Here is a 72,089-nt window from a genome sequence, read left to right on the forward strand (position 1 = left end):
TCGGTGATACTCTCCAGGGTTTCACTCTCCGCCATGTTGCTCTGTCTTCATCACAGCGACACTTTATGACAATGCGGCCTGCACGCGCAGTGACCAGCGTCCGCCGACAGGGGGGGAGAGTGAGAGACCTGAGGACGGCGCATTAAACAAAATCAATCCGCCCTAGATAAGTGCACTACACAGAGCACAAAATAACGGTTCGCAAACCCTACATTTAGGGCACTAGGTATCCGATTGGGAGCGACCAGGAATCTAACAGTGCACTGCGTTTAGTAACAGTGGGCTGGAGATGGGGGTGTTGTGTAAGGTGTGATTACTGTCTGATGTGGTGAAGGACATTTCACTGAGGAACTAGAGCCAAGAGCACATTATAATACTTACACTTATGGATATATAAAATAACAAAATAAAACAAAAGATGTTTGTTATACACTACTGCAATGCCAAGTGGGTTCTCACATGCTTCATTTTCATCATCATCATCATCATCATCATCATCATCATCATCATCATCATCATCATCATTATCATCATTATCAGTATCATCATCATCATCATCAATATGCATATTTTTATTATTGTTAGTATTAGTAGTGGAGGTAGTAGTGTGGAAAAGTGTGGGGTAGGAAAAAAAAGGTGATAAAAACAACAACAATAATAATAATAATAATAATAATAATAATAATAATAATAATAATAATAATAATAATAATAATTAAGCCAAAATATACACAAAATTTAGATTTTATTATTATTATTATTATTATTATTATTATTATTATTATTATTATTATTATTATTATACTTTTACTATTAAACGTGTTACTATTAAAAATCTTTTATTATAAACAGTTATTATTGGTTGTGAAAATAGTATTCTTTTGTGAATTACAAAATATAGTCATATCATAAATATAATGTTAATAGACTTTAAGAAACACACGGTTTAAATGCTTAAATACTACTACTATTAATACTACTAATAATAATACTATTACTCTGACTATTATTAATACCACAACTACTGCTATTATTATTATTTCTAATACTATAACTATTATTACTTTTACTATTACACTACTACTAATAATAATATTTAAGCAGAAGAAGAATTTTATTCATTGTATTATATATTCAGTGGGGGAAATAATTATTTACAAAGATTGCATTACAAAAAAACCCTTAAAAATAAATAAACAGTCTAGAATTTTTATGGTAGGACAGACTGAATATAAAAATAATAATATTAATAATAAAAATGTAAATAAAGGTTCCAAATTCCCAAATGAGTCCTGTACCTTTTAGAAAGTGCTCCCAATATCAACTCATTATGTGTATAAAAGAGACCCGTCACAGAATCAAACTCTTCCATTCAAACCTCTTCACCACCACGGGCAAGACCAAAAAAACTGTCAAAGAACATCAGGGACAAGATTGTAGACCTTCACAAGACTGGAACGTAGGAGTAAGACAGAGTACATGTGTGTGAATGAGAGAAGAGGTGGAGAAGGTGGAGGAGTTCAGGTACCTGGGGTCAACAGTGCAAAGTAATGGAGAGTGTGTTAGAGAAGTGAAGAAAAGAGTGCAGGCAGGGTGGAGTGGGTGGAGAAGAGTGATAGCGGGAGTGATTTGTGATAGAAGAGTATCTGCAAGAGTGAAAGGGAAGGTGGGGAAGGTATAGGACTGTGGTGAGACCTACGATGTTGTATGGATTAGAGACAGTGGTATTGAGTAAAAGACAGGAGGTGGAGCTGGAGGTAGCAGAGCTGAAGATGACTGAGGACGTTGGGAGTGACGACGATGGACAGAATTAGAAATGAGTTTATTAGAGGGACAGCGCATGTAGGATGTTTTGGAGACAAGGTGAGGGAGGTGAGATTGAGATGGTTTGGACATGTTCAGAGGAGGGACATGGGGTATATCGGTAGGAGAATGCTGAGGATGGAGCCACCAGGAAGGAGGAGAAGAGGAAGACTCAGGAGGAGGTTTATGGATGTGGTAAAGGAAGACATGCAGGTAGTTGGGTTGAAAGAGTCAGATGTAGAGGACAGGGGGGTATGGGGACAGATGATCCGCTGTGGCGACCCCTAATGGGAGCAGCCGAAAGAAGAAGAAGAAGAAGAAGAAGAAGATAGTTTGTTAAAGAATCAGCACCATGTGGAACTGGACAGATGACAAAGAAACCAGTCATAATAGAGAATATAAACGATATAAGAATATAAAAGGTCTGTGATTTCATGAAAACAATAAACTCATGATATGAATAATTTACCTTAAGGTTGTCCCCAATGCCAAATCTACTGACTCAAGTTCTGCAAAAACGTTGCCGTAGACTTTTTCCTCTCGAACATCCTCGTCTGGAGGACTCGGTGACGGAGCCCTCGCTCTGCTGCTCTCCATGATCCTGTCACAATCAGAAGTGTGTGAACGTCAACTAAGTTTCAGACAGGATAGCCAAGAGACCGGAGTCAGCAGAAAACCGCAACGTCTGCAAAAAAAAAACAGAAAAAAAAGGCCTGTCCTCGTGATCCTCAGTACTTTGAATCCTACATAGCAGCAGTTATTGCTGTTTTGTTAAATATTTCCTCACACTTTTTAGTGAGGTGGAGCTGTAAAGACGTGTGTGTGTGTGTGTGTGTGTGTGTGTGTGTGTGTGTGTGTGTGTGTGTGTGTGTGTGTGTGTGACACATCTATCCATGAGCATTTCTCTGTCCATGCCTAAAACATCTTTTAGCAGCTCTGATATTGAGTCTGGAGATCTCGAATCCAGTCCCTCTGCTACGTGCAGTATTGTGATGTATGACCTCCTCATCCTACCCTCCAGATCAGTACACTTGTCTAGTTCATATCAGTACACTTTTCTTTTCCAGATCAGTACACTTCTCTTGTCCATATCAGTACACTTCTCTTATCCATATCAGTACACTTCTCTTATCCATATCAGTACACTTCTCTTGTCTATATTAGTACACTTCTCTTGTCCATATCAGTACACTTCCCTAGTCCAGATCAGTACACGTCCCTAGTCCATATCAGTACACTTCTCTAGTTCAGATCAGTACACTTCTCTTGTCCAGATCAGTACACGTCCCTAGTCCATATCAGTACACTTCTCTAGTCCATATCAGTACACTTCTCTAGTTCAGATCAGTACACGTCCTTTGTCCAGATCAGTACACTTCTCTAGTTTATATCAGTACACTTCCTTTGTCCAGATCAGTACACTTCTTTAGTTTATATCAGTACCCTTCCTTTGTCCAGATCAGTACACTTCCCTAGTCCAGATCAGTACACTTCTCTAGTTCAGATCAGTACACTTCTCTAGTTCAGATCAGTACACGTCCTTTGTCCAGATCAGTACACTTCTCTAGTTTATATCAGTACACTTCCTTTGTCCAGATCAGTACACTTCTTTAGTTTATATCAGTACCCTTCCTTTGTCCAGATCAGTACACTTCCCTAGTCCAGATCAGTACACTTCTCTAGTTCAGATCAGTACACTTCTCTTATCTAGATTAGTACACTTCTCTAGTCCATATCAGTACACTTCTCTTATCTGGATTAGTACACTTCCCTAGTCCAGATCAGTACACTTCTCTAGTTCAGATCAGTACACTTGTCTTATCTAGATTAGTACACTTCTCTAGTTCAGATCAGTACACTTCTCTTATCTAGATTAGTACACTTCTCCAGTCCATATCAGTACACTTCTCTTATCTAGATTAGTACACTTCTCTAGTCCATATCAGTACACTTCTCTTATCTAGATTAGTACACGTCCCTAGTCCAGATCGGTACACTTCTCTAGTTCAGATCAGTACACTTCTCTTATCTAGATTAGTACACTTCTCTAGTTCAGATCAGTACATTTATCTTATCTAGATTAGTACACTTCTCTAGTTCAGATCGGTACACTTCTCTTATCTAGATTAGTACACTTCTCTAGTTCAGATCGGTACACTTCTCTTATCTAGATTAGTACACTCTCTAGTCCATATCAGTACACTTCTTCTATCTAAATTAGTACACTTCTCTAGTCCATATCAGTACACTTCTCTTGTCCATATCAGTACAGTTCTCTAGTTTATATCAGTACACTTCTCTTATCCATATCAGTACACTTTTCTTATCTAGATTAGTACACTTCCCTAGTCCAGATCAGTACACTTCTCAAGTTCAGATCAGTACACTTCTCTTATCTAGATTAGTACACTTCTCTAGTTCAGATCAGTACACTTCTCTTATCTAGATTAGTACACTTCTCTAGTCCATATCAGTACACTTCTCTTATCTAGATTAGTAAACTTCTCTAGTCCATATCAGTACACTTCTCTTATCTAGATCAGTACACTTCCCTAGTCCAGATCAGTACACTTCTCTAGTTCAGATCATTACACTTCTCTTATCTAGATTAGTACACTTCTCTAGTTCAGATCCGTACACTTCTCTTATCTAGATTAGTACACTTCTCTAGTCCATATCAGTACACTTCTCTTATCTAGATTAGTACACTTCTCTAGTTCAGATCGGTACACTTCTCTTATCTAGATTAGTACACTCTCTAGTCCATATCAGTACACTTCTTTTATCTAAATTAGTACACTTCTCTAGTCCATATCAGTACACTTCTCTTGTCCATATCAGTACAGTTCTCTAGTTTATATCAGTACACTTCTCTTATCCATATCAGTACACTTTTCTTATCTAGATTAGTACACTTCCCTAGTCCAGATCAGTACACTTCTCAAGTTCAGATCAGTACACTTCTCTTATCTAGATTAGTACACTTCTCTAGTTCAGATCAGTACACTTCTCTTATCTAGATTAGTACACTTCTCTAGTCCATATCAGTACACTTCTCTTATCTAGATTAGTACACTTCTCTAGTCCATATCAGTACACTTCTCTTATCTAGATCAGTACACTTCCCTAGTCCAGATCAGTACACTTCTCTAGTTCAGATCATTACACTTCTCTTATCTAGATTAGTACACTTCTCTAGTTCAGATCCGTACACTTCTCTTATCTAGATTAGTACACTTCTCTAGTTCAGATCAGTACACTTCTCTTATCTAGATTAGTACACTTCTCTAGTCCATATCAGTACACTTCTCTTGTCCATATCAGTACAGTTCTCTAGTTTATATCAGTACACTTCTCTAGTCCAGATCAGTACACTTCTCTTGCAAAAAATATATTTTTAATATATTAAAAATATATAATCTATCTATCTATCTATCTATCTATCTATCTATCTATCTATCTATCTATCTATCTATCTATCTATCTATCTATCTATCTATCTATCTATCTATCTATCTATCTATCTATCTATCATCCCCCTCTCCTACATTAAATGTTAGTTAGTGTTAATTGCAATTATATTATTTGAAACACGTTTGATGTATAATTCCATGTCTGATCTCTTCCTGTGCAACAATTGACTGAGGATTGCTTTAACATGACTTATAGTAAGCTGCAGGTTGAAGGGAAAGTTGTGTGAAGTGAACGCTTGCTGTTAGCAGGAAATGTTTAAAATCACTGAAAAAAGTAGAGTTAGATGGGGCTGTAAAAGGGGTATAGATTGTTAGTTACAAATTCAGATTTTTGGAATCTCACAACATGAAAAATCCTTAAGCCTAAAATGTTGGCACATGGGACACACGTGGCCACCAGATGGCGTTGTCATCAAACTATCAGAGGACAGTAGCCACGTTTACATGCACATTCTTTTGTCATTCGTATTAAAATAATTTCGATTGAAAGATTCAGTGGACTTTACATAAATCGATATGGTGTTTCTTTGAAGCATTTCTCAAACCATCCCTAATGTTTGCAAACCAGTAAATGCATTTCCCAAAACAATATATATGAATATATTTGTGCTGCAGAAATGTACAGATGCCGTACAGAAATTCAGCCTTTGCATTGGGATCCAAATCGTAGTTTATATCAAGAAATACTGAAACTTTAACTGATCTTGTTTGTGAACAATATCGTTAAAATTGTTTAGTCATGTTGTCAGTATGACGCTGCACAGTTTCAGTATTTCTTGATATAAACTACGATTTGGATCACAATGATTGAAAATGCAAAGGCTGAATTTCTGTACGGCATCTGTACATTTCTGCAGCACAAATATGTTCATTTGATTGCATATTTGATTTGTATTGGTTGCATGAGACCAGACATGATTACAGAAATTGTAATTCTATGTTTTGCTCTGTCTGTCGCCAAGTGAAGGTTCACAAGATTCACCTTTGACCTGTTTTAGAGAACTAGTTGATCATTGGTTGATCTGATGCCGTTCACTCGCCTTCATTAGTGACATTCAAGATTCATCTGCACAATTCATCAATTCAAGTCACATTTACATGTAAAGAAATGTAACCTTGACAGATGATGACAACTGGTTTAATTATTTTGCATTCAATGACTTATGCAATGAACTGATGCCTACATTTGTTGGAGATTAAGACCATTGAGGTGAAACCAGTATAATATATTTTAATCAACTTGACATAAACAACTGATAATGTAGGAAACAGCAGACAATTGTACACAATCAATTAAATACATGTACTGAAGCATTCACAATTTGATCAACGCAACAAGAAATGTTTTTATGGTGAGCACAAGTGACTACATGATGTGGAGGTTGAACAGGTAGCTTTGAGAATTTCCTTTCTGAACTGAGAAACGTTTCAAAGCAACTGAAAAAAACTGTAATCAAGCAACTGTATGAATTTCAAGTCAAGTCAAGTCAAGTCAAGTCAAGTCAAGTCAAGTCAAGTCAAGAGGCTTTTATTGTAATTTCTACTATACACAGTGGTACACAGTACACAGTAAAAAAGAGACAACGTTCCTTCAGAACCCTGGTGCTACACTAAAGAACATAGAGCTACAACACATAACATAAAGCTACATAAAGTGCATCGAGTGCAACCCAGTGCAAACAGTGCAGACGAAAACACAAGACAACACAAGACAAAACACATAAACCAAGGTAGTGAATTTGTAGGCAAACTACAGCTGGGATTTGTACAAAAGGAATTTGTAGGCAAACTGCAGCTGGAAAGAATGTGCAAAAGAAGGCTGCAGGAAGATGAGATTTTTGGTGGATGTGCATCTCTAAGGAGCATCTCAATACTTCCCCTCTCTCGTCCGAAAAGCAGAAGGATGTGGATGAAGGTCCGTAGACTGATGTGAGCGGGTTGTGTTACTGGAATTTAGCGACCTGGAATGGAAACGAAACTTTTGCATGAGTCACCGGTTATTCACCGGTTTGTGTGGACTGGTAGAGGGATTTATGGCCCCAGAAGAAGAGATCGTCAAAAACCCAATTCCGCTCATTATGAGTGTCGCTTTAGGGTTGTTTTAAACAAACTCGTAATCTGTGCGGATTCAATTTCACTGTGTGTGTAAACATGCTAATGAAGCTATTTATGATTCTGATTCCGAATACCGTGTTGTCACAAATCAATTTGGTGTTCACAAGAGCACAGTAAAACAGTTTGTGTATGTTATCCCGCACGTGTAAACACCATATCGGATCAGATAACGTCGCATGTAAACAGTCCACCGGATCTTTCATGCCAATCGATTTTAAGCGAGTGACAAAAAAAGTGTAAACGTGGCTAGTGTCTCGTGATGAATTTTTAGAATCTACAGAATCTACTTTTTAAAATAGTATTGAATTCTTTACGAGGTTAATAACATAATAAGGTACAATAGTTTAAACATTACCCTCATTGTTTAATGTGTTGCAGACATTTTCTAATCAAATCATTTTACAATTTGTGTCTTTTATTTGTATGCGTTTTCTTGTGTGAATTGCCACATCCGCATATAAAAATATATCAAACCTACAACCATAAAATGACTAGTTTCGCACAGGCAAGTCTTGTCATGTATCACAGTATTTGAGTTCCTTTAAGGTTTTCTATCTTTTCCCATTGAGTCATGTTATTGGATCTGAATCAGCATGAATCATGTTAAACAAGACAATTGTCTGTTATCTTTAGAAACCTGAAAACAAAGAAAACATTATACGGCTATGTCTACATCCGTATAGCTGTTAAAATAGTTTGCCTCAGGTTGTACAAAATATTTCAAATACCCAAATCAGAGACTAGATAGAAAAAAGTTTGTGGACACCATAAGATTTGTATATGTTTTCCACATTCAGTTCCAATTTTCTGTTATAATAACCTTCACCCTTCCAAGAAGAAGTTCCACTAGATTTTGTGGATTGTGTTTGTGGAGATTTGTAGCTCATTCAGCCACAAGGGTGTTAGTAAAGTCAGGTACGGATGTAGGTGAGGTCAGGAGGTCTGGTGTGCAGTCAGCTTTCCAATTCATCCCAAAGGTGTTTAGTTGGTTGAGACCAGAGCTCTATAGCAGGAGATCCTTCCAGTAACCAGTCACCATAATACACACTGTTATTACTGTTTAACTGCAATAATAACAATAACAGAGTATCTTAAACAACATGTGCAATAACAGAAATAAAAAAAAAGTGCAATATTATCTGTGTGCAATATGTCTGTTAGCGTAAATAATTACCAGTGTTTTTTTTTCTTATTTGTATTTATACATTGTGTTGTGTATATACTGTATACTATATTATGTCTCTATTCTGTTATATATTTGCGTTTCTTTTTCTGTAACAGAGAAATTTCCCCACTGTGGTCCAAATAAAGGTATATCTTATTTTATCTTATCTTTCATCTTTTTTTTTTTTTACTCTTTTTAAAATAGATTTGTCAAATTCTTCACGAGGTTAATAACTTAATAAGGTGATTGTTTTTGAAGGTTTTTTGGTGGCCTCATTTATTAAGTATTAAAATTGTTTTTAAACATTACCCTCATTGTTTAATGGTTTGCAGTCATTTTTTTTAATAATCAAATCATTTTATAATAATGATCTTTTTTTTTTTTTTTTTTTTTTTTTTTTTTTAACTATCCTAATAATAATTGTGGAAGTGATACTGTATATAACAGTCTTTTGTAAGAATGCTTTTGTGCTTATCCCAACCGTTCCACAGAAGTGTAAAAAAGGTGCATTAAATCGGTTCTGTTCAGCATTTATTATGATTATTTTACCCTTTTTAAATATTTGTTATTTTCTTTAAACCTTAATCAAATAAACTCTAATTGATACAAGTTTTCCACTAAACTCTTCTCCACACTGTAAATGATTACATAGAATTTCCTAATGGATTTGATATTTTATCATTATCATCTGCTCTGATCTTCCGCTTGACTGCTTCAAGTGCCTGCATGATTGAATTCTTTTCTCCTTGAGGCTCTAGTGTTAATCATTAATAATAATAAGAAAAAAATGTCAAACATACAACCATAAAATGACTAGTTTCGCACAGGCAAGTCTTGTCATGTATCACAGTATTTGAGTTCCTTTAAGGTTTTCTATCTTTTCCCATTGAGTCATGTTATTGGATCTGAATCAGCATGAATCATGTTAAACAAGACAATTGTCTGTTATCTTTAGAAACCTGAAAACAAAGAAAATATTATACGGCTATGTCTACATCCGTATAGCTGTTAAAATAGTCTGCCTCAGGTTGTACAAACTTTTTAAAATACCCAAATAAGATACTAGTTAAAAAAAAAGTTTGTGGAGACCATACGGTTTGTATATGTTTTCCACATTCAGTCCCAATTTGCTGTTATAATAACCTTCACCCTTCCAAGAAGAAGTTCCACTAAATTTTGTGGATTGTGTTTATGGAGATTTGTAGCTCATTCATCCACAAGGGTGTTAGTAAAGTCAGGTACGGATGTAGGTGAGGTCAGGAGGTCTGGGGTGCAGTCAGCTTTCCAATTGATCCCAAAGGTGTTCAGTCGGGTTGAGGTTCAGAGCTCTATAGCAGGAGATCTTCCACTCTAATGCATGTAAACCATATCTTCAGGAAGCTAGCTTTGGGCACAGGGGCATTGCCATGCTGGAACAGGTTTGGGTCTCCTATTCCGGAACATTTTATTCGACTGCATCTCAGGACATCCTACACAATTGTGTGCCTCCAAGTTTGTGGTAAACATTTGGGGAAAAAGCAGATATGGCTGGAAAAGTCAGGTGTCCCAATACCTATTTCCATATCATGTCTTTTAGAAAGATATCAATAGCATGAAATGCTCACACACTTGTGCTGATTGATCATCTACCTTTGTTGTTCTCACATGATTCTCCCAAAAATTATATGACAAGCTTGAATTATTTCATGGATTTCACAGCAAATATTAATACTGTGATACCTTGACCTATGAGTTTAATTCGTTCCGTGGACGAGCTCGTATCTCAACTTGCTCGCACATCAAATCAATTTTCCATATTGAAAATACTTAAAATGGCATTAATCCGTTCCAACCCTCAAAATGACCCTGTTTTTATGTTTTATGTTATTAAATTAGAAAAATAAATTTCTAAATTACATATATTGTATAAAAACATAATAGAAAGAATATGTAAAGATATAATAAGGTTTTACGCAGTGTACTTACCTTGGAGATGAGACGACTTGAGCTAATTAAGACGCTGGCAGAGGTGGAGGGAGATGGGCGGAGAAGGATGGAAGACTCGTTTTTTGCTATCACTCCTGTACACTACGTATCGCTAAACTTTACATTTTTTACTTATTCTTCTTTGCTTATAATAGTTTTCGTCACAGTCTTCGCTTTCTAGGTTCGCTTCGCCATCTAGCAGCCGCGTCTCGAGCTCGTACCTCAATTTTTTCTTTGCGTAACAAAGCAAAAAATCGAGTGACGACTCGTACCTCGGAAAACTCGTACATTAATTCACTCGTAGGTCAAGGTACCACTGTATTTAATAGTTATAATCGTTATGTGCTCAAATGTCTCTATAAAAGGCTGACATATGAATGCTGTTTTATAGTAAATTTACAGGCAGCAGAGCCTATACATTTAAACACTTGTAAAAATAATTTATTGGTCAATCAGTTAAATTTTTTTAAGAGAAATGGTGCTTCAATCTTTAAGCCTTTGAGTTTCAGTCTCAACAGTAAGTCATTTTGGATAAAGACAAATATGCCAGTTTTAGAGGATTATATATTTCAACTGTAAATTTAAATTTACAGTGCATAGAAAAGCAAATTGCGATGCTTTAGTAAACTGTTAGTTTTTCCCGGAATGTACAATTAAAGATGTTTGTGTTTAACTAAAATGCTCACCTAAATAAAAGGCATGGATGATCTACACTTTTCTTACAAGAGAAACCACTTAAAATCTTAGCGTATCCCAAAATGCATCGTGTTTTCTCTGATTTTTGTTGTTTTCCACACTAATGTGCTTCTGTAATTGTCTAATCTTGCAATACAATCCTGGAAAATGAAATGCTCTCAAAATTAAATACCTTACAATTAGTGTAATTGTTCACAGTGTAATTTTTACCTCATCCTATTGATTAAAAATTTAATAAACTAGCAATAAAATATTTCAATCCTTAGAATCACTTTTCAAACACAGCTTCAAACATGTAATTTTAATGTATAAAAAACACAAACAGCAAAAATATGTTATAAAAATTAGAGACAATATTCACAGTATCTAACTTTTTTAAGCATAATAAATTGTACTTTTATATATATATATATATATATATATATATATATATATATATATATATATATATATATATATATATTTATTTATTAATTTATTTATTACACAGTATAAATATTCAATCCAAAGTTCTGTACAAAAATGTATTCAGTGTCATTCAGTGCAGTATATAAATAATACATAATTATGTTATATATATGTATATATAATTGTGTTATATATATATATATACAGTGAGGAAAATAAGTATTTGAACACCCTGCTATTTTGCAAGTTCTCCCACTTAGAAATCATGGAGGGGTCTGAAATTGTCATCGTAGGTGCATGTCCACTGTGAGAGACATAATCTAAAAAAAAAATACAGAAATCACAATATATAATTTTTAAACTATTTATTTGTATGATACAGCTGCAAATAAGTATTTGAACACCTGTCTTTCAGCTAAAATTCTGACCCTCAAAGACCTGTTAGTCTGCCTTTAAAATGTCCACCTCCACTACATTTATTATCCTAAATTAGATGCACCTGTTTGAGGTCGTTAGCTGCATAAAGACACCTGTCCACCCCATACAATCAGTAAGAATACAACTACTAACATGGCCAAGACCAAAGAGCTGTCCAAAGACACTAGAGACAAAATTGTACACCTCCACAAGGCTGGAAAGGGCTACGGGGAAATTGCCAAGCAGCTTGGTGAAAAAAGGTCCACTGTTGGAGCAATCATTAGAAAATGGAAGAAGCTAAACATGACTGTCAATCTCCCTCGGACTAGGGCTCCATGCAAGATCTCACCTCGTGGGGTCTCAATGATCCTAAGGAAGGTGAGAAATCAGCCCAGAACTACACGGGAGGAGCTGGTCAATGACCTGAAAAGAGCTGGGACCACCGTTTCCAAGGTTACTGTTGGTAATACACTAAGACGTCATGGTTTGAAATCATGCATGGCACGGAAGGTTCCCCGGCTTAAACCAGCACATGTCCAGGCACGTCTTAAGTTTGCCAATGACCATTTGGATGATCCAGAGGAGTCATGGGAGAAAGTCATGTGGTCAGATGAGACCAAAATAGAACTTTTGGGTCATAATTCCACTAAACGTGTTTAGAGGAAGAAGAATGATGAGTACCATCCCAAGAACACCATCCCTACTGTGAAGCATGGGGGTGGTAGCATCATGCTTTGGGGGTGTTTTTCTGCACATGGGACATGGCGACTGCACTGTATTAAGGAGAGGATGACCGGGGCCATGTATTGCGACATTTTGGGGAACAACCTCCTTCCCTTAGTTAGTGCATTGAAGATGGGTCGAGGCTGGGTCTTCCAACATGACAATGACCCGAAGCACACAGCCAGGATAACCAAGGAGTGGCTCTGTAAGAAGCATATCAAGGTTCTGGCGTGGCCTAGCCAGTCTCCAGACCTAAACTCAATAGAGAATCTTTGGAGGGAGCTCAAACTCCGTGTTTCTCAGCGACAGGCCAGAAACCTGACTGATCTAGAGAAGATCTGTGTGGAGGAGTGGTCCAAAATCCCCCCTGCAGTGTGTGCAAACCTGGTGAAAAACTACAGGAAACATTTGCCCTCTGTAATTGCAAACAAAAGCTACTGTACCAAATATTAACATTGACTTTCTCAGGTGTTCAAATACTTATTTGCAGCTGTATCATACAACTAAATAGTTTAAAAATCATATATTGTGATTTCTGGATTTTTTTTTTTTTAGATTATGTCTCTCACAGTGGACATGCACCTACGATGACAATTTCAGACCCCTCCATGATTTCTAAGTGGGAGAACTTGCAAAATAGCAGGGAGTTCAAATACTTATTTTCCTCACTATATATATATATATACTCAAAATTTTGTTTGGGTCTTTAAAGGCAGGATTTGCATTAAATAAATGATGGATGTAATGGTATTATACATTAAAAAAAGCGTATTTGTAACATACATAAAATTTCAAGTTCAGTTAAATAAAACTTACGTCCAGCATAATTCAACTTAATGTTCCTCTCTGCATTAGAGAACAAGCACAAAAATGGACATGACTGCACACTGATGTGTCACCACTGCGGTCTTATTAGTCACAGAATATACCTGAAAAAAGCAGACAAAAAAATCCATTATCAATCTGCATGACGATTCATAGTCATTTCCTTCGAGAAGTCAGAGGCCTCTGGGTAATTTTCACTTCCTCTCTTCCAGTCTGTGAAACACAGTGCTTTTAATTCATCATTTTAAAGCACTGATGAACTCTGCTGATCAAAGGATGATACAAAGCATTTAAAAGACTTGAAAAGACTATAATTCATATATTATGACATTAGTTTCAATTACAATCTCAATTATTTTTTATTATTTTAAAACCAGACTGTAATATTTCCCTCAGCAGTGCATATGGTAAAATAGATATAGAGTTCTTACCTCTTGCTGTTTTCTAGAGCCAAAGGAGGACAAGGAGGTCTGTTCACCTGAATTTGTACAGTAACAAAAAAATGAACCCCAATCAGAAACTAAATAATACACTAAACTAAATAAAAACATTCATATTGTGATTTCTTTTGTTGCTAGTGTGTAATTTCGCTGTAAAACATGATTTCCCCTTTAATTTACCTGAACATATTTCTTCTCTTTAAGTCCAATTGGATATTAGATACTTATGTCATGTTTATAAAGCTAAATTGCATATATTTGTTAGTCATGGGCAGTCAGGGAAGGCCCAGGTCTCTGACTGGAAAGCTTATGCCACTCCTCCCAACCAATACCATTAACACTGGTATCGCATGAGTGCTTGTTAGCTTATGTGTGCAGTAGAAGGTAGATATTGCTTATATTGAGAGCCAAAGGAAGCCAGGTAGCTGTCGTTTGACAGAGTCAAGCTGGCTGATAGGTGGGAATTCACAGGTGACCAAATTGGGAAAAAACTTGGGGGAAACAAATGCTCATGTATCAAAAGTGCCCTATTAATGTGAACATATTTCTTTACTTTAACTTCAATTATCATGAAAAGGTTTGCTTGATTTTCTTCCCTGTATAAATGTTTTCGTTGCAATATTTAGCTAGTTAAATTAATTTCTACACCTACTAGAGGTAGACCGATTCATCAGTTTTGCGGATTAATCAGCACAGATAGTTTATTGCTAGTTTTTCCGGCTTGCGTCCGTGTGCTAGAGGGCGGCAGAGAGCGGCCTCAAGAGTCGAATCGCTAGTGCTGTTTGTTTTTACATGTGAGACTGCGCGCTGCACAGAGAGCGCTATATTTATATATTCTATATTATATAAATATATTCATATTTATTTCATTTAGCACATTTTATTGCACACATTTCTTTTTTTTTGTAATAAAGTTCAGTACTATTTTACATGGAGTGTTATGGGGTTTTTTTGGTTTTGTTTTTTTTACCCAGTATCGGTCAACCTCTACACTTAACATGACAGAGCAGAATGCACTATTAAGGACCTTTAAGCATAATGCGAAATCATAGATTAAGCCACAGGTGCATGACATTTGGCGGTTTCTGTCTGGTTTATTTTAGCCAGCAACTAAACAGCTCTCCCCATCATATGAAAACTTGCAACTGGGAAAACTGAAAGTTGATACGGTTGATCTTCATTTCATCAACTGCTGCTCTTAGCTGCATCATAATAATCATAAGTGAAGTAAAGCACTTATAGTTGATAGCCCTTGAAGTAAAGTGCTATCTATTCTCTTCCTGATACATGTCAGAATTCACTGTGATCCACAGAAGAAAATATGCCGCCTCTTTCACTTAGGAAACAAGACTATTTTTTTTTTGCTCTCTTGGCTCAATTGAGGTCCTCAGATTCGGAATCAGAAACTCTGGGCCAAAGGGCAAACATTTTCTTTTTGAGAGTCCTAAGCTGGTTTGGATCCTAATCAGGATTCCTTAGAATGTGTTTTGTAAAGAATTAAAAGTGTCTGGGTGCACAGGCAGGTAAAGGTTTAGTAAAGCTAAGAAAAGGTGTACTCATGTGTATGTTCACTATAGCGCAACATGTGGTTCCTCACCTGTTTGGTGCCAGCAGGACGTGGAGGCTTAGAGGGAGGTAGTGGCTTCATCTCAATGGGTAAAGAAATGGATGGGGCTGTATAAGGTGGCTGTTGGGCCATGTTCTTAAGCGGGGGCTGCAAAAGTCAACATGTACAAATGAATTGTTAAATATGGCATCAGAGAGCACATCTGCTATTTCGCAGACTGCGTTGTATAACTGCGTGCTGCTGCAAACCGAATGAGCGAGAACTCACCTGGGGAGCCGTCCTTGTCGGGGTGCATGTGTGTGAGAAGTTAGGCTTGGTGGCGGTCGAACTTATTAATGTAGGCTCGCTGATGTTGGGGCGATTTTTTACAAACTCTGGGTCAGCTTTTCTATAAACCGAAAATAATTACATAAATGCGTAGTGTGTTAATTACACACATGGGGAGGACAAAAAGCAAACGCTTGCTGACTCACGGTTTTCGCCTCGAGCCAGTATCCTTTCTCTTTTTACAGTAAATCCAACTCCCAAATCCTGCTGCCAAAACCAACAGAACTCCAGCTGCAACTAAGACGATGAGGATTGTTGTGTTTTTTGCTGCAGACCAAACACACAGCGATCAGCTAGATATTATTATGTGCAAAAGAAACTAGTAACCAAACCAGTGACACTGCATAAGTATACCGTAATTTCCGGACTATAAAGCGCACCTATATATAAGCGCACCCACTGAATTTGACAAAGATTTTTATTTTGAACATAAATAAGCCGCACCTGTCTATAAGCCGCAAGTGTCTACACTGAAACTAATGAACTTTACACAGTCTTTAACAAAAAAAGTGCCTGTTACACGATGTAACGGCTGAAATATGTTGTGGCTCCTTTAAGAGCAGGGCGGCATTTTGGGAATAGCCTGCTGCCGCATTTTTTCCGGTATTACTGCATGTGTGCAAGGCCGAGGAATATGTCCTTATTATTTTCTGATGCTCATTTCTAAGTTTCTTTGACTAACCCGTAACGCTGTTGCCAAGAAGAATAAAAAAGCACCCGGATTGGAACAGATGATTTCTGTTGCAACTGGAGTTAGCGAGCTCTCCCTTGACCCTGATACAACGCGTTACAACGGCTTGTATCTAAACAGTAGCCGACCAAGAAAGTAATTGTTCACTGTCTTCCTCCTTCCTTTCACAACTATTTATCTCGGGAGTTTTTCTTTTGGCATCGTCGTGCGTTTAAAAAGCTTTTCTCCCAATGCCGTGCAGCTCAGAACACAGGTAAAGTGCATTTTTTCGTTTCCGTTCGGAAATTTTATTGGTCTAATGTTACGTCGTTCAGTTTTTTGGCTTAAAGTTTGTGAAACCGGGAAAAACCCAGGAAAAATCCATAAATTAGCCGCTTCGTTGTTTATGCCGCGGGGTTCAAAACGTGGGAAAAAAGTAGCGGCTTATAGTCCGAAAAATACAGTAAATAAATCCTGTATTTCCTTACCAGCAGGAACATCTGCGTATTTCACATCGCAGTATGGCGGAGCCCATCCAGGCTCACACTGACATCGTTTTCGATGATCACAAACCTACCAGGACACACAGGGTATTATGGGAATTCTGTTTAACCCTATAATCACATTCTGCTCTCGTCATGACGCCTCTGCAATCGCATTAAGACTCTCACCCCATGTCCGTGACATTTCCCTGAGCAGTCTACGCTCACGTCGTACACTTTCACATCCTGGCACATGTTGTCGAAGCAGACCTGGGACCAAAACAATTATAAATGTGAAGCCGGACAGAGCCGAAGGTTGCACAAACCCAACATTCCGGCTTTCTTACTTTGTTCGGGCCACACTTTGTTCCCGTAGGTACCATGCTTAGGTTCTCTTTCTCCGATCGCTCCCCGACAATGTTGCATATTTCTCCAGTATTCGTCAACAACTGAGCTTTTAGACCAGTAATGGGAAACTTGTTACCCCCAGTGCAAAATATACTTCCACAGTAGATGTCTCTGTGAGGAAGAAAAAAAACAAAACGTATTAATCACAAAGAAACTTCTTCATATCATTTTTTAATTGTATTTTTTTATAACCTGGAAAAAACATTAAATCTGGACACTTATTTATTATGTGGACCATTTAAGTTAAACTGGGACTTTTATATCTTTAAAATAAAAGAGCAATATCAAAGACTGTAAACTGCATTTAATTTTGACATACTCCCCCGCTACATTTCTACATTTATCTCTTAAGCGTTTTAACTAATGTCTGGAAAGATTCTGGATAAAAAGATTTGTATGTCTGAACCATCCTAGGACAGCCTTCTTCACTTCATCATCAGGGAACCACCATGACTGGGATAGCCACTGATGGACATACGACGGTGGAGCGTCTCATCACCGTACTGTGCTTAAAGACTTCTGTAGATATCCGCGGGTTGTACACCCTCATTCACAAGACACTTTATTACCTGTTCCATGCATATGCACCAACACTGCCATCTTGATTAAGGGTCTCTGGACTTATCTGCGACTTGTGCACCGCCTCAGTAATATGACACACAAGCCACTTATTACTGCGTGTAGTACCGCCACATTAGCGTCCATGAACACCTCATATATATATATATATATATATACTACAGGATTGTCTAAACTTATATCTATCTTTTAACCGCCTACATCTCAACTACAAATAAAATGCTCTTGAAATTTCTTGATTTTTAATATGTTTACCTTCAGTGTTGAAAAAAATAATCAATCGTGATGCCACTATAAGTCACCAACATTGTTTGTAACTACCATTTTTTCCCTATTTCATTCAATTTATTACAGACAAAACTACATCTGTCTGTATATCTGGTGTAAATAAGCGATTTAGCAGCCACATTTGTTGACCTCGCTCCATATCGACATAATCTCATCTCAACAGAAAACACAGGAAAGCTGAGAATGTGTGTAAAAACACACACGGTCTGCAGAAAGAGCTTTATCTACAGGTGTCAAAATATATAAGCAGGTTTTCTGACTGTGAGATCACTACTGTCTTTTAAGATTATTACCTGCCACATAGTTTGAGATGTTCCCAATAAAAAGTCGGCTGAAGTCACGTGTCCTCCATGTCAGATTATACGACAACAATACATTGTTAGATGGATTTTGGATCGAAATTACATCCATCAAAATGTCCTAAAAGGCTACACATGTTCAGTGAAAATTACAATTTGGATACTAAAGATATACCGAAAAGCAATTGTTTCTAACCCTAGGAGCAATACTTTCAGCTATATCGGACAGAAGGAGTGCTAACCTAAGGCAGGGGTCTTTAATCTTTTGTCACACATCACCAAGTATGGTGCTCTCAGTGATGCTACGTTTGTAGACGTGGAGGCTTACAATAGCTGCTGTTGTCCGGTTTGTTAGAAATAATCCAGTGGTTTGTCTGTCAATGCTGGGAGCAATTATGAGGGCTTCATTGATTCATTAATCGATGTACTGTACACTGTATTACACATATGACGGCTAGAGCATGTGAACTGCCCATGGAGAGACTACCCAATATGTTAGATATGTAAGTCCTCATATTTTTGCTGCTGACAAATTTATTGATGCTTTTTTCCCTTTCTCATATCAGTATATGTCTCTCTGATATCACCATCGCTTGCTTTTGTCTTCTCCTCCACTAAAGAAACCTTTGAGGGATGCTTGTGGAACACTCATATAAAAAACTAGCTAAATCTACTACAAATGTGGAAATGAGATTCTCTGAAATTGCACCATATATATTTGGATAGCCGCTCTTTAAGGGCACAATAAATCATACAGCTAGGGTTGTGTGTCGGGAAGACACTGACGATATGATGCGCATCACAAAACAGGGCCTGAGATACGATATGTTGTGATCACTGCGATACTGTAAGTAAGGAGATATACTGGGGTGTTTCTTATTTTAGGAATAGGATATGATTTTAGGAAAGCCGTCATTAAGAACAAACCTTAGCAAAAAAAAAAACTTTAAACCAGAACACCATTCAATTTGGTCGATTTGCATTAATTGATTGATTTGAAACTGATTTGCGTTGACTGACTTGATCCGATTGAAATTTTGTTTATATCTGTCAGGTGGGAAAATGTTCAAATGAAATTAAACAGCTTAGGAACAACATGTGGTGTTTGTGGATGCACTTTTAACCAGACGAAGCGTAATTTGTGCCTTAAAGGCTGCACTTACTGAATGCTAAAATTAGTGGTGTACCATTATGCTAGTATTTCCTGTTACCGTATAAGTTTAGAGATAAAGACTGCTATTTATCTAGAGGTCGGGATATAAACTTAAAACGAAACAACTGACATAAATCTTTTTTCAAAAAATATATATCATTATTGTGTTTTTGAGAATCGATGCAGTATCGCCAAACTAAATATCGCGATACTCAGGTGTATCAATATTTTCTCACACCCCTACATTCAGCGTCAAATCTATAGACATTTTTCCCCAGAATGCCTTGCGACCTGGTAGAAACTGAGGCTAATAAAGTTATGACCTACTGTGTTGCACACCTCCTGTAGCCATATTTGCTCCTTCCACAATGGGAATCATTTTTCCCGAATGTATTCCTTTTAAAGCACACACTTGCACCCACTGTGGCATCTGTGAAAAGAAATGTTTTTTTTTAATGAAAAACAAATAATTGTAACTTTGGATTCTGCACTAAATACTTACATATTAATATGATAATTGCATATTATAATAGGAGGAACCTGGAAAACCCAGTGGTGACCCAGGCTGATACATAAAGAACATACAGAACCTTATAAAGTCAGTAACCTGAACTGAAGATTGGACGATGGATGAGTCAAGTGATGAGACAGCAAAGTGACCCTAACCAAAATACCGTTACTGTATCATCATCCATACATTATCAATTATCCATGACCAGGAGTCAACGGAGAATGTGCTCTCTGGTTGGCAAGACTGCCAAAAGAAAGCCAAGAGGAGAGCTGGCCGATGGGTGTGAATTGGAAGGTGACCAAATTCGGGGGAAAAAAAACATCGTTTTTGCACAGGTACCTTTTCCCCACAGTCTCTTGCAGTGTTGGAGATGAGTCGGACATTGACCATTGTAGCAGTAACTGTCTCCATAACTGCAAGGTATCCCATTCATTTTAAAGCTGTCCTCCGGACACTTTTCCGACATTCCTGTGCAATATTCTTCCAGATCGCACTCATTCACTACGGCCCGACAAAGACTGCCAGCTTGTTTTATCTGGAAAGAAAAAAAACAGCAGGTTATATACTGTATTATTAAAATAGCAGCAAAGATCATCTCTACAATTGTACACTACTTTTTGTCTATGAAGTTATTTTGTTGATTATTACTCATTTAAAAAAAAAAGAATTTAACTGATAAATATGCATCTGTGTTACATCTATAAGTCTTACTAATACTTGTCCCACCCTGGTGCTTCTTGTTTTATTATGGCCTTGAGAAATGCCAGAACTTGATACTTTGATAAGACTTATGATGCAATACTGAACACTAAACATTTCCTGTGCAATGCCTCCAGTTTAATTCTGCTTTCCTCTACTCTATTTGATGAAAAACATCACAGTAAGCTCGAACATAAATAGTTCGAAAATTGGTCATGTAAAACTACATAATGATTTCCATAATTATTGACACCCTTTATTATTAAATAGGAACATGATTTCTTAATCTACATTACAAACAGTTTGTACTTCTTGAAAACCTTTAGCATTCGCTCTCAGTATAGTGGCTCTCTGATGTTGCCTTTAACCGTGTCCTGTGTTCCCCCTGGGGTATAAAGATGATTTTATTTGTTGTGGAAATTATAGATGAAAAAAGAAATGTTGGCTGAAACAATGATTTAAATATTGCTTTTAATATTGAAACAATGCTTTAAATATTTGTTACAAAATTGCAACTGCAGAGGACAGCCATTTTTATCTCAATGAAATGGTTGTGGTTAGAGGTTGACCGATTAATCGGTTTTGCCGATTAATTAGCAAAAATCCGCAATAGTTTTTCCGGCTTACGGTACGCTGTCATTAAAAGAGTGGCCTCTAGTGGCGAAATCACTGATGTCATGTGCTGTTTGTCTTTACACATGAAACTTGCAAGAAGAGCCCGATATTATATTTCTTATTTATAATTTATTAATTCTATAATATATTTATCAATGGATAAATTCCTATTTTTTTTATTTCGCACATTTTCATGATTCAGTACTTATTTTTTTTTTTTTAATAAAGTTCAGTACTATTTTACATGGAGTGTTATGTTCGTTTAATCCGGTAATTAATCAGTTATTGGCAAGTACGATCCTCGCAAACAGTTTCTGTAGAAATCCACTATCGGTCGATCTCTTGTTCTGGCTAATCACGCGGGATGGCACCCTACCTGGCAGTTTTCACAGCACTCTCCATGCGCACACCGAGATCCGTTTGTGAACTTGCAGGTTTTGGCATTGCAGCATGGGCTGTTACACTCCTGCAAGCGCAACAGGACATTACACAGAATGAGACATCATTACGTTCTTGCCGCAAGAATGCAGTGTATATACAAAACCTGAGCAAGAATTCACAACATTTCACGAACGGCCTGAATCAACAGACCCTGCAGCAAATTATTTACAGTGGAAAGAAAAATAAGAGAGCGCTCACATCTACTGTCCCACAATCACAGTCCTCCCCAGGGTCGAGGAGAGCGTTACCGCAGACGGGTCCACCATAAAGCCTGTCTGAGCTGGGGCGGTCCAGTAGGCACCCAGGGTTAGCATTCTCCAAAAATATCCTGAGATCTTCCAGACTGCAATCGCTGAACAGCTCCGGGAACACTGCGGCAGCTGAGCTGTGGTAAACAGCACAGGTTCGTTTTGTGAAATGCAAAAAACGTACACATTTAGAGGAACTGCAACACTGTATGCCCTCATTTATTTTACCCTGTTCATTATAAATAATTTGCACGAATGAAAGATCTTACTTTACAACTTCAGTCATGATGCAGTCAGAAAGGCCACAAGTGCAGCCCTGTACATCATGGGACATACCCATGTTGTGTCCCATCTCATGTGCAATGGTTGCAGCCAAGCCCAATGGACTCGTGCTATGATCCTGAGTAATAAACATATAAAAATGTTCCTATAATATAGTTGTTTTTTCCCCTATATAACACCTTTTAAAAGCATTTCTGCCAATATGTTTACTTATTTATGCAATACAGGCCTGAGGTTACCTGATTAACACCTCCAGAGGCTTTAGTGCACATTGCAAATTTGTTCGCCAACCCCACTGTGCTCCCCAAAAAATCTGCTCCACTGCATCAAACAGGAGACAAACAACGATAGAGAGACGGTGAAAACACTGCAATAAACTTCACGTGTGACAACGATTTGTGGTCCAGACTCCCGGGTGTAATACTCACGTTACTAATTGTGCGTTATCGTGCTTGACTCTGCTGAGCAGGTCCTTCTGGCGCCATTCTATAAATCTGGTGAGAGTGATATTATCACTCGCACTAACCACGATCTGATCCTCCACATTCCACACCTCCAGACCCACCAGCAGCACACGGATATTGTGCGGACGATAGAACTATGAATAATAAAAGGGGATATAAGCTTAGCTATGAGATATAGAGATATTTAACAAATATCATGCAGGATTTAAACTTGCTTTTACATTAGGAATATTAACACGTTATTTGGATTGGACAAATAATCCATTTAAAATATATATAATAGAGATAATACAGTTTTTCTTCGATCAGAAATGAAATTCTCTAAATTACTTGTTCAACCTCCACCTCATAAAAGCATTTCCCATTGAGCAGATATGTGTACAATTGTCTGCTGTTTCCTACATTATCAGTTGTGTATGTACATGTTGATCAAAATACACTTTACTGTTCCTCACCTGAATGGTCTCAACCCCCAAAACAGTTCATTGCATAAGTCATTGAATGCAAAATAGTTAAACCGGTTGTCAGAATCTGTCGAGCTTAAATGTTTTGTGTAAATGTGTCTTGAATTGATGAATTGTGCAGATAAATCTTGCATGTCACTAATAAAGGAAAGTGTACAGCATCAGAACAACACTATAATGTTAATTAACATCATTCATATTTCTTGCCTATTCAGCTTTATTCTCTTTTTAGATCGCTCGAATTGTTTCTGTGTGCTCTACCTGTTCTAGATTTGTTTGCTTTCATTGTATAAATACTGTTTACCTGCATTTGCATTCATCAATTCTTATGCTGCATTGTATTTTGTTTGTTGGTTTCTTTACATCTGGTTGAGACTAGATGGTAGTATATCGAGACCAGGATTCACCAGGACGCATAGAAAACTCGCATGTGCCAGTGCATGCTTAAAGGGTGCAAGTGGGAAAAGTTGTACAGGAAATGCAGAATTAATTTTATTTTTAGTCGAAACGAAGCCATATCACGACAGATCACCGAATCACTAAAAAATAAACATTGTAGTTGCGGCTATAGCACACGCCAGTGACTTAACAATAACTGAGGTTAAGGAAGTCCAGGAATCGTGTTCTTTAACTGACTATTTTAAGCAAACATCCAAATACACATACAAATATCTAAAAGTCCAAACAGATACAGAAAGTAAGCGACAGTGGCACTGAGTTACACCCTTTATATCAGATATCGTCAGAAAGAAAATACCTTATCAACATGATTTATAGCTTCCAACATCCTTGCCCTTAGTATCTCGTCATTTGACCTAAATCTTCTGTACTGCAAGAGAGAAACATAAACCATCACTTGTGACTTATGGCACATGTCAAAGAAGAAGTGAGCCTTTATGTTTGTTTATGTGTCGAAATAAAGTTCTTACTTCGGTATTGTCAACCACTAGAAACAGCTCGACGTATCTCTGGGTCTGAAATGCCGTTCTGCCCTTCTAAAAAAAAAAAACAATGAGAAAAAGCTGGTAGTAACAGTATTTTTGCATATAATGCAATCCGGATGATGACAGGAGTAATTTTAGTGGCACATACCCAGCTGCTGCGTTTAAAGAGGGCTGCCACTGTGCGCTCCGGGTCATAAATAGCTACACCGGAGTCTCCATTAGCACTCCTCTTCCTCCGCAGGTATTCCTGCTTGTAGAAGGCGTGGTCTCCATCAATGTTGTCACTCAGGGGCTCGATCAGGTACATGTACTTTTCAGCCCTCACAAAACCTCTACAGAGCAAAGAAAATTACACACACTAAATAGTCATACGACATATTTATGTCTATAAACATAAACATTCCGCTTCTCCTCTGCTGGATATAAGACTGGGCATTACCTCATGCCAGAGCAGATTCCAACACTTACTGACGAATCCTCCATTCCGTCTATATGTCCATGATAATAACAGTGGTCCTGCAAAATAGAAATAATCCCATCTTAACAAAAATAATAAATATAGAATCAGTATAGTATTAAAAAATTTTTATTCATTTGAAGGTATTGAATAATAGCATTAACATGCCTTAACGTGTTCGGAATTTAGTTCAATAAAATAAAGAAGTAGATTCACCTCAAGCTTTGGAGATGTCATCCGAGTTGATCCATCTGCTTCATAATGTATTTCGGTGTAGTTATGTCCAATGAGAAGTCTATGAATTTATAGAAATTATATTAATAATTTTTTTTGTATAAATTGGCCTAGTTATTAATATAATTTAATCAATTTATGTTTAGCTTGTTCATCTACAACAATAATCGATTAGTAGTTTCAAGATATATATATATATATATAAAAGCCTATGTATATAAAAAGTATTTACATTTATATTTATGGCATTTTGGCAGATGCCTTTATCCAGAGCGACTTATAATTAACTCATTTCATTAATGATTATATTAATAATAATAATAAAAAAATACCTATTCTTTTGCAAGTGAACTGTATGGTTATTTCCATTAAAGAACAGCTCATACAGAAGTTTCTCAGGATACTTTTCATGTTTGTTCGATTCCAAATTCTAGGAGAAAAAGCATTTATTGATATGTGTATGACATTTATAGTTTCAGGATGCTTACAGTAACAACTATAAGAATCTGAACTGCATATGACAGGTTTAACAGCAGACGTGACAGCTTTTTTACAAAAAATCTCCGAACCCCAATTCCACCGAAAACCATGAGTAATTTAGTAACCTGTTCATTGACACTGTTCTCATGAAGTCGCTGCAGTCTCACCACATCATACCGTTTCACATGACTCATTGAAGGGATCTCAGTAAAGCTTCCTGTTAACAGAAACACAACATTTAAAAAAAAATTTTTTTAAAGATTAAGAATGACACAGTTTTGCTTTTGTCCATTATTTTGACCTTCTGTATTTTAATAAATCATCTTTAACGCATTGAGTCAAGTCGGAACTTGTAAGTCAGTTGCATTACCATTCCTCATTCTCATTCATTCTTTGAAATGAAATGTTTCATCAGAAGCATGTCGTAACATTATAATGCATTAGCACAGTACACTAGACTATATAAAGTACAAATACACAACACAACATGTGGAAGTGCATCATATATAATAAAAAAACAACACAGTTGTATATTAAAAGAGATCATCTAAACAATATTGAGGACTGTGTAAAGGACATTAGACAGTGGAGGCTCGATAACATCCTTCTGCTCAACTCAGATAAGACGGAAGTAATTTTACTACGAACGCATGCAGCTGGAAGTAAACTTTCCGAATATGTAGCATCTCTGGAGAGTCTTTCTATCTCAGTGTGTGCAGGAGTCAAAGATTGTAAGAGGAGTGCTGTGATTATTGACCCTGGTCTTTTTTTTGAGGCTCGTGTGAATAACATTACCAGAATAGACTTCTTTCCCCTTAGAAATATTGCTAAAATTAGAAATATGATGACGTTACAGGATGAAGAAAAACTATTTCATGCTTTGTTACATCTAGATTAAAATACTGTGACGCTTTAATGTTTGGGTGTTCGAATAAGTGCATAAAAAAGCTTCAGTTAGTCCAGAATGCAGCAGCAAGAGTCCTTACAAGATCTAAAAAATATGATCACATCACCCCTGCTTGAATCAGTCTACACTGGCTTTCAATTAAATCTCGCATTGATTATAAAATATTACTACTGACCTATAAAGCACTTAACAGTCTTGTGCTGCAGCTTTTGAGTGGAGAATCCTCATGACTATCCTCCATGCCTACTTAGATCAAAAGGTGCAGGCTATTTGTTGGTACCTCAAATAATGAAGACCACAGCAGGGGGTAGCTCTTTCTCATATAAAGCCTAACAGTTATAGAACAGAGACATCTTTTATCCCAGAGATCTCTCATGTCTGTGTTACCTTCTAGCTCTCCCTTTTAGTTATGCCGCCATAGAAAGTACTCTCCTGAACAGTGTCCTTAAATTTTATACAACAATAAGGATACTTAATAATCCATATCTTTTTTCTGCCTATCACCCCTCTTTTCTCTGTCTTTCTCTATCGGTCGAGTTAAACATGCTCTTGAGGTACCAGTGACCAGCCCCTCGCCTTTCCTCGGATCTGCCCACTTCATCCTGGCCTGCCTAGGATGGTGTTCTCTTCAATTGGAGGCCACTCTGTGCAGCAGGGGACGGTTACTTATCAATGGCCTGGGGATCCATGAAATTTGGATTTGGACTGTACTTTATGTCAACAGTCTTCTACATTGACACAGGACTACAGATTGCATCTGATCACCATCACTGCACACCTCAACATCGTTTAGTTATAATAAATAAATTTATATTTGGTGCCACCCAGATGAGGATGGGTTCCCTCTTGAGTCTAGTTCCTCTCAAGGTTTATTCCTTATGCCATCTCGGGGAGTTTTTCCTCACCAAAGTTGCCACTGGCTTGTTCATTAGGGACAAACTTACACTTATAAAGAACATTCTTAGTCATTCTATCATTGTTCATTGTTCAAACTGCTATACATATTAAAATTAATTGAATTAAATATATTGCAATATTGAGTCCTTTGGGGTTAGACGACTTGAAATGCATAGATAGATTACTAGATTGCTAGCTATCCAAATGAGGATTGTCACCCAAATGAGGATGGGTTCCCCTTTTGAGTCTGGTTCCTCTCAAAGTTTTTTCCTCATAACATCTAAGGGAGTTTTTCCTTGCCACAGTCGCCATTGCTGCTCATCAGGGATAAATGCACACCATTCACCTTCACTGTTGATTTCTGTAAAGCTGCTTTGAGACAATGTCTGTTGTGAAAAGCGCTATAGAAATAAACTTGACTTGACTTGACTATCTAGATAGATCGATGCCAAACAAATTAATAAACAAATATATAATCAATCTAACAATCACATAAACACGTAAGACAAGCTTATATATATAGTTCTTACATGTGCATAAGTCAAATCAACACCAAAAAAATGACTCAAAAGCTTTTCTCATACTGATGTTAAAACAAAGTCCTAACCCTAAACCAACATCCTGGACAATGATCATATTTTAAACTAAAACATCTCAGTCTTGATCACAAATGCCCAATCTGGTGACTTTGAATATTTGGCCCACCATGCCATATAATGAGAAGAAAACAATTTGGGAAAACTTTTGAAAAACAAGAACTAACTTAATGCCTCTCATTAGAAGTCATTTGTATTAGTATTAGCTGTATTAGTACAGTAAACTGGATTGTTTATTATTGTAGTATAAGAAGCTGAAAATAAACCTGCAGTAATTGAGCAGATCATAAAGTCATGGTTTCTATTTATTGATTTGCTTTTAATTATTATGAAAGCACAATCAAGATAAACGTGAGGTTTTAATATAAAAGTATACAGAATACAGAATAAAAGTGTATTCGAGATCCTTGCTGTCACGTGTTTTTCCTATTCATTTTCCCCCCTAAGAATAAAAATGATTCACTTACCCCAGTCATACAAAAAGCAAAGGATGACAGCGATATAACGCATGACTTTTCAGGTTCATAAAGGAGCATAGTTTATTGTTTGAGACGAGAATATGAAAGACTCTAAACACGCGTTTGGTGCAGGCCACGCCCCCTGGGTGTGATGACGTAATTGTATAAGAGGGTAGACAGCTGTGGGTGAGTCTGAAACCGAACACACACACACACACACACACACACACAGTTATTTCCCGGAACACTTCCCTGACTCACTTCACTTCTAGTCTGATATTTTTCTGTATACACCCTCATATATATACATACATGAACCTTTCCTGAACTTCCTGATCCGCGTTAACTTAATCCAGAGGAAACTTATATAAGGTTATATTTGAACCAGAATCAGTATTTTACATGTTAGCACTAATCCATCCAAGTCCCCTATTTAGGCCCCCTATTCAGGGACAGAGTACTGTAGCTGTCTGGATCACGTGATATCCTGTAACAAATTGGCCAGCAATGACTCATGGCATCAGATTAAAGGAAACACCTTCCCTCTTCTTCAGGCCAGATCAGATAACTTACACTGAACTGTTGCATTACTGTATAAACAATGCCATAATGTCAGATTCTCTCTTATATAAACCTCAATCTTTGTGCCCAAAAGAAAGATTGCCTACATTTTAGCTAAAAACACTCATAATGCACTTTTTCTACAAACTCTATTCCAAAAAAGTTGGGACGCTGAACAAATTGTGAATAAAAACAGAATGCAATGATGTGGAAGTTTCGAAATTTCAATATTTTGTTCAGAATACAACATAGATGCCACTCTTGGGCCCTTGAGCAAGGCCCTTAACCCTCTATGCTCCAGGGGACCCTTACGAGAAAAATAAACCAAGGACCGTGACGTCGGAGCGACGTGGGGCCGCCTTCCCGTGGGCTCACCACCTGCAGGAGGGACCGTAAGGGACTGGTGCTGAGAGGATTGGGCAGCAGTCGAAGGCGGGGGCCTTGACAGCCCGATCCCTGGACACGGAGAAGAGTCTAAGGAATCTGCTTAGACTGCTGCCCCCGCGACCCGAATTACGGATAAGCAGGAGAAGATGAAATGAAATGATGAAAAATGAACAACATAGATGACAAATCAAATGTTTAAACTAAGACGATTTATAATTTTAAGGGAAAAATACGTTGATTTTAAATTTCATGGCATCAACACATCTCAAAAAAGTTGGGACAAGGCCATGTTTACCACCGTGTGGCATCCCCTCTTCTTTTTATAACAGTCTGCAAATGTCTGGGGACTGAGGAGACAAGTGGCTCAAGTTTAGGAATAGGAATGTTGTCCTATTCTTGTCCAATACAGGCTTCTAGTTGCTCAACTGTCTTAGTTCTTCTTTGTCGCATCTTCCTCTTTATGATGCACCAAATGTTTTCTATGGGTGAAAGATCTGGACTGCAGGATGGCCATTTCAGTACCCGGATCCTTCTTCTACGCAGCCATGATGTTGTAATTGATGCAGTATGTGGTCTGGCATTGTCATGTTGAAAAATGCAAGATCTTCCCTGAAAGAGACGACATCTGGATGGGAGCATATGTTGTTCTAGAGCTTGGATATACCTTTCAGCATCGATGGTGCCTTTCCAGATGTATAAGCTGCCCATGCCACACGCACTCATGCAAACCCATACCATCAGAGATGCAGGCTTCTGAACTGAGTGCTAATAACAACTTGCGTTGTCCTTGTCCTCTTTAGGCGTCCCAGACATGGCGTCCAAGTTTTCCAAAAAGAACTTCAAATTTTGATTTGTCTGACCACCAAACAGTTTTCCACTTTGCCATAGTCCATTTTAAATGAGCCTTGGCCCAGAGAAAACGCCTGCGCTTCTGGATCATGTTTAGATATGGCTTCTTTTTTGAACTATAGAGTTTTACCGACAATGTTTTCTGGAAGTATTCCTGAGCCCATGTTGTGATTTCCATTACAGTAGCATTCCTGTATGTGATGCAGTGCCGTCTAAGGGCCCGAAGATCACAGGCATCCAGTATGGTTTTCAGGCCTTGACCCTTACGCACAGAGATTGTTCCAGATTCTCTGAATCTTTGGATGATATTATGCACTGTAGATGATGATACCTCCAAACTCTTTGCAATTCTTCTCTAAGAAACTTTCTGATATTGCTCCACTATGTTTCGCCGCAGCATTGGGGAAATTGGTGATCCTCTGCCCATCTTGACTTCTGAGAGACACTGCCACTCTGAGAGGCTCTTTTTATACCCAATCATGTTGAAAATTTATCTAATAAGTTGCAAATGGGTCCTCCAGCTGCTCCTTATATGTACATTTAACTTTTCCGGCCTCTTATTGCTATCTGTCCCAACTTTTTTGGAATGTGTAGCTCTCATGAAATCCAAAATTAGCCAATATTTAGCATGACATTTCAAAATGTCTCACTTTTAACATTTGATATGTTATCTATATTCTATTGTGAATAAAATATAAGTTTATGAGATTTGTAATTTATTGCATTCCTTTTTTAGTCACAATTTGTACAGTGTCCCAACTTTTTTGGACTCGGGTTTGTACATTTTTATCGTGCTAGAGTCTGCAAATAATTCAGTTTTCAGGAGAAGTTTATGTTAATAATCTATATAAGAAAGATATTGAAAATGAAATCAGTATAAATTAATAAATAAGTTGTGATTGCATCATTTCACCCCACTCCAAAAGCTGTTGGGTAAGTCAAATAATTATTGACTAATTAATGAACGGTGGTGTGAGTTATCAAGGTGTCATTATGTATATTAAATAATCCTGTTCCTGCAAAGTGCTGCAAAGAATTGAAGAAATATCCAAACCAAAGTTCTCAAAACAGGTCTAAGGAAAAATCCTTGACAGTGTAAAACAGGTTTGCTATAAAAAAAAAACCTAAATGCTGAGCATCCCATAAAACATTGGATATATCCATTAGTCCAAAATGGAAAATATGTCTCCAAAAAAGTCTTTATTGTCAATGACAGTGTAAGGAGGATATCAGTCAAAGAAGCTACCAGGAGGCCAGAGGAAATGTTGTATGATGACATGATGTATGCTTTTTTACCATGTTGATATATCACATCTCTTAGTTCAGCATTATTGTGTGTTCTCACCTTACAGAGGACAGATGTTCGGAATTACAAGAGGATTTATAAGATATCAAATAAGAATTTATTGGTGAGAAAATCTCCCACTGTACAATAGAGGGCAGACTGGAATAATATATTCCCCAGTATTTCTCCTGAACTTTTCCCATGTCCACTGTTATATTAGCAAAATATGTTAGACTGGACTGACATTTTGCACTGCGTGACTCATGTTTACTACAAAAATGCCACTGTGATTCGTTTGTACTCATATAATTACTCAAATTATAGATAATAATAGGCTGATGTGGTGCATAATGGGCACAGATTGTCTCATATAACAAATCATATAATCAGCAGCAGTAGGCTCAGGATGTGTGTGTGTGTGTGTGTGTGTGTGTGTGTGTGTGTGTGTGTGTGTGTGTGTGTGTGTGTGTGTGTGTGTCTGTGTGTGTGTGTGTGTGTGTATGAGAGAGAAAAACAAAAATGTGTATAATCAAATACTGAAAAATAAACAGCTGTAATTAGGTAGAGTATTGATTTTTATCCTATGCATATTAGTAAAAGAGCCTAATAATAATAATAATAATAATAATAATAATAATAATAATAATAATAATAATAATAATAATAATTAAATGGCATTGTTGCACACACGGTTGTGTTGCCTTGTACCATCCGAGGAAAGGATTTGTGAATGTTCTCCCCAGGTTTGTTTGAGTTTAGTCTGGTTTCTCGTTTCACTGCAAGTTGTATTCTGCATATAATTATATTAAAATCTTGAGTTTTCCAGTTTAATTAAAATGTCCAAAATGTATGTATGGTGCCCTCTGATAAATCAGCATAGGGATGTCCAATCATATCCTGCAAAAGGTGGTGCTGGGTGCAGGGGTTCATTCCAATCCAGTGCAAACTGTATGTTTTTCTACCTGCTTACTGAGTTCAAGTTGGCTTTTTGTAAATAAAATAAAAGCCTGCACTGACACAGGCCCTTTCTGAATAAAATGAGAAACCCCTTGACCAGCATCCTTTCTCAGGGGAAAATCTCCCTTATTGTGTCTAGTGTTGCAATGAGCTCCAGATCCACAGTGACCTCCAAAAAAAAGCAGGTAAGGTGTTTACTTAAGGTGATTATTATTACTGCATAATGATAATAATAGTAATAATAAAAAAAATTATTTTATAAAATCATTAAGTTAATAATAACAAGGTTTGCCATTTCCTACATCCGTCCTTCATTTTTTGTTGATTGCACTTCATTTTGTTTGTCTGATCAATTGATCCCAGTCTGATTACTGACTACAGATTTGTCTGCTGAATTAAATTATCAATAAAGGCTTGGACTTTCATCCTTCAGCCTTTACTTTGCGGCATACAGAGTGTTATTTATTCTAAAAAAAAAAAAAATCACTGTTTAAAATAATTGTACTTAAAAAAACGCTTGAATATATTTCCCAGCTGACCCATGACCGCTATTTTATTTTGTATAAAGCACACCAAATATGAACAAAAGGATTAAGTGTTACTAAAAATAAATATGGGCCGAAAGTCTTTCCTTTTCATTCAAAGTAAATGCGTCTTTTTATTCTCCGTCACACAAGGAGCTAAAATTGTCTAGCAATTAAAAATAAAAACCACTGACATTGTAAATTGCGGTCCTGTTCACCTCTCGAAGTATGGACGCATGGCACCTGCCTTCCACTTTCTATTGCCATGTATTACATTTTATGAGCTGTTTGATAAATGGCCATTTTAATATACAGTTCATGTAAATATAAGGTCAAAAAATATTTGTATGTGTATACAAGTAATGAAGCCACAATTCAGAATATACTTGTATTTAAGCATTTATTTATAGCCATAGGTGCAGTCTTGAACAGCTTTGGTTGTTCTGGCTGGGAGCCGAACTAATTCCTCACTCGCTTTCTGACTTGTATTAAGCGCTTTATCCTGGTCAGGGTCATGATGGTCCTAAGCCAATACCCGGAACATTGGGTGTGCGCAGGGGGGGGGTTGTCCAGTGGCTAGAGCCATTGCTCATTGGCTGAGGTTCCCCTCTGACCAACCCCATAATCCACACCCATCTGTAATTGCGAATCAAAAAAGATGAGGTTATTCAGATATTATAGGACATAGCGCAAAAAAAAAAAAGATATTGCTGTAAAAGGAACAGGTAAATATCAAAATGTAAAACAATAAATTGTTTCTGTTATGATCAGCAATGTGCAGTGGTGGGCCGTGCATTTGGTACTTGGGTCTTCAGTGAGGACGTACCCGACTTAATCCACCTCTCAATACCACCACTATAACGTCGCAATTATAGACACCATCGAAATTATACAAAAAACGCAATATAACAACACGTGGCATTACAGAATGAGAGGCATTTCACATATGGAGGGTGAATACCATTTTACTAAAGCAAGAAACCCAGTTAAGACTCCAAACCTCTACAATACAACCGCAACGGTGCCACCAACATCATCTGGAGCAGTTCAGAATCAATATTTGTCTAATAACATGACAAAAACATAAAAATGTAAATAAAATAGAAACTACTCACCAGAGATGCAGACTCATAATTTGCAGCACTCCTCAGAGGCTGTAAGCCAGTGGTACCGCTCGTATTCACTGGTCTGGAAGTGGTGAACAAACCCTTTACCAGGCTGAGCCACGCTAGCTAGCTTCAGGGTTAGCCGACCTCCTCACGGTGTCTAGATTTTCTACAAAAATGGATGTATGTCCGAGACCAAATCAATTTATCTTTCTCCTAGCTGGCCCTGTGAGGCGAAATTGAAATCTGATTGGTTAAAGAAACAGACTAATTTCTAATAAAGACTAAGGTAAAAAGGCCAGCAGGACAGACTTTGAAGGCTCTGTGCAGATTAGATTGACATGGCAGCACATAGAGGCTGAAATCTGAATGGACAAAAAATCGAACATCCACATACACGTACTGGAAGCAGTGCAGCCAAGAGAAACGCTAAAATAAAGAGAATAAACTGTTGGGAATAAATTAATACAATTTCATGGAACAAATATTAGAATTTTGGTAGTAAATGATGGTCATTGTTTCTGAAAGTGTTTAGGCCAGTAGAGAAGGATTTGCTGGACCTGACCGCCCGCCACTGGCAATGTGTATTTGTGATGTTCTAGAGTTAGGGTTAAGGTTAGGGTTAGGGTCAAAACATCTATAATAAAGTCTGAAATTATTACAAAGTGTGCTGTCTTTTTTTTTAATTCCTCATTTGTAACAGCTGGATCATTTTTATTGACAAACATCCACCCCCTAAGTGCACCTTTATTGGTTTGGGACACTGCATGTCAAAATGTCTGTGCACAGCCCTGGGTGTGAGGTGAGTATACATTCTGGATAGGACTCCAGTCATCACAGAGCACCATGAGCCACACATACTGTACATACAGTCAAGAAGCTTTTATAGTCATTTTAAGCAAATCCAGTTGCCACTTTTTAAATGGTGTTCCTCCAGGACTAAGGCGCCACATATGAAACAACATACAGCAACAGAAAATTACACTTGACCACGCAAAACTAACTACGATACAAGAGGACCTAAATACAGGACTTCTTAAAGGGCACGTGTGCAAACGTGCAAACAACATTAATTTCAAGGGGCAGGTTATTTCAAACAATCCACTTGCCACCATGTTTTTAGGAGGTGGGAAAAAACTTGAGGACCCAAAGAAATCCACAGAGACCATACACTACTCCATAGAAATATGAACTTACACTCAGGTGCCCTACTCCATTATGGTATTTAGATCAAATTTCTTTTATATACAAAATGATTAACATGCACTTTATAGACAAAAGTATTAGGAGACCTGACTTTTCCATTCAAATAAGCTTCATCCCCAAGTTGTTACCACAGAGATGGAGGTACAGACATGCCTAACTTTTGTTAGCCTTTAATTGTTAGGAAATCAAACGAACATACTCAAGTTGCCATTGTCTAACGGCAATCTGGTTCTGCTGCTCACATAAAATTCATACAGTGAATTAAATCTATGCATCTTCTGTTGATTATATGGCAAATCCTACATATGTTTAGACTAATTTAATTGGCAGTTGGTCTGCTCGATTCTGCTCTCTTCAATTAAATGCCTCTTGATTTGCACACAAATGACACAGAAACAACTCATAAAAATAATTTTTGCTTTTAAAATGTGGTCTCAGCAATTCGTAACGTATCCAAATAATTCTGCACATTAAAAGACAGATCCACAGAACAAGTCTGCATAAAATCAGGACTTCACTATTCTTTAAATCTTGTGTACTTTGACCGTGGTTTGAGAATTGCTTACGTCATGATGGAAAGACTTTTGCATGCGTGTCCCTAATACTGAATAAAATTACGAGAGAAGTATAAGCTCTTTAGAGACGACAACAGCCAAGGCTGGAGGATTGTGTGCCAGAATGCTGAAAGCTAAATACCCTTGAGCTGCCAGTCTATCTTTCTCTCACACACACACATACACACACCAAACATACACGCTTTCAATCATTTAGTTCACCCCGTACACTTAATTCTGTAGTTGAGGAATAAAAATGTGCTATTTGAATAACCATAAGAGATTATTGAAATTTCCTTTCAGAGTTCCTTCTCATTATTTGATTTTTTTCCCCTGAACAGTTGAACTGCAGAGTTGCAGAGTTTCAGGGTTGCCTTTATTACCGTTAATGAAATAATTAACAAATTATACCGATTGGTCAGGCAGAGGGACCGAGCTGGGAAGGAACTGCTGCAAGTTAGAGCAATAAAGTATGGAGATGGAAATGTGTTGAGTAGTGAGGAAAATGTGTTGAGAAGATGTAGAGAGCATTTTAAGCAGCTGATGAATGAGGAAAATGAAAGAGAGCAAATGTTGGATGATGTGGAGATGAGGTGAAGCAGGAAGTGGAAAGTCGGTTGGACCAGATGACATACTGGTAGAAGCATGGGGATGTTAAGGAGAGATGGCAGTGCAGTTTTTAACCAGGTTGTTCCAGGTGATTTTGGAAGGTGAGAGGATGCCTGAGGAATGGAGAAGGAGTGTGCTGGTACCAATCATTAGGAATAAGGGAAATGTGCAGACCTACAGTTACTACAGGGGGAATTAAGTTGATCAGTCACACCATGAAGTTATGGGAAAGAGTAGTTTTAGCCAGGCTGAGAGAAGAGAGAGCAACGGCATGGTTTCATGCCAAGGAAGAGCACCACAGATGCATTACTTGCTTTGAGAATGTTGATGGAGACGTATAGAGAAGGTCAGAAAGAGTTGCATTGTGTGTTTGTGGATTTAGAGAAAGTGTACGACAGGGTGCTGAGAGTAGATTTGTGGTATTGTATGAGAAAGTCTGGTGTGTTAAAGAAGTATGTGAGGGTGGTGCAGGACATGTATAAGGACAGTGTGACAGCAGTGAAGTGTGCTGTAGAAATGACAGACTGGTTTAAGGTGGAGGTAGGACTGCTTCAAGCATCGGCTCTGAGCCCTTTCCTGTTTGCAGTGGTGATGGACGGATGAGGTCAGACAGGAGTCTCCCTGGACTATGATGTTTGCGGAAGATATTGTGATTTGTGGTAAGAGCGGGGAGCAGGGTAAGAAGAGCCTGGAGAGGTGGAGGTATGCGCTGGAGAAAAGGGGAATGATAGTCAGTAAGAGTAAAAAAGTACATGTGTTTAAATAAGAGAGGGAGGGCATTGGAGTGGTGCGGATGCATGAAAAAGAGGTGATGAAGGTGGAGGAGTTAAAGTACCTGGGTCAACAGTGCAAAGTAATGAAGAGTGTGTAAGAGAAGTTAAGAAAAGAGTGCAGGCAGAGTGGAGTGGGTGGAGAAGAGTGATAGCAGGAGTGATTTGTAAAAGAAGGGTATCTGCAAGAGTGAAAGGGAAAGTTTATAGGATTGTGGTGAGACCTGTGATGTATGGTTTAAAGACAGTCGCATTGAGTAAAAGACAAGAGGCGGCGCTGGAGGTAGCAGAGCTGAAGATGTTGAGATGATCATTAGACGTAACGGGGATGGACAGGATTACATTTACATTAACATTTGCGGCATTTAGCAGACACCCTTATCCAGAGCGACGTACAAACGAGTTTATTAGAGGGACAGGGCATGTAGGGCATTTTGGAGACGAGGTGAGGGAGGCACGATTGAGAAGGTTTGGACATGTGCAGAGGAGGGACATGGGGTATATCAGTAGGAGAATGCTGAGAATGGAGCCGCCAGGAAGGAGGAAAAGAGGAAGACCAAGGAGGAGGTTATGGATGTGGTGAGGGAAGAAATGCAGGTAGTTGGTTTAAAAGAGGAAGAAGAAGATTTATGTCACAGCTGGAGGGGTAGGTAAATAGTGTCTCACGAAGCTTGACAAAAAAAGAACTTGGCTCTGTCTCCATCTATGTCATCCTATGAGCCTATCAGCTGTAAAAGGGTGGTGTGTGGAGTCTCAGATGTTCTGGAGGTAGATCAGCCATTTTAGGGACCTCAGATTTAGCCATCCACAAAAGACATTCTATGCATTCTATTATTCTATTCTATTATGTTGTGATTTCCGAATTGCCTCACAACCTCTTAGTATCCAGACATTTCTCCCTATTTCAGCAAAAACCTGTTCCAGTCTTGGGTTATACAGCTTACCTCTGGGAAGCTCTCTTGTTGAATGTTACAGAAGAGGAGATGTTCTGCTCTCACATAGTCCATAGCTTAGGTAAACTGGATTGGTTGGAGTCACTTTGATGGTGTTAAACTGTGGCTTCAACAAGGTCTTTCCAGGAACTCACTGGGATCTAAATAATTTAATGTTTTGGTAAAACCGCAGAATATGCTGGTTTTCCTTTCCACTTCATCCTCAGGGGTTTTAAGGGATGGCAGAACTGGCCACTCTGATTGAGCTTGTAGTAAAATGGTGGGTCTGGACTCCACCTGTATGGTGTAACAAGCTCTACTAAACTGCGCTTCCTAGTGAGATCATCAGCTAGGTTTCTAGTTAAGTCTACGTATTTCCATTTAAGGCTTCTCCTTTCCATTAATTTTGAAGGGCAGTGTTGTGAAACACGGTCTATCCGGTTGTCTGTAAACACGGGAATACAGAGAACTTATTTCTCCAGCAGCTGTGTCGATGCTTAATTATTTGAACTCATGAAAATCACTACGATTGGGTAACACCAGAGAACCAGCACACTCCTTCTTCATTCTTCAGGCATCCTCTCACCTTCCAAAATCTTGTTGAACAATTTGGTTAAAAACTCCACTGTTATCTCTCCTAAACATCTCCATGCTTTTACTAGTATGTCATCTGGTCCAACCGACTTTCCACTCTTCATTCTCTTAATCGCTGCTCTCACTTCCTCCTTACTAATCCTATCCACTTCCTGCTTCACCATCTACACATCATCCAACCTTCTCTCTCTCTCATTTTCCTCGTTCATTAGCTGCTCAAAATACACCCTCCACCTTCTCAACACACTCTCCTCACTACTCAACACATTTCCATCTCCATCCTTTATTGCTCTTATTTGCAGCACATCCTTCCCAGCTCGGTCCCTCTGCCTGGCCAATCAGGATAAATCCTTTTCTCCTTCCTAAGTGTCCAACCTCTCATACAGCTCCTCATATGCCTTTTCCCTTATCTTTAGCCACATTTCTCTTCAAGAGCATCCACATCTCCTTGTACTCCTGCCTATTTTTCTCATCACTCTGTCGATCCCAATTCTGTTTTGCCAAACTCTTTCTCTTTATGCTCTCTTGAACTTTCCAGATGTCACACCAAGTACCTTTCTAGCTGTTTCTCTCATCACTTCTGCAGTAGTTGCCCAATCATCCAGCACCTCTTCACCACCACTGAGCCCCTGTCTGACCTCTTCCCTGAATCTCACTACAGTCTTCCTCCTTCAGTTTCCACATCTTATTCTTTTTTCAGTCCTCACTCTTCTCCTCTTCTTCTTCACCTCCAAAACCATCCTACAGACCACCATCCGATGCTGTCTAGCTACACTGCCCCCTGCCAACACCTTACAGTCTCCAATCTCCTTCACGTTGCATCTCCTACATAGAACATAGTCCACCTGTGTGCACCTTCCTCCACTCTTATACGTCACCCTATGATCCTACTTCTTCTTAAAATAAGTATTCACCACTGCTATTTCCATCCTTTTAGCAAAATCTACCACCATCTGCCCTTCCACATTCCTCTCCTTAAAACCATACCTACCCATCACCTCCTCATCACCTCTGTTCCCTTCACCTACATGAACTGAAGTAACGCACATGTTCAGGGGGAAGCCCGTTCGCAGAAATTATCGACAGGTGCCAATTGCCATAATTTTGGTTCCGATGGATCAATCCACCATGCAAATTAGCTAGGGGGAGTGTAGGATTGCCTGTTTATTTTATTTTCTTTATTGTGTGTAAGTTAATGACTTGATTTGTGTTTAGTGTTGTCGGGGGTACTTTCTCTGTGTGTGTGTGTGTGTGTGTGTGTGTGTGTGTGTGTGTGTGTGTGTGTGTGTGTGTGTGTGTGTGTGTGTGTGTGTGTGTGTGTGTATAATGGACTAGTCCAGAACGCATTTATTGTGTGTCATGTTTGTTTGTTTGTTAGATTGGTAATTTATTTGATTATTGTTAAGTTTGGTTCTGTTTAGTTGATCCTTTGTAATGTGCCCAGATCTGTCTTTATCTTCATTTAGTCCCCAAGTAATTTAATTTGTAACTTTGTTTCTCTTGAATAAAATCTTTTTTTGTTTGGAAATCTTGCATTCCTTGCCTTTGGACATGTGGTTGCTCAGAGACCCAAACTTGTTCCAGCATGCCGATGCTCCTGTGCACAAATCCAGCTCCATGGCGATATCATTTACATGGGTTTTAGTGGAAGATCTTGAGTGGGTAGCTTTAAAGCTCTGACCTCAACCCTACTAAACATCCTTTGGCATGAATTGAAGAGCTGACTGCACTCCAGGCCTCCTCACCCTAAATCAGTATCTGACTTCACTAACATCCTTGTGGCTGAATGAGCACAAATCTCTACAGTAGAACATCTCCCTAGCAGAATGGAGGTTATTATAACAGCATATGGGGACTGAAGGTTGATTGGGATGTTAAAAAAGCACATACGAATCTTATGGTGTGGTGTTCATTTTACATTTGCATATATATTGTATCATAAATGTGATCTAAGTGCCTTTTAAAAAGTCATAAAATTGATTTTGATGTCTGCTTTGCAAAGAAACAATATACACTGAAAGAAAACCGTGCATAATGACTAAAATGTTATGACCTAAAATCTCATGGAATGTGGATCCAATTAAATTTAATCTAATCACTATAGGAAAGGACCGAAGAGATATTACACTGCATACTGTATTACTTATGAGACATGAGATTAAGCAATATCATAGATCTTAAACTTATTTATACATAATGCTATTGCTAAACCCTTCATAGCATGCTGTTTCTTTGCCTTGTATCCCAATAGTTTTTTTTTAAACAAATTTATATCCTTATTTGGTCTTTAAAAAGATTAAATTGATTTAAACTGCTTTTAAACCCACACTCATTTAATGGGCATTAGAAAACGCTGGCACTTAATGCAGAGGATAAAGTAAAAAGGGAATAAATATACAGTGTAGTCTGGAAGCACTTGGACAGAGACACGGTTCACCATTTTACCAAAAGGACAATTTTACATTACAAAATAGCGTGGCATTTAATTCATGCTTTCTCCTGCTGCTCTAGGCTTTTATGCTGTCTTCTGTTTTCCTGACACGAGAGTACAGCTCGGTGGGGGTCAGTTTATATAAGTTTCTGAGTCAGTCAAAGACATTTCACTTTGTTGCTTTGAAAAACTTCTTAAAATATCTGTCATTATTGTCTTGCTGCAAGCTGACAGTTTGACTCTATGTTTCAGGAGTGTATATGTATATATATATATATATATATATATATATATATATATATATATATATATATATATATATATATATATATATATATATATATACTATATAGCATGTGTGTGTGGTTGTGTGGTTGTGTGTGTGTGTGTGTGTGTGTGTGTGTGCGCCTGTGTGCGTGTGTGTTTGTGTGTGTGTGTGTGTGTGTGTGTGTGTGTGTGTGTGTGTGTGCCTGTGTGCGTGTGCGTGTGTGTGTGTGTGTGTGTGTGTGTGCATGACATTCGGTGCTACCCTGATGAGAATGGATTCCCCTTTCGAATTTTTGAGGGTTGTTTTCCTTTATACCATCTCAGGCAGTTTTTCCTTGGCACTGTCGCCTCTGGCTCGCTCAATATGAATAAAACTTATAAGCACTAACGTATAAATTCAAATTGTATAACCTATTTACCTCTATAAAGCTGCTTTGGTACAATTGTCATTTTTTTAAGTGCATTCCAAATAAAACTGAATTGAATTGTATGCATTTTGCTGTTGCCACATGATTGACTGTCTGCATAATAGCATGAAAAAAAGGTGGTAAATATAGATATATGTTATAATGATAATGTACAGTATTATTATTATAAAATGCTTTTTATAGCTGATTTATTTTCAATATAAATTTGTGCATTCAGATAAATGCCAGCTGTTGTTTTATTGGTTTTCCACATCTGCCACTGGACTAAGTGAAATGTGGCTAAAATCAATTCGCTTTTGTAATCCCTTACTTTATATCATGAGCAGTTATTTAATATTTATTCTTTCTTTTTTTCTCGTAAAGACCGCCCTACGACGTCTTCTGACATCATGCTTCTGTCAGAGTGACAGATCTACAGCAGGTCCTCTAATAATCTTGGTTCGTTCGATATTCATTTGGGAAAAGTGAGGAATCTTTGCAGTAAGATTGCTAATGCAAATACTGACATTAATTAGTGTTGTATCCTTAAGTCAAAAATTGCTGTGCTTATTCACAGGATGACGTATATGTTGTCCAAAACCATCAATATTTTTGTTGTTTAGTGTGGAATTGCACTTAAGAAAATGTAATAAAAGAATAAATGCAAGAAATTGAAAACACTGTTTATTTCATTTCATTTACATTCAATAGACAAATGGTCAAGGCTCATGGTATTTCAATTAATAGTTTCATCAATTCGGAATTATTTCTATGAACAATACACACCCACACATTTTATTCTGTCACATTTTCTGTCTATATGTTAATCAGTGTCTCTTCAGTCTGATATCTCCTTATCTGTCAAGAAAATATACCTTCTCCCCGAACATCACAGTAAACTGACAGCTAAATGCTCACCCGGAGACAGAGAATAGAGAATAGCGTATTCCCACTGTGTCTATGTAATTGTGGTGCCCTCTCACCTTTTATTTCTACCTCCTAATTTTCTCGTGATGTGCAATTTTCCATTCCATTGAGCATTTAGGCAGACTTTCTGAATTGCAGTTTAGACAAGAGGTGTAGGGGAGAGAAAAGTGGTGCTGATGGGCAACAGTGGGAGATTTATTTGTACTGAGCGACTCACATTTCTGCCTCTGAGGAATTGGTGGGCAGCAGCATTAAACCACATATCACGACTGACGTGTCCTCGGCAGCACCGTTAATCCCTGTCTTCGCCACTATCTCCTCTGCCAGCTGGCTTCAGGTTTCTGACCATTTCGCTCCGTAAATGCGAGCGAATCTAGGGCTTACTCTACTGACTTTGTGTGATCAAAGCCATTTGATGAAGAAATCATGAATTTGATTTAAAAATATTTTTGTCAGCAGCCAAACTGCAGATTTGGCTTATTGACAGACTTTGCCATTGATTATATGTAACGGTTTTATTGGTTTTTAATTGGTTTGCTGTCATGTTTCTCATACAAGGCTAATGTTATAAAAAGCATAAACAAATGGAAAGCACTCATAGTTATAAAATGTTTAATTACTTGGTACTAAACTACCAGCTTAATTACCTGGTTTGCAAATCCTTCATGATGAATAACTGCCTCAAGTGTTTCTCTGGATATTTGTTTCCATGTGATTCTCTGCCATTCTGGGTTTTTTTACCTTTAGTTTCAGTTTAGTTGTTAAGATGCTGGAATTCTGATCAAGTCTTGAGTTAAAATCCCAGCACCACCAAGCTGCTGTTCTCTGGGCCTTTACCCTCAATTGCTCAGGTGTGTATATAAGATAAGGTGTGTATGTAAGTGGGCCTAGGTAAGGTTATCTAGCAAATGCAGTAAATGAGGTAATATTGAAGTCCTATTAACAAGAAAACTTCTGTTACTTGTTTTTTTTTTTTTTTTTTTTTTTACATTTTTAAGTAAATAATCTAAATTTGCTTCATTGTGAATTTGAATTTTTTATTATGAATATTACTTTATTAAGAATTTGAACATTTTAATCAAATAACCAATTCATATTCAGCCTATCAAAAAATAAATAAATAAATAAAATTAAGTGCACAATGATCAATATAATCCAAGAAGGCGATTTTTTTTGGAAGCATTTAAAAAATGTTTGGCTTTATATATATATATATATATATATATATATATATATATATATATATATATATATATATATATATATATATATATATATATATATCAGTGATTTTAAATGCTAAATACATTTTTACATTTCAACACATCCATTATTTAAATGTTAGGGTTTTTTTTCCCACATTATTTATGGTTTAATAATGTCGTAGTTGATGGTTTATTCATATAAAATAATGATGGACCATGAAATGCAGCTTAATATGTACAATACATCTGGAGCAGCCAGTCAAGAACAATTCACTCTGTAGTTAGAAAAACCTCCATAGTTGCTTTAGTAGATATAATCGAAACAGCATGACAGGAAAGATGTATAGAAAGTCAATGGCATTTCATCTTTAATGCAATTTGCAACAAGACACTGTCCTTGATGATGACTATTTAAGAATATGTAATTGAAGGCTTTCAGCATGATTTCTTTCATTCCTCCTTCTCTATATGATTAGGAGCTGGTATTGTATGGAATCTGGAGCCACTGTGTACTGCACATCATTATGCATACATCTGTTGGTCTTCATGATTTTAGCCATATGTCCCTGAAATAATAAGAAGCTTCCTGGCTTCGGAGTATGAAATATTTCGACTGAAAATATATGGATCCTTGATTGCAGATGTTTGTGTGAAGATCAGTTCTATGTGGGTAATTTATAATTGGGACATCCATAGAGAATATTTTTTCTTGGTACAATATAACTCTGTGTTTTGTTCAGTAATTCATTTTAATGAACACTCATAGTTAATCACCGCTAGCTATTAGAGAGTCAGTACATTCGCAAAGACAGTTATGATTAAATATCCAGGGAGATTTCTGAAATACTTAAATCAAAAATTATGCCATGCTTCCTATTCTAATGTTTGATGTATACATTAACTGAGTTATATTTACCTGTATCTGCATGACATTCGGTGCTACTCTGATGAGAATGGATTTCCTTTTGAGTCTTTGAGGCTTTTTTTTCCCTTTTACCATCTCAGGCAATTTTTATAATAAATTTGCTTCATTATGAATTTGAATTTTTTTATAATGATTAATACTTTATTATGAATTTGAACATTTTAACCAAATAACCTATTAACATTCAGCCTATCAATAATAAAAGAAATATGAATTATGTGCACAATGATCAATATAATCAAAAAAAGTAAATCTTAATGAAGTGGAAAAAAATGTCGAACTAAGGGGATTTTTTTTTTTTATCATTTTACAATTATTTTAATTTTATTTATTTATTTTTTATTAAAATGCACCATGGTCCTGAGAATATTTTTTTATCTAGATATATCCAAACATTTTACAGGAATCACAATAAAAATCACTGCATTACTGAAAAAAAAAAAAAAAAGAACCAACAAGATGTGATGTAATATTTTAGATATGAGTAAAATGCCCTCTCACAGTATTAAACTATGGCTTCACAATTCAGACAAAATAGCATTTTTGCTATTAAAGATTTACCACAGATTACCAACATTTCTGCAATGATGCTTTTGAAGCAATGAGTGCTCATTTGTACACCTGCAGAAAAAACAAAAAAAAACAATAGTGCAATAACAATTCAAGAAATAACTGTGCAGTCAGTGTTAAGTGCAGCATATTAGTGTAAATTCAATACTGTAAGTGTTAATTGAACACTGGGAGTTTGTTGTGTATTCATGAATATATCCGTCAATCAAATACAGTCTCACATACACTTATGGCAGATATGCTTTTGCTTCTATTTAATCTGTTAGCGAAAACGTAGAGTCCTGTCCATCTCTGCTTTCCACTGCTGTATTTTGCAGATGATGACGTTGACTGAAGTTGGAGCGCAGAGTTCACTGAGGACAATGGTCTCCGAGACGCATTAAAGACAGAAGCAATTTTCTCCCGGTAGCTCTTCCTGAACCTTTTCGCAGACCTGTAAAGGTTGCCCACAAAGCAGTAGCAGAGGGGGTTGAGTGCCGAGTTGGTGAGACCAAGCCACTGCGCAAAGGGCCGGCTCTGCAGCACCCAGCTGTGCTCGACATGGCCAGGAACTTCTCTGTCCAGAAAACCCGGCATGTTGAAGTCAAGCCAGATATCCGCTACATAAAGAGGAAGCCAAGAGAGGGTAAAAAGCACCACCAGGGCTAGCACCATCTTGGCAATTTTCTTGCGCGACCTCAGCCGCGCTGTCAATCGGGTCGAGCTTGACATGGCAGCTTGGCTAAACTGGTCATCTGCACTCCACAGTTTCCAGGTAGTGAGAAAACATATGATGAGGTTGAAGAGGACTGGAAAGCCATACAGGGCGCAGAAAAGTAAAATGTTGTAGCCTAGGCGCAGGCGTGCTTTAGACCAGGCCTCGACGCATACGGTTATCCCGTCTGAGCCATCCATTGTCAAAGAAAGCAATTTGGTCTCGTTCATGAAGACCAACGGAGCGCACAGGCAGGATGACACCGTCCACACCATTACTATCATCGCAGCGATCTTCCTCCCGGTGAAAAAAGATCGAGCACGGAGTGGATTGTGAACGTTGTAGTACCGGTTCAAGCTTATAAAAGCCAGGCTTAAGACACTCGCAGACACGGAGACGGCCTGAACGAACGGCACGGCACGACACAACAAGTCCCCGAACACCCAAGCATTGTAAACCTGGTGGCCCAAGTTGACAGGCATGCACACACACACCACCATCATATCACACACAGCCAAGTTGATCAGCAGCTTTCTGGTCGTGGAGGCACCAGCAAGTCTGTTCCTTCTTCGAGTTAGGACCAAAAGCGCCATAACATTCCCCACAAATCCGGTCAGAAAGGACACCAAATACAAGACCATCAGGACAATCGTGCCAGGTTCGTGTCCTGCAAAAAGAAAGTCTGCAGCAAAGGGAACCGAGTCATAAATGATACTCCCATTATGGTCTTGTCTCAAGAAGGAAAAGTTGGTGGGCAGAAGATGTCCAAATTTGGCATAAAAGCTTGAAAAATTCATGTTATAATATAGTAGAAAACATGCAGGTGATCAGGAAAACGCTTCTGGATAAAAACAGATAAACATGTCCATCATTAACAAAATTGCGTCAGTAGTAGTGGATTATTAGAAGGTTCTGTGGAGCGCCATCACGGATCTCCTACTGCACCAGAGGGAAAAAAAAGCGCTTGCATAAGAGAACCGCGCGTCCTTCCAGATTATGCTCCAAAAGTTGTTCAGTCCACGCATTCAGAGCAGGAACGCCTGCGTTCACCGTGGATTGAGGTTGAAGACCAGGTGTGTGTGTAAGAGTGCGCTGCTATCAGATAGTGCCGCTGTCACGGAGGTGAGAAAAGTTGGCGCACGCGAACAGGAGGCGTGCGCACGAGCCGACAAAACCCTGCGGCACCGTGTAGGCTGCACGAACGTGCACGTGAAAACTCACGGTGACGAACAGGATCATTATCATCGTCACCACCATCATCATCACCACCATCATCACCACCATCATCATCATCACTTTGGATTCAAAATCACTTCAACCCACTCTTTATTTTCTGCTTTTTTTAGATTTTTATTTCTCATTTTCTTTAATGCACAAAGATGTAAGTAGACTCGATTTTCACTTCACTGCAAGTTATATACTGTAACTGCAACTTTCTGTGACAAATGCATTTTTTTACTTACATCCTAATAATCATGAAGATGATCATGATGATGATGATAAACTTTATATATATATATATATATAATGTTCAAAGCCTCTTCATTTTCTGCTTTTTTTTATATCTTAATTTTTTTATTTCTTATTCTGTAATGCACAGAGGGGTAATTAGCCAAAATGTTTACTTGACTGCAGGGTATATACTGTATGCAATACATTTACATTTACATTTACATTTGTGGCATTTAGCAGACGCCCTTATCCTTACATACAAAAGTGCTTTAAGTCTCAATGAATAAATCTACACTGGTACGCAAGATTACAAACTTAATATAAATATAACTCTTGAATTCTACAAGGCAAACCTGGTAAGTGCTAATTGAAGTGTTTCAGGAAGAGGTAGGTCTTCAATTGTCGCTTGAAAATAGCCAGGGACTCCGCTGTACAAACATCTAGGGAAAGTTAATTCCACAATTCCACAAATGGAATCCATAATTCACTATATCTGTTTATAACTTTGCATTAGAGATAAACTGGACAGCTTTTACACCACATTATTTTCATCTTCAAGCATGCTCACGTGTCTCTCTGGCCTTTCTGGCTGCCTAGTCCAGAATGAATTTTATAGTTAATAATAAACGTATTTATATACCCTGTGTCTTGACCCTTTTCAGTTTAGAGACAGTGGTATTGAGTAAAAGACAGGAGGTGGAGCTGGAGGTAGCAGAGCTGAAGATGTTGAGGACGTTGGGAGGGATGAGGATGGACAGGATTAGAAATGAGTTTATTAGAGAGACAGTGCATGTAGGACGTTTTGGAAACAAGGCGAGGGAGGAGAGATTGAGATGGTTTGGACATGTTCAGAGGAGGGACATGGGGTATATCAGTAGGAGAATGCTGAGGATGGAGCCACCAGGAAGGAGGAAAAGAGGAAGACAAAGGAGGAGGTTTATGGATGTGGTGAAGGAAGACATGCAGGTAGTTGGTGTGAAAGAGTCAGATGTAGAGGACAGGGAGGTATGGAGACGGATGATCCGCTGTGGTGACCCCTAATGGGAGCAGCCAAAAGAAGAAGAAGAAGAAAAAGGAGAAGAAGAAGTGTCTTGACCCTTTTCAGCCTCATATCACTTAAACGGTTACGGAGAATTTTTCTTTTCCTGATTCTCCAACAACTCACAAGAAGCTCTAACAAAAAGATTACTTCAAACATGAGTCAAACAATTTCCTGTGTCAGAGACATGTAAAGAAAAGGTGCTCAGGATGAAGACCATCTGCTCAGCTGCTTTTTTTTACAGTGAATTAAGAGAGAGGAAAGGACCTGGTGTTCTCGACCCCTCCAGCTTTAAAAGCGACAGGCTTGCTAGATAAAAGACCCTGCAGTCAACACCAGGAAAAATAAGAACAAATGAAATGGCTCTATCTTTTTTTTTTTTTTTTTTTTTAAAGGCTGAATGTTTATGAGTTGATGATAAATTTAAGTATGAAATCCATTTACTATGAAAGTCAGAAAATAACCATTGAGCATAAATCTGAACAAATGTGTCATAACCACTCCAAAAAATCAGTACAGATCATTCGAGCATCAATTGGAAGTTAAATAATTGTCAGTAAATGTAGCTTGCTGTGTAAACCAGGTGAAATCACATTTATTTATGCAGCCTGAAAGTACTGGACGTATATGAATTCATCCACTTATTCGTGATGCCATTATTATAATGCCGATGATAAAAGCACTAGTGACGTATTAATGCTTTAGAAGCCCTGACTTAATATAGGCTGAAGGCACAGTCCATTTTATAAAAAAAAAAAAAAAAGCAATTTTATTATGTGAAATGAGGCAAAAAATTGGAATTAATGCACCAGGCACTCAGAGGAGGAAGAAAAACGCAGCAGCTGCCCAGTTACAGTCAATTCAGGAAGTATTAGCATTCTTTAAAAAAAAAATTAACAAGTGAACAGATGAATAATATATGTCCTGGATTATATTCAGATTTTAAACAGTCTCTTTAATTTTTGCTGAAAGCTGTCTAGTTTTCCCAGATACGATGGAGGACGGGTTTTATATTTGAACGAGTGGAGCTTTTTTCAAGGTTTTGCATTTAACAGAAAAAATCTAGTTATTTTTTTTATTTTTTTTTATCAAGAAAGCAAAAATTCCAAGTATTTAAGATAGTAACAGATGCATAAACATTCCAGTGATTACAAGAAAGAAAAAAAGAAAAGAGTTTAACCACCCTCATAGAAACCAGGACAATAATAGACACACACACACACACACACACACACACACACACACACACACACACACACACACACACACACACACACACACACACACAATGTAAATAGTGCTAGAGGAGTATCAGTGCTGAATTTCCTCACTGTTCTGAACTGCACTCCACACTGTACACGATGCACATTAACGCTCCGGTTTGCACATAACTCTCCGAAATGGATTCAGTCGCACAGTCGCACTTTGCACAGACACTTAACTCGCACAGCCTCAACAAACACTTTAGTTTTTTTGCACAAACTCTTTTCTTCAATAAACCTTTTTCAAAAAACTACATTTTTAGTGTTTAGTATTTTGTAGTATTTATTGCATGCCTTATTGCCTATGTTTATGGATACTGCTGGAATCTATCTATCTATCTATCTATCTATCTATCTATCTATCTATCTATCTATCTATCTATCTATCTATCTATCTATCTATCTATCTATCGATCTATCTATCTATCTATCTATCTATCTATCTATCTATCTATCTATCTATCTATCTCTCTATCTATCTATCTATCTATCTATCTATCTATCTATCTATCTATCTAGACCTGGCTGCATCTATCTATCTATCTATCTATCTATCTATCTATCTATCTATCTATCTATCTATCTATCTATCTATCTATCTATCTCTCTATCTATCTATCTATCTATCTATCTATCTATCTATCTATCTATCTATCTATCTATCTAGACCTGGCTGCATCTATCTATCTATCTATCTATCTATCTATCTATCTATCTATCTATCTATCTATCTATCTATCTATCTATCTATCTATCTATCTATCTCTCTATCTATCTATCTATCTATCTATCTATCTATCTATCTATCTATCTATCTATCTAGACCTGGCTGCATCTATCTATCTATCTATCTATCTATCTATCTATCTATCTATCTATCTATCTATCTATCTATCTATCTCTCTATCTATCTATCTATCTATCTATCTATCTATCTATCTATCTATCTATCTATCTATCTATCTATCTAGACCTGGCTGCATCTATCTATCTATCTATCTATCTATCTATCTATCTATCTATCTATCTATCTATCTATCTATCTATCTATCTATCTATCTATCTATCTATCTATCTATCTATCTATCTATCTAGACCTGGCTGCATCTATCTATCTATCTATCTATCTATCTATCTATCTATCTATCTATCTATCTATCTATCTATCTATCTATCTATCTATCTAGACCTGGCTGCATCTATCTATCTATCTATCTATCTATCTATCTATCTATCTATCTATCTATCTATCTATCTATCTATCTATCTATCTATCTATCTATCTAGACCTGGCTGCATCTATCTATCTATCTATCTATCTATCTATCTATCTATCTATCTATCTATCTATCTATCTATCTATCTATCTATCTATCTATCTATCTATCTATCTATCTATCTATCCAGACCTGGCTGCATCTATCTATCTATCTATCTATCTATCTATCTATCTATCTATCTATCTATCTATCTATCTATCTATCTATCTATCTATCTATCTATCTATCTAGACCTGGCTGCATCTATCTATCTATCTATCTATCTATCTATCTATCTATCTATCTATCTATCTATCTATCTATCTATCTATCTATCTAGACCTGGCTGCATCTATTCATCCATCCATCCATCCATCCATCCATCCATCCATCCATCCATCCATCCATCCATCCATCTATCTATCTATCTATCTATCTATCTATCTATCTATCTATCTATCTATCTATCTATCTATCTATCTATCTATCTATCTATCTATCTATCTATCTATCTCTGTACATGGTACATAGTATTCTTCTTCTACTTCATAGCGATCCACTGTCCATATTTTGGAAGAGAACAGTTTTCCATGTACACAAAAGTAGCCTATTGGCAAGAAATGAACAAAAAGCAAAAGCAATAACATCAGATCTTCAGTTAGCTTTGGTTGATTTTCTGAGTAGTCACTTTGAAATTGCAGTAAACATTATCGGATTGGATTGAAAAATATATCATATTTCTATAAACGCTTTTTAGTAATTTTTTTAGTAATCTTTTATAAAAGCGTATTTTTTTTCCTTGGTTATCTCAAAATCCTCTCTCATGAGACAGTTATTTTTTTCCTACAGATATCAAAAGCTTTATACACAGACTTTCCAAATAAAGATAGGGAGCTTTAAAACATTTCCTCGTTGTATGAACGGAAAAGAAACCCCTCAAGAAGGAAATTTTGTTATAACTCTGACTAGTGTTAACACTAAAGCGCTCCGGTTATAGTTGTAAATATTATTCTTAGACTTGATGTTTGAACGTCTTTCTAGTGATCCTCTTGACTAAATTTACAGAGAAAAATGATTTTTTTTTTTACAATTTACTGCACATGTACTGTTCCTCAGACTGATTAATGGCATCTCCAGCTGTTCACTCTGTTCCATTCAAAGTATTTATTTAGCGTCTGTCACTGCAGATGTACATGTGAGAGTAATCTTTTGTATATTTAGCTAAATGGACACTGAATTAACGAAACTAAACATTACCTGTCAAACACGTGGACGTGTGAACACACCTTTGACTATGGTTTTTGAGAGACACATTCATGTTGCTTTTGTTTATATCCCACAGACTATGTGATTGAACTGTATTCATTTTCATCAAACTATCACTTTCGACTTAGCTTTCAATTTTGCATGAAATACATGTTGCTTGTTGTGTTTCACTTCACCAGTTTCTGTTTATACTGTATTTGAAGAACATGCTAACTCATTATATACATTTTGGATAAATGCATGTTATTTAATACTACCATTACATATTTAAATGGCATACAATTCCATCTATACCGCAGCTAATTGGAAACCAATTTGTCCATTCGAAAAGATAATGACGCGAGTCAATGAAAATAAAGCAGAACATCTGAATATATTTGTAGTAAATCTTCATACCATAAAAAAATATATCGTTTGTTGCAGATAAACAATAGGACAGTAATGGACATTCTTCTTCTTTCGGCTGCTCCCATTAGGGGTCACCACAGCTGATCATCTGTCTCCATACCCCCCTGTCCTCAACAGCTTCCTCTTTCACACCATCTACCTGCGTGTCTTCCCTCACCACATCCATAAACCTCCTCCTTGGTCTTCTTTTTTTCCTCCTTCCTGGTGGCTCCATCCTCAGCATTCTCCTACTGATATACCCCATGTCCCTCCTCTGCACATGTCCAAACCATCTCAGTTGGATATTAACTAAGTAAATGTAATTTGTTACTGTACTTAAGTTGCTTTTTTCACATATCTAAACTTCACTACATTTTAAAGTCAGATATTGCAAAATCACTCTTTTTATTTATGAGTGAAAAAAAAAGTCAACTGGTCAAGCACTCAGCAAGTCACCAATCAGGGTAGAGCGTGCACTCGTGATGAAGATGATAATAGGAACATTATAGCCATAATAAATCATAGTATTTTGGATACTCATGTACTCATGTTTCAAATACTTATGTACTTTTTCAAGTAAAAGTTTAAAGGGATCACTTTTACTTGAATCATATTTCACCTTTAAATATTGTATGGGTACTGCTGAAAGCTGTAAATTTTCCTTTGGAATAAATAAAGGATCTATCTATCTATCTATCTATCTATCTATCTATCTATCTATCTATCTATCTATCTATCTATCTATCTATCTATCTATCTATCTATCTATCTGTCTGTCTGTCTGTCTGTCTGTCTGTCTGTCTGTCTGTCTGTCTGTCTGTCTGTCTAGACCTGGCTGCCTCTATCTATCTATCTATCTATCTATCTATCTATCTATCTATCTATCTATCTATCTATCTATCTATCTATCTATCTATCTATCTATCTATCTATCTATCTGTCTGTCTGTCTGTCTGTCTGTCTGTCTAGACCTGGCTGCCTCTATCTATCTATCTATCTATCTATCTATCTATCTATCTATCTATCTATCTATCTATCTATCTATCTATCTATCTATCTATCTATCTATTTGTCTGTCTGTCTGTCTGTCTGTCTGTCTAGACCTGGCTGCCTCTATCTATCTATCTATCTATCTATCTATCTATCTATCTATCTATCTATCTATCTATCTATCTATCTATCTATCTATCTATCTATCTGTCTGTCTGTCTAGACCTGGCTGCCTCTATCTATCTATCTATCTATCTATCTATCTATCTATCTATCTATCTATCTATCTATCTATCTATCTATCTATCTATCTATCTATCTATCTATCTGTCTGTCTGTCTGTCTGTCTGTCTGTCTGTCTGTCTGTCTAGACCTGGCTGCCTCTATCTATCTATCTATCTATCTATCTATCTATCTATCTATCTATCTATCTATCTATCTATCTATCTATCTATCTATCTATCTATCTATCTATCTATCTATCTGTCTGTCTGTCTGTCTGTCTGTCTGTCTGTCTGTCTGTCTGTCTAGACCTGGCTGCCTCTATCTATCTATCTATCTATCTATCTATCTATCTATCTATCTATCTATCTATCTATCTATCTATCTATCTATCTATCTATCTATCTATCTATCTATCTATCTATCTATCTGTCTGTCTGTCTGTCTGTCTAGACCTGGCTGCCTCTATCTATCTATCTATCTATCTATCTATCTATCTATCTATCTATCTATCTATCTATCTATCTATCTATCTATCTAGACCTGTCTGCATCTATCTATCTATCTATCTATCTATCTATCTATCTATCTATCTATCTATCTATCTATCTATCTATCTATCTATCTATCTATCTGTCTGTCTGTCTGTCTGTCTGTCTAGACCTGGCTGCCTCTATCTATCTATCTATCTATCTATCTATCTATCTATCTATCTATCTATCTATCTATCTATCTGTCTGTCTGTCTGTCTGTCTGTCTGTCTGTCTGTCTGTCTAGACCTGGCTGCCTCTATCTATCTATCTATCTATCTATCTATCTATCTATCTATCTATCTATCTATCTATCTATCTATCTATCTATCTATCTATCTATCTATCTATCTATCTGTCTGTCTGTCTGTCTGTCTGTCTAGACCTGGCTGCCTCTATCTATCTATCTATCTATCTATCTATCTATCTATCTATCTATCTATCTATCTATCTATCTATCTATCTATCTAGACCTGTCTGCATCTATCTATCTATCTATCTATCTATCTATCTATCTATCTATCTATCTATCTATCTATCTATCTATCTATCTATCTATCTGTCTGTCTGTCTGTCTGTCTGTCTGTCTGTCTGTCTAGACCTGGCTGCCTCTATCTATCTATCTATCTATCTATCTATCTATCTATCTATCTATCTATCTATCTATCTATCTATCTATCTATCTATCTATCTGTCTGTCTGTCTGTCTGTCTGTCTAGACCTGGCTGCCTCTATCTATCTATCTATCTATCTATCTATCTATCTATCTATCTATCTATCTATCTATCTATCTATCTATCTATCTATCTATCTATCTATCTAGACCTGTCTGCATCTATCTATCTATCTATCTATCTATCTATCTATCTATCTATCTATCTATCTATCTATCTATCTATCTATCTATCTATCTATCTATCTATCTATCTCTGTACATGATACATAGCATTCTTCTTTTTCATAGCGATCCACTGTCCATATTTTGGAACAGAACAGTTTTTCCATGTACACAAAACTAGCCTATTGGCAACAAATAAATATACTTTGGATACTCAAGTACATTTGAAGGCAAATACTTTTGTACTTTTTTAAGTAAAAGTTTAAAGGGATTACTTTTACTTTTACTGGAGTCATATTTCATCTTTGAATATTGTATCTCTACTTTAACTCAAGTACCTGGTTTGTGTACTTCGTCCATCACTGCAATAAGAACATGCATGTGTCTTTTAAAAACACTAGGTGTCACATACAGTAAATGTAAATGAAAATATCACTCTAATAAAAATAGTTGTGTAAAGAAAGAAACAGATCATTGCAACAAAGTGAAAGTGTTTCAGTTATTGTGTCAAGGCTATTAGTTTGTGGTTAGTATGTGAGACCAGAATTAGTACAACTGAAAAGAAAAGACTATTCTTGAATCTTTTTTATTTTTTATTATTGTTTTATTATTGTGACATTGTGTGACATCGTAGGTTTCTGTAACATCTTCCTGATCAAAGGCATGCAAAACTTGTCCCAGGAGCACTAACTGTTTCTATCTACTGTTGCTATAATAATTTCACTAATGTACATTTGATTGCATTTTATTTTTGCCGGATACACAACAAACTGCTCCCGTGGTGAGGCAAAAGGAGCATAGTAATAAAAATGGATCCTTCAGACTTTGTAATCTTAGTGGCCTGCTAATAAATTAGCTTGAAGCACATGTTAAATGGTTCTCCTTGACAGCATGGATATTATTCAGATCCTGTCACTTGTTTTATCACCCCATTTTCCATTTCACATCTCTCTCGTGTTTTTATTTTTTACTATACTTTCAAAACTGATGGTGGCTCATTAAAAAGTAAAGCGGCCTGATTGCCAATATTTAATTAATGAAATGATAAGTGAGCATTGAAGAAATTCTCCCAGGGTTTTTCCAATGATGCCTTTAGGAAATCCATACAAATATTCCAACATATTAGCTCTCTAAAGAAAGTCATTCATTTTTAATTGCTGATATTCATGTGCAATTGAAAGTAGAAACATTGTCCAGAAAAGAAAAATGTAAATGTATCATACAACAGCACTCCTTTCAATTCAAAGTATATAAAGTTATTTATATTAGTTGTTACTATGCAACAAACTGGGTTAACCAAACATATACCGTAATTTCCGGACTATTAAACGCACCCAAATATAAGCCGCACCCACTGAATTTTACAAAGATTTTTATTTTGAACATAAATAAGCTGCACCTGTCAATAAGCCGCAGGTGTCTACATTGAAACTAATGAACTTTACACAGGCTTTAATGAAAGACAGTGTCTGTTACACGGCTTGTATCTGAACAGTAGCCTACCAAGAAAGTCATTGTTCACTGTCTTCCTCCTTCCTTTCATAACAATTTCTCTCTGGAGTTTTTCTTTTGGCATCGCCATGCGTTTAAAAATCACCATCGCTGAATCTTTTCTCCCGATGCCGTGCAGCTCAGAACACAGGTGAAGTGTGTGTTTTCATGCCCGGTTGTTTTCAGCGTGACGAATGATTCGCATTTCCTGTAGACAGTCCGAGGGAGCGGCAGGTCAAACGTCAGAGGAACATCATCCATATTTATGATGTGGTGCGGCCCGACTCAGTGGGAGCGCATCTGATTTAATATAAAGAATTTCATTGGTCTAATGTTATGAGGTTCAGGTTTTTTTGTCTTGAAGTTTGTGAAACTGGTGACCAAAGGTGTTCTTTACTAGTTGGAGATTTCTTTCTGACCTTGTGATCCAGTTAATCCCAGAGGAGTTCAATAGGATTTAGGTGTGGTGACTGGACAGGCAATTCAATAATAGATAACACCACTTCTGCTAACATCTACTCCAGTTCTCTGTCTTACTGTACATACCTTTTAAATCTCATATTTATATGCAGTCTGTACACAGAACTTTCTTTTATTCATTCACTCTCCAATTCTTTTTTTTCTTTTGTCTTTTATTAGTTGCATATAAACATATGGAACATGCATGTGTCCCAAAAACAACAAAAGACTAGATGTTTCCAAACTTTTGAAAGGCATCTACTGCAACATATAGCATCTGCTTCTTCTCCAACTTACTGCATCATAATTCTCATTTATTTAGTTGAACCGGAATGCAATTTGCATTACCATACTGTTTACTTTTAACTACACAGTGTTGATTAGCATAACCTTTCTATTTCATTTAAGTTGAATGCTTTTTGAATTGCAGTATTGGTTGAATGCCTACTGCAATTTTAGTGTTTATGTACATCAGCTTGTTTCACCTCCTAGAATCTTTTTTTTTCTCTTTCTTTCCTCGGAAACTTGGCATACCGTTCTGCAAGTTTTATTACTTCCCTCATCTCTCTGTCTTTCTCTGGAGTATAATATGTACATGCACATAAAATATCCCATAGTATGTGTCAAACCTATTGTGCTATATGTGCTAGTGGAGACACTGATGTAAGGGATATACTTCATGATTGTGCTACACATGAAAATTGAATAGGAACATTTATAATATACAGTACAGACCAAAAGTTTGGACACACCTTCTCATTCAAAGAGTTTTCTTTATTTTCATGACTATGAAAATTGTAGATTCACACTGAAGGCATCAAAACTATGAATTAACACATGTGGAATTATATATGGAATTATATACATAACAAAAAAGTGTGAAACAACTGAACATGTCATATTCTAGGTTCTTCAAAGTAGCCACCTTTTGCTTTGATTACTGCTTTGCACACTCTTGGCATTCTCTTGATGAGCTTCAAGAGGTAGTCACCTGAAATGGTCTTTCAACAGTCTTGAAGGAGTTCCCCGAGAGATGCTTGGCACTTGTTGGCTCTTTTGCCTTCACTCTGCGGTCCAACTCACCCCTAAACCATCTCGATTGGGTTCAGGTCCGGTGACTGTGGAGGCCAGGTCATCTGGCGCAGCACCCCATCACTCTCCTTCTTGGTCAAATAGCCCTTGATGCCTTCAGTGTGACTCTACAATTTTCATAGTCATGAAAATAAAGAAAACTCTTTGAATGAGAAGGTGTGTCCAAACTTTTGGTCTGTACTGTATATATATAATTTTTTTTTTTATTATTGATTAGAAAAAGAGAGAAAATTAAGCAGATTTTGACTTGTATGTAATGCAATGGCTCCTATCTCTATAAACATTTTGTCTTAGACCATGACCGAAAATATTTTTACACTTGTTATTACCAGGTGCTGGTCCTTTTTTCTGATAAATGCCTCATACAAATCTCGGGGAATATAACAGGAAGTGTAGAAGGAAGTAAGCACTAAATTATCTGATATGAACAGGTTCAGTGGGCATGAAAAGAAAACATCCACATTATCGGCTATATTTCATAAAGAAAACTTACCGAAAGGTAGAATAAGGCACATATTAAAGTTAGGATAGGATAGATTGTTGTCATCTTAGATTGTTATATGCTCAACTCAAGTGCTATCAGTATACAAAGAATTTAATGCTTCTAATCTCTTTCAAACAATCTAAAATGTGGTCTGAGTAGTTGAAGTCACATGGGATCTGTATTGAATCGGTGACATGACACTCCATTTTATTCTGGTTAATCTGGGAATGAGGTGTTTCTCCAGAAGCAGCTGGAAAGGGATATTATAAAGTACTTTATTCACACAATAACGTTGACAAGCTTCACATTCACAGGAGCAGCAGAGCTCATACACACTCACTAATCTTACCATATTTACCCGATTAGTGTTTTTTTTTTGTGAGAACTGGTGTAGCCAAACACCATGTGGGATGTGAAGACAATGGTTTATTATAGTGGCTTCAGGTTTTCAGCTGTCTTTATGTCTGGATTTGCTATTCATCCCCCAAAATTTAGATTACCCAGATCATTTTATTTAATACACTACATCACCACCAGCAAGGCTTTTATAGGTTAATAAAAATCAGATCGCTGCAAGGCTGGTTTCAGTCCTCTATAAAGTATTCTTGGCAGATTCTGGTTGTTTTTACAGATGGGATGGAATTTTAATAAAATAAATACACATTTTGAAGAAAATGTAGGCAAAAATATCCTATCTAAGGTTTACATATGATGTTAAAGGTGTTAGGATTGAAATAAGATTTTGTTCAACTTCTCAAGTTTGACCTATAATTCCTGCCCAGAGTGGTTCAACTAGAGTTAGCGTTAGCCAGAACTGTTAAGACATCACCTTGAAACCTCAAGTCAAGTCAAGTCAAGTTTATTTCTATAGCGCTTTTCACAACAGACATTGTCTCAAAGCAGCTTTACAGATTTAACAGTCAAGGTGAACGGTGTGTATTTATCCCTGATGCGCAGCTGTGGAGACCGTGGCAAGGAAAAACTCCCTTAGATGTTATGAGGAAGAAACCTTGAGAGGAACCAGACTCAAAAGTGGAACCCATCCTCATTTGGGTGACATCAAGAGTGTGATTATAGTCTTTAAAACAATACAGAACACTGAAAAGTGAGAACTAACATGAGCCCTGTAATGTAAGATTATGAGTAATGTCCTTTTTTCAGTCTTATACAGTCATTAAGATAAGATATACCTTTATTTGACCCACAGTGGGAACATTTCTCTGTTACAGCAACAAAGAAAAAAAATGCAAATACATAAAAGATTATCATTTGAGGTTATGGAACCAGGAACTACTGAGCAACTCAAAAAATAGCTTAACATTTGCGATCATCATAGATCCAACACCAGCTTCTCCATGCCAGAGCCTTTAAACACTTAAATAGGTCCAATGTCCAAACTCCACATGAAGTTCTAAGTGAAGTTCTTGACCTTGTGAGAACTCTAGGGTTAGGGTTAGGGTTAGGGTTTGCATTCTGAACTAACTGTAGCTTGTTAAGTAATGATGCAGGACAACCACCTAGTAATGCATTACAATATGCTAGTCTGGAGGTCATTAATGCATGGATGAGCTTCTTTGCATCAGATATAGACAACATGTTAGCTTAGCTTAGCAATATTTTTAAGGTGGAAGAAGGCTGTTTTGGTAATATGGTTGATATGATATTTAAAAGATAAGTTGCTGTCTTAACTTTTAAACACACTTGGCCATTTAACTCTCTGAAAATCAAAGGTATAACACACAACATGGCAGAAAATGATGTATTTAGATGGCTAAGAGTGCCTGGATTTTTCAAAAGAAGCTCTTAGGAGTTTTAAATTCCAGTATTAGCATTGCTGGTACTGTAAGCCGCATGATATTCAGATTCCTAAAAGTCAGGTTATATTATTATACGTGCTAAATCAAAATTGATTTTAAAATGTTATTTGTCACATACATTAATATACGAAATATGACATGCAGTAAAATGTTTTAATTATTAATCAAACATATCTAATTGATTTGTTATGTACAGCAGTCCAGTTATACAATTCCCATCTTTATACAGATTGTGGATTACACCAGTGGTGGGCAGTCAGGGCCAGCAAAGCCTTCTCTACTGGCCTAATCACTATCAGAAGCACTGACCTACATTTACAACATAAATTCTAATATTTGTCCCATGAAATTGTATTAATTTATTCCCAACAGTTTATTCTCTTCTTGTCGTAGCGTTTCTCTTGGCTGCACTGCTTCCAGTACGTGTATGTGGATGTTTGATTTTTTGTCCAATCAGATTTCAGCCTCTATGTGCTGCCATGCCAATCTAATTTTCCCAGGGCCTTTCAGCGATCTGCACACATTAATACATCAGAGTTAGACTTGTTTACGCCCACAATGGCTGACGGAGGAAGAGAAAGTGATTGGGTCTCAGACATACTTGAAAATCCCTTTTCAAGAAAAGCTAGACATCGTGAGAAGAGGTCGGCCAACCCCGTGGCTAGTTCGCCACTTCCGGACCAGTGCCTACGAGCGGTACCAGCTTACGGCTTACAGCCTCTGAGGAGCATTGAAAATTATGTGAGTATGCATTATGATTCTGCATCTCTGGTGAGTAGGTTGTATTTAATTAAAAAATGTTATGTTTTTGTCATGTTATTAGACAAATATTGATTCCGAACTGCTCCAGATGATGTAGGTTGTAGTGTAGAGGTTTGGAGCTTGCTTTAGTAAAATGGTATTCACCCTATATGTGAAATGTCTCTTTCTCTGTAATACCACATGTTGTAAATATTGCGTTCCTGTGTAGTTTTGATGGTTTCTATAATTGCGACCTGATAGTGGTGGTATTAAGAGGTGGATCAAGTCAGGTAAGTCCTCACTGAAGGGCCAGGTACCAAATGCACGCCACTGGATTACACACCCATCAGGAAACAACGTTATTCATTTATACCCATCACCAATGTTAATTTAGAAAATGATGGATTTACTGCATTGCAAGTTCCACTAGATTTTGAAGATTTGTACTCATTGTGCTCAGACCCAAGGGTGTGAGTAAAATCAGGTACTGATATAGGTCAAGTGAGGAGGCCTGCAGTGCAGTCAGTGTTCCAATTTGTCCTAAAGGTTTGGATATCATACTTTAAGTGATAGGAAAATGTAATGCTACCACATCCAAAGCTATCTTTTACAATTGTGTGCCTCTAACTTTGTGGTAACAATATGGAGAAGAACCCCAGATGGCTGGAAAGGTCAGGATCTGTTCCAATGCTTTTGTTCATATATATTATTGCAGTCCTTCCACACCATGAGTCTCATCGTGTGGAACGGGCCTGATGGCTTACTTGCTATTTCCGTAGCAGCTTTGTTAAAGGATTGGGTTGCTAAACCTCTTCCTTTCTCAATAATGTTAATAATTGGAAACAACATTGATAAATTGCATAACATTATTAATAATGTTATTTCTCAGCCTGGCTTGGGACCATCCATGGTAGAGTACTTTATTCCCATTCCCACAACTAATCACCCATGGGGTTAAAAGCCTGGTTTAAGGGCACAAAGAATGGCAGTCTGGTTTGGCCAGGACTCAAACCCAAAGTCGAGTCTGGATCCAAAGTCTGATACCTTCACCATATACTTAAGCTGCTTTGTGACAATGTCCATTATTAAAAGGACCATTATTAAAAGCTTTTTCTTTTGTTTGTGTCCCTCTATAGACTCTTACGGACTTCAGCACTTCAAAAACTACTGCTGGATCTGCCTATATGTACGCTGAATAAAAGAACAGTGTTCAGACGACGAATACGACTCAGTTGGTTTTCTGCAGCATCCATTATGTACAGATTATGTAGATAAAACACCACCCCAAATACATCATCTCCAATTTGCAAGCTGGAGATATGTACAACTGATAAAGTGCAGCATTATTAATCCTAATGCAACCAAACATCGCTGAGAAAATCCGTTTTGTTTCGATTTGCTTAGGTTTGAGATCTGTGAGAACTGTAACTTAGCGATGGGTCGCTGATGAACGATTGGTCCATTTTCAACGAGTCTTTAATGTGACTCAGAAGAACGAGTCGTCTCGAAGAACGATTCGTTCCTTTTCTACTCGTATGAGCAAAGTTTCGTAAAATCTCTGTATGCTTTGTACAGGAAACAGAATTGAGCAGTTTACCTCATGAGTCCTATGGTCCGAGTCGGTCGTTCTTTTATCACGTGACTCCAATAGCACAATGCAAATTATCAATTTTGTTTCAGAGTATTAACATTATTGTTACATTATTTATGGGAGTCACGTGATGATAGAACTAACGACACCAAAAGATATTAGAGGTTAGCTGCATTGTCATATTTTAATTATTGGAACTAGAGTCAATGTTGGTGTATGTAGAGGTGTTCGGGAATCTGCTTATTGAAAATATAACATTATATATTATTTCTGATCAATGAACTAAATGACTCTCCATCCATTACTACTATAAATGTACGAGTTTTTTTTAAAGGACTTTGATTATGTAGTGTAGCTGTTCATTTCATTAAGACTTGCACGAAAATTTTTTATTTTACAAATCTCCCTTTTTTCAATTTTATGGCATGAGTTATTATTATGTAATTTATACTATTTAAAAAAAATGTTTTAAATGACTTTATCTTGGCTACAGTATATTAAGCAAAAAACCTTTGAACTTTTATTTATTAAACCTTGTTTTTGGCGGGTCCGTCTGAAAAAAAAAAGTTGCCATTTTTTCTTAATGTTTTTAATTTCAGATTAGCGATGTTACAGTTCTTCAAGAATATATTTTTAGAGCTTTAAATACATTTAGCATGTCTTTATAAGTACATTTTGCTAGAGGAAGAAAATATAGTGTTAGTATGAACACTTCCGGGGTTGTTTAGTTGGGAGCCATGATGTATTGCTAGGATACGATACGTTCCAAATTCGTACACTAGGGCGTTGTAGTGCACTAGATATGACGTAGGCGCTATGAGGTTGTAGTGCACAAGTGTAGGAAGCGTCGAGGCGTTTGGGTTCAGCGTTAACGTTTGAACTGGCTGTAGCGGGGCAATAGGAAAGATGGCGGCTGTTGTGTAGGCTGGAATACTGATGGAGAAATATTAATATATGAAATTTTGTGTGGGGGGGAAACAAAACCCTGAAATTTGTGTTTGGGTGGATATTAAAGGGGTAAGTGGCGCGCACACACACACACACACACACACACACACACACACACACACACACACACACACACACACACAGAGTATATAGTGATAACGGATAATGTACATTTCTGTGTCCAGAAGGAAACCTGTGAAGCCATGAGTGAGTTCAGGATACATCACGATGTGAACGAGCTGCTCAGCCTCCTGCATGTTAGAGGAGGTGATGGGGCAGAGGTGTACATCGACTTACTGCAGAAGAACAGGACTTCTTATGTTACCACTACAGTGTCTGCACACAGTGCCAAGGTGGGTTCTGGGGCTTCCATAAATCCACACTTTATACTGATCTTGAACACATTTTCCAAAGAAAAATCCACCATGGATAACTTCTTCAAAATCCTGGTCATCTGCAGCTTGGAAACACACAGGATAGATGGATGGATGGATGAATGAATGAGAGAACTTTCTTGCTGAATAAACAAGTACTCTAAATATATGCATATGTAAATGTGAAATAGATGTGAAATGTGAAATAGATGATTTTTACGATGCACATTGTTTCACAGCGGCTTTAAGCAGATAAAGCGGTAATAAGGTGATATAAAAGAATGTGTATGTTTATTGCACATAAGGTAATTGCTTATCCCTGATGAGCAGCCAATGGATACTGTGGCAAGGTAAAACTTCCTGAGATGGTATGAGGAAGAAACCTTGAAAGGAACCAGACTCAAACTAAAACCCGTTTTCATCTGGGTGGCAGCGAATGTCCATTTATTGAAGTCCCATTGTTGAGGTGTGCAGTAATCGGTGCATAAATGCTGAACTATTTATGCAACCTGTAGTCCTAAGCCGTTGTAGGAAACTGGCTTCATGGATCTTTAGGCTGGAGGTGCGGAACCATCCCCAGCTGCACACAGTGGTCTCACAATTTAGAAAGACTCCATCCAGAGGTAAGATCTCAGGATAAACCAGGCAGATCCGAAGAGAAGAAAGGATAGGAACGATGGTCACTGGAACCTCAGGGGCATACAATCACATGTAGTGATTCACCAGCCTACCTGTCGGTGTTGGAGGAAACTCAGAAAACCCAGAGGAATCCTGTACACGTTAGAACTGGATACCTAAGATCAGAATTAGAGCGCAGACCCTAAAGACACGATGGAAACACAGTGGGCAGTTTTTACTCCTTGAGTCTTGGCTATAACTCGGCGTCGATCCCAACGTCCATGGATTTCTCAAACGTCGAGTAGATAGAGGAACTAATATGGCACACATACAACAGGAAATTGTCTGCTGTATTGAATGAGTACATAAATATTGAATAGTTTTTCTCGCTATGCAGTGAATTTCCTTAAAACATGGTGGCAAGAGCATTTACTTTCATGCAATATTAATTTTCGACCTCACAACCCTCAATCAAGTTTGGTTTTTGGCTTTTTGTTGGAAAATGTCTGTTCTGAAAATATCTGATCTGATGTGATGAACGTTTTTTTGTTTCATTCCAGGTGAAGATTGCTGAGCACTCGAAAACCCCCGAGGACTTTCTGAGGAAATACGAAGAGCTCAAATCCAAAAATGCACGCAACTTGGATCCTTTGGTTTATCTTCTCTCGAAGCTCACGGAAGACAAAGACGTATGTTTGAAGGCTGATTTTCCACTGACTGACATTTTGTAGATTTGATGTTTGTTGCTATATACTTTTTGCAAGATTAAAAGATCTCAGCCACATTGCTAGGGGTGAACGCATCCAACCAATGTATCCATTCAGAAGCATTCCAAGGTTTTGGAACGAACCATTGAGGACAATTAACACAAACTCTGCATGGATTAGACGAGTTGTAACCTCTGTTTTATTTCCCACAGACTCTGAAATTTCTGCAGCAAAACGCCAAGGAGAGATCAGAGATGTCAGCAAACGCGACTTCGAGCACCACGACATCCTTCAACATTCCCCCAACCAGCAGCAAGATGTCGATGCAGGAGCTGGAGGAACTGCGCAAAAAGCTCGGGAATGTCACAGCCAGCTCCAACGTTCCACAGGTGTGGCTTTTTATTCTAACAACGTCCTGATTTCAATATGAAATACAGTATGAAGGTAGTTCTAAATGGTTTTCTCTTTCAGGTCGTCTTATTTTGGACCATATGTATTTCTATTTCAATTTTGTACACCTTAGATCAGTGGTCCCCAACCCCCGGGCCACGGACCAGCACCGGTCTGTGGGTCAATCGGTACCGGGCCACACAGAAGGAATACATAACTTACATTATTTCCGTTTTATTTATTATCTGATTCTAAGCGATGTTTTATTTTGGAAAATGACCAGATTCTCTCCTCCACATCTGTCTATGACTCACTCTTGATGCATGTCATGATGCCTCGGTCACATGTCTTACCTCCCATCCTCTACCTTCTTAAAGGGGCTCCTGCCGCTAACACATAATACTTTCTTTCGGCTTCTCCCATTAGGGGTCGCCACAACGGATCATCCGTATTCATGATCCGCATGTTTGATTTGGCACATGTTTTTACGCTGGATGCCCTTCCTAACGCAACCCTCCCCATTTATCCGGGCTTGGGACCAGCACTAAGAGTGCACTGGCTTGTGCAACCCTAATGGCCGGGAATCGAACCCGGGCCGCAGCAGTGAGAGCACCACCTCCTAACCACTAGACCACCAGGGAACCCCCGCTAACACATAATACATTACCGTGAAATTCAAACCCCTAAGCGAGCAAAATGAACAAACAACACCACAGTGGATTCATGTTTATTGTTATATTTAGAAAATACCAGTCTTTATGCCGGTCGTATCATTTTACTTTGTTGTATTTATCGGTCACACATTAAAGGCCGGTCGGTGAAAATATCGTCCGACATTAAATTGGTCCGTGGCACAAAAAAGGTTGGGGACCACTGCTTTAGATAACATCCATGTTTTTCAGCTGAGGAATATTAATTTTTTTAGGGGTGATAAGATTCCTGATGTATCGACCTAAAAAAAGTGTGCACGCATTATTTTTTAACATATTTGCGTCTGTAAAAAACAATATATTTATATTTAATTATCGGTAGACGCCAGCGCTTTTATTATTCAGAAAGTGAATAATCATTTGTGACCGATATTTGATATGTAAATCGAATTCTCTTCGCTAAACAGTTTCTCGAGCTCGTTCTCTCGCCCCTGCTGCTGCTACGTGAATAATCACTACACTACGAAGAACGAGACGTGTCTCGAGAGTCACATAGAATACAGATTAACATGGCAGAGGTAGAGTTGCATCTAACCATGTGTTAGAAGTCAGAAGGCACTTAAGTAAATTTATGAGTTGCTGTCTGTCTGAACCAAAGAAATAATGGCCACATGTTACACTTCCTATAGCTGTTGTGATACACTTGTGGTTGTGTTGCTTTCTATATGGCCTACACTACATGGCCGAAAGTTTGTGGACACCTTTGTTAAACATTTCATTGAATTTCCCTCGTCCGGGAGGATTTTACTTAGGTTCTAGAGAGAGTCTGTGGGGATTTGTGTGCATTCTTTCACAAGCTTTAGTAAGGTTGGACGTGTGATTGTTGGAGGCTCAGTCAGTGTTCAATGGACTTTCACCAGAAACTTGGTGGACCATGTCTTCATTGTACAACTGTAAGGAAAGATTTGGTTGAAGCCCCATATACTGTAGACATGTGTGATGATAGGGTGTCCACAAACTTTTGGACATACAGTGTACATAACAGGTAGACTGATATGAGGATATAACACCTGATCTTCAATCAGACATTATTTTCATACAAATAATTTTTGGACCATTTCTTTAAAGATTATATAAAAATCCAATGTTCCCTGTCTGTGTACAGTCTGCCGAGGTCACGCGCAAGCTGCTTAGAGACAGACACAACAAGAAGAACCCCACACAGCCTATTCCTGTCTTCCCAAACTGGGTGTATGACAGACCTGCTCTAATCGGAGATTTTATCACTAGCTCTGCTCCAATGGGAGATCCAGTTGTCGCTATTGGTAAGTATAGTGATCAAGGGTTTCTAAATTTCCTTGAAGGATCCGTGTCGAGGTTTACATCTACATCTAGTTAAACGGCTCCTCATAACATTTTAAAGCCACCATATACAGAACTTCACTTAACAGGATTTGCGTTTCACATGACTTAAATAAAAAGGAATTTAAAGAAAAGCAAAAATGTATTCTACCCCTTACCCAAAGCATTAATAAATAATAAGAGAAAAAAAAAAAATTGCTTTTAGTCCCTTAAACCACACCCAACGTACACGTAAAACACCAATCTTACAAATTTACAACAAAAGCAACAGCAGACTTTAGAATCCAAAACAAAATTTCAGGTCTAGAAAGAATAAATCAATGGTCAAAAGATTTTGTGTTCTTTAGATAGTCTGGCTTTATTTATTTATTTATTTATTTTTATTAATTTATTTTACAGTGTAGTTATTTTATTCATTTAATAAACTTTGGCAAAAAAAAAATGTCTGAATCCTGAATACTTTCTGTATCCAAGGTCTTACTCTCTGACATTTCTAAACCTTAAATATGACAAAGTTCCAGTCGCTAAGTGCCTAAACTGCAGAGCTATGATTGTTTTCACTTTCTCTACAAGTTGCATGGGAAATATGCTGCCTATTTTTCTGTTTTCAGGTACAATGCCGCTAAGCGTGCAGGAGCAAGCACTGGTCGAGGACCTTCTGTATGCATTGATCGGTGTAGATGGGAGAGACATCGCAGCACAGCCCGTACTCGGCAGACAGAGTTGCTCGTTTATAGTAGACCCTTCACTGGACATGTCCATTAAGGAACTTGTGAACCGGATCTTACCAGTGGCATCCTGTTACTCCACCGTCACACGGTTAGTGAAATGATCCCTCTGATTTGGTTTCTCTTTCCGTGATTTTATTTATTTATTTATTTATTTTAAACTGCGGCTAATATCCAAACTCTTATTTAACATCCTGTCTGGTTTGATGCTTCCCGCAGCTTCACAGAGGAGAAATGTTCCTTTGAGTATGGTCAGGTGAACCATGCTCTCACTGCAGCCATGAGGACACTAATGAAGGAGTATCTCATCCTGGTGACCCAGCTAGAGCATCTTCACAGGCAGGGGATGCTCTCTCTGCAGAAGCTCTGGTTCTACATCCAGCCCACCATGCGCACCATCGAGGTTCTGGCCTCCATCGGTAAAAAAAAATCATCAAAGTGTGGAAGGTTTTTGTCATTTAGTGACACCCCACCCCCCCAGAAATCTGAACATGGGTATGATGAAAACAGTACCTGTCAAAACTTTGTGATAGTAGTTTAACGTTTTTCAGAGACGCATGGATGTTCCTTTTTTCTATGCAACAGGGTAAAAGTCAAAAACAGAATTATACAGTGAATAGATGAAAGTTCTATAGACAGGTGAGTCCGAATTTGACATTTTTGTCTCTATAAGAAGAACTTGTATAAGACAGAGAACAGGAGAGAAAATGTTGCCAGACACTCAAACATGGAGGTGGAAGCTTAATGGTTTGGTGTTGTTTTGGAGCAGAGAAGGTTGGAGACTTATCCCAGGATAAAGGAATACTGAACCAACATGACTACAAAAAGTATACGTGCAAGCTCTGTAAACGTATATCAAGGGCCAACAGTTGGCTGGAGTTTTATCTATCCTGGAATGGCCTGCCTAGTCACCACACCTAAATCCTAATGAACTGCACTGGGATGAAGCATATGATGATAATGATCTAGTGAAGAAGACATTCAGCAACTTTTACAAGAGGCATGATCAAGTATTTCAGCTGAATCTTTGAAGAAACAAACTGTCTGGCTTCTAAGAGCATGTAAAGCTGTTATTCATGCTAAAGGGGAGATTTTTCATTAAGATCTAAACATTTATATATTCGTTTGGTCAAAGTCAATCGTATCGTTATATTACCTCGTTTGTTGCATAGAAACAAAGGTAACATGTCTCTAAATAACTATAAAAGACTTTAATCCTGGAAATGTATATTACATTACTTTTTTAATAAAGTCAAAAGGTCAGTTTTATCATACATGATATTTTATACTGTAATAGAACTAATAGCCTAGTGAATATAAGTATGGGATTTTATTATTATAAATGCAGGACATTTTTTTGAATAATCTTTCTACTGAATTTGTTTGACGGACAAAAAAATGACTGCATATTCAGCAATATTTTAAAGTGCCCTGCAGTACATTACTGTGCATGCTGAATATTGTATAGGCCAGGACCGGTCTAACACACGTGAGACTAGATTAGACCTGAAGTATGATAGATTGAATATGAGGCTTATTTGCATGAGAGTAATGGCATATAATACATGACTGTGTGTGTGTGTGTGTGTATATATATATATATATATATATCTTGACCTACTTGAGCTACTTTTCTTGTTTCTTTGATGCGCAGCCACTTCAGTAGATAAAGGAGACTGCATGGGAGGCTCAACGTTAAGTTTACTTCACGATCGCACCTTCAACTACACTGGGGACAGTCAAGCCCAAGAGCTGTGCCTCTATCTTACTAAAGCAGCCAGCGTCCCGTATTTCGAGATGCTGGAGAAGTGGATCTACCGGGGAATCATCAAAGATCCATACGGGTATAGAAAACTGAATTTTAATGCATAACTCGGGTTTCAGGTTTATTTACTATATATTGGAAGTCTATCATAGACATGCTATCACAGTATTTGAATGAGTTTTAAATCAGATATATTGTTCGACAGGGAATTCATGGTCGAGGAACATGAACTTCAGAAAGAGAAGATACAGGAGGACTATAATGACAAATACTGGGATCAGAGATACACCATCGTGCAGCACAAAATCCCGTCGTTTCTTCAGAAAATGGCAGATAAAATTCTAAGTACAGGTGAGCCTGCCGTCACGTGTTTAATTACACAAGGTATAGATGATTTTATTCATACTCATTTTATGGTTTCTTTTTTTGTCTTCACTCAGGGAAGTACCTGAACGTCGTGAGGGAGTGCGGGCGAGACGTGACCTGTCCAGACGCGAAGGAGGTTCTCTACACTTTGAAAGAGAGAGCGTATGTGGAGCAAATCGAAAAAGCCTACAACTATGCGAGTAAGGTTCTCCTGGACTTTCTGATGGAGGAGAAGGAGCTGGTGACTCGGCTGAGGTAAACGTCCCGCCTGTCGATGCGTTTTATATCGTTTATATGCAGATGGTTGTATCTGCATATTTTATGAAAATGACACAAAAATTGCTATGCTAGGAGAGAAGGGTGATGATGCGAACACATTTCGATTATTCCCTTATATAAAGCCGAGCCTCGTCATGGTTTATCCTGTATTTAATAGTGAATTTGCTCATTGGAAGCAGTATCGCAGCAGATACACTGTATGGACAAAAGTATTGGGACACCTGACTTTTTCAGCGTTATGTGGTTCTTTCCCAAACTGTTACCACACAATTGTATAGAATGAAAATTCTCCATTCACATGAACTAGGAGACCCAAACCTGTTCCAGCATGACAGTGCCCCTGTGCACAAATCCAGCTCCATGAAGATATGCTTTACATGGTTTGGAGTGGAGGATCTACTTTTATAGAGCTCTGAATCTCAACCCTATTAAATACCTTTGGGATAAATTGGAACACTGACTGCACCCCCAGGCCTCCTCACCTTACCTTCATTAGTACCTGACTTTACTAAAACCCTTGTGTCTGGATAAGCACAAATCTCCACAAGCACCCTCCAAAATCTAGTGGAACATCTTCTTACTTATGACCAGGTGTCTGCATACTTTTGCCAATATAGTGTAGTTTGATTAATAATAAACTTTTATATTTATTTGCTTGATATGATGCTGTGCAAAACGTTCTAAATCAGTGTGGGGTTGTGTTCAGGTCTATCAAGCACTAC

The 72,089-nt window shown here is 37.5% G+C and overlaps 4 protein-coding genes across 14 annotated transcripts in view; 1 reads left to right on the forward strand and 3 right to left on the reverse strand.

Moving 5' to 3' along the window:
- exoc6 (exocyst complex component 6) overlaps window positions 1-2,431 on the reverse strand; it is a 56,825-nt gene extending 54,394 nt beyond the window's left edge. For 2 of the 8 annotated variants that reach the window (XM_083556957.1, XM_083556954.1), the window contains exon 1: window positions 2,273-2,430. In XM_083556957.1, coding sequence (XP_083413083.1) covers window positions 2,273-2,400 — 128 coding nt within the window. In that variant the 5' untranslated portion in view covers window positions 2,401-2,430. Of the gene's footprint in view, window positions 108-2,272 lie in introns of those variants that run through there. The other 6 variants (XM_083556955.1, XM_083556959.1, XM_083556956.1 and 3 more) reach the window with 6 other exon arrangements.
- An 11,021-nt stretch (window positions 2,432-13,452) lies between these two features.
- On the reverse strand, window positions 13,453-28,659 carry adam8b (ADAM metallopeptidase domain 8b). 4 transcript variants are annotated; one of them, XM_083556950.1, is made up of 23 exons: window positions 28,510-28,659; window positions 25,768-25,859; window positions 25,495-25,592; window positions 25,145-25,223; window positions 24,911-24,987; window positions 24,620-24,803; window positions 24,457-24,522; window positions 24,285-24,356; window positions 23,028-23,197; window positions 22,839-22,920; window positions 22,587-22,717; window positions 22,268-22,454; window positions 22,005-22,094; window positions 20,654-20,849; window positions 20,131-20,233; window positions 17,424-17,595; window positions 17,266-17,346; window positions 17,083-17,167; window positions 16,071-16,191; window positions 15,865-15,985; window positions 15,628-15,744; window positions 14,022-14,068; window positions 13,453-13,803 (listed from the first exon to the last, which is right to left on the reverse strand). In XM_083556950.1, exons 1-23 carry the CDS (start codon window positions 28,550-28,552, stop codon window positions 13,785-13,787), a joined length of 2,433 nt encoding a protein of 810 aa, XP_083413076.1. In that variant the 5' UTR covers window positions 28,553-28,659; the 3' UTR covers window positions 13,453-13,784. The 4 variants fall into 4 exon arrangements, with proteins under 4 accessions (XP_083413076.1, XP_083413075.1, XP_083413074.1 ...); XM_083556949.1 differs by having other exon boundaries at window positions 20,143-20,233; window positions 25,717-25,859; XM_083556948.1 differs by having other exon boundaries at window positions 13,453-13,694; window positions 25,717-25,859.
- A 17,108-nt stretch (window positions 28,660-45,767) lies between these two features.
- LOC310734929 (galanin receptor 2a) lies at window positions 45,768-47,681 on the reverse strand (the record flags this gene model as incomplete). The annotated part of the gene is made up of 1 exon (XM_083557408.1): window positions 45,768-47,681. Exon 1 carries the CDS (start codon window positions 47,055-47,057, stop codon window positions 45,768-45,770), a length of 1,290 nt encoding a protein of 429 aa, XP_083413534.1. The 5' UTR covers window positions 47,058-47,681.
- A 16,041-nt stretch (window positions 47,682-63,722) lies between these two features.
- tubgcp2 (tubulin gamma complex component 2) overlaps window positions 63,723-72,089 on the forward strand; it is a 12,760-nt gene continuing 4,393 nt past the window's right edge. Inside the window, exons 1-11 of the mRNA XM_083556946.1 lie at window positions 63,723-64,197; window positions 64,314-64,481; window positions 65,681-65,809; window positions 66,040-66,216; window positions 68,033-68,192; window positions 68,841-69,048; window positions 69,177-69,376; window positions 70,612-70,801; window positions 70,928-71,073; window positions 71,163-71,343; window positions 72,074-72,089. The exon at window positions 72,074-72,089 is cut by the window's right edge and continues 165 nt beyond it. Coding sequence (XP_083413072.1) covers window positions 64,135-64,197; window positions 64,314-64,481; window positions 65,681-65,809; window positions 66,040-66,216; window positions 68,033-68,192; window positions 68,841-69,048; window positions 69,177-69,376; window positions 70,612-70,801; window positions 70,928-71,073; window positions 71,163-71,343; window positions 72,074-72,089 — 1,638 coding nt within the window. The 5' untranslated portion in view covers window positions 63,723-64,134. The remainder of the gene's footprint in view (window positions 64,198-64,313; window positions 64,482-65,680; window positions 65,810-66,039; window positions 66,217-68,032; window positions 68,193-68,840; window positions 69,049-69,176; window positions 69,377-70,611; window positions 70,802-70,927; window positions 71,074-71,162; window positions 71,344-72,073) is intronic.

This window comes from Silurus aristotelis (assembly GCF_946808225.1).
Source record: "Silurus aristotelis genome assembly, chromosome: 12".
NCBI classification, from domain to species: Eukaryota; Metazoa; Chordata; class Actinopteri; order Siluriformes; family Siluridae; genus Silurus; species Silurus aristotelis.

Excerpts from the sequence above, each read along its gene's own strand:
- adam8b (XM_083556947.1), bottom strand. The coding sequence starts at position 28,552 with ATGCGTTATATCGCTGTCATCCTTTGCTTTTTGTATGACTGGG. Across the intron at positions 22,921-23,027 it reads GATAACGCACAATTAGTAAC|TGGAGCAGATTTTTTGGGGA; the intron begins GTGAGTATTACA and ends TGTTTGATGCAG. Across the intron at positions 15,986-16,070 it reads ACTGGCTCGAGGCGAAAACC|AAAAGCTGACCCAGAGTTTG; the intron begins GTGAGTCAGCAA and ends TTCGGTTTATAG.